The sequence below is a fragment of the Rutidosis leptorrhynchoides genome, chromosome 2 (assembly GCF_046630445.1).
Source record: "Rutidosis leptorrhynchoides isolate AG116_Rl617_1_P2 chromosome 2, CSIRO_AGI_Rlap_v1, whole genome shotgun sequence".
Taxonomy (NCBI): Eukaryota; Viridiplantae; Streptophyta; class Magnoliopsida; order Asterales; family Asteraceae; genus Rutidosis; species Rutidosis leptorrhynchoides.
In genome coordinates this window covers 672,039,079-672,111,167 of record NC_092334.1, presented here as the reverse complement: position 1 = coordinate 672,111,167, position 72,089 = coordinate 672,039,079, and the positions used below count along the sequence as shown (strand labels likewise).

General features: G+C 31.4%; 1 protein-coding gene across 1 annotated transcript; it reads right to left on the bottom strand.

Annotated features, from left to right (window-relative positions):
• Positions 1-23,135: 23,135 nt before the first annotated feature.
• Positions 23,136-29,327, bottom strand: LOC139893925 (strictosidine-O-beta-D-glucosidase-like). The gene is made up of 14 exons (XM_071877126.1): positions 29,136-29,327; positions 28,628-28,697; positions 28,453-28,511; positions 28,292-28,367; positions 28,049-28,214; positions 27,475-27,715; positions 27,163-27,281; positions 25,591-25,808; positions 25,420-25,451; positions 25,243-25,342; positions 25,054-25,162; positions 24,706-24,945; positions 23,495-23,551; positions 23,136-23,372 (listed from the first exon to the last, which is right to left on the bottom strand). The coding sequence occupies exons 1-14, from the start codon at positions 29,226-29,228 to the stop codon at positions 23,336-23,338; spliced, it is 1,617 nt and encodes a 538-aa protein (XP_071733227.1). The 5' UTR covers positions 29,229-29,327; the 3' UTR covers positions 23,136-23,335.
• Positions 29,328-72,089: the final 42,762 nt, after the last annotated feature.

The window sequence follows — 72,089 nt, the reverse complement described above, 5'->3', positions numbered from 1 at the left end:
TACATAGAATACCTTTATATAGTACAAAGGTTCCGCAAATTACGGAGAAACTTTCGGAAACTGTCAAGTAAAGGTAACAGTAACAGATATGCTAAGATATTCATTTTGTCTATACACTAGTCATGCAATCCATGCAATAAGGTGTGTCTAGACTACAAATGATAAGTAGGTAATTTTCCACACAAGGAATGATAAGCAGGTAATTTCTAACAAAAAAAATTATAAGCAACAACTTTTATCATGCAGACATGGTCGAAGTCCAGACTCACTAATGTATCCTAACAATAACCGGTTAGACACACTAATGCAAATTCTGGTTCGCTAAGACCAACTGTGACGATCGGTCCAAATCCATATGGACGAACACGTCATTCATTGATTTCATTGCGAGGTATTTGACCTCTATGATACGTTTTGTAAACATTGCATTCTTTTGAAAAGGCACACCATAAATGAATATTTAAATCAAAGGTTTTCGACATCTAATGATTTCTACATATAGACAATCACCATAAATAATAGTTTACAACAGTACTTCCATTGACCATGCAGTCAAAATAAGATACATGGTGATGATTTGGTGAATGCAACGTTTCCTTGAAAAATATGTCATGCAAGACTCCATGCACATAGCTTGTCTAACATCTAAGTAAACAGCGGAAGACTTCTAGGAAACCTGAGAATAAACATGCTAACAAGTGTCAACACAAAGGTTGGTGAGTTCATAGTTTTAGTGTTTCGTATAATCTGTATATAAAAGTGGATCACAAGATTTTAGTTGTTTCATCCAGAAATGTTTATCAATAGATTATATAAAAGTGGATCACAAGATTTCAGTTGTTTCATCCAGAAACGTTTATCAAAATATTCTACGAAATTGAGCACCCTGGTAACTAAACTTTAACGTATATATAATTTGTACCCTTTGTATAATCATCTTAATAATACACGCAAACCAACGTGTACGCTTCTCAAATAGCATACGTCCGTTAAAAGGCTAGTGCTCTAGCTCGGACGGGGATATCAAGCCCTATGGATCCATATACTACTACTCGCGCCCACCAGTTCTTATAACTGGCAGTTACTAGTTACCAAAGCTAAGGGATTTTCGGTTCAAACTCAGTGTAGAATTTAGTATGTACTTGTATCCATTGCGTTTAAAATAAAGTGCATATATTCTCAGCCCAAAAATATATTGAGTAAAAGGGATCTCATGAAACTCACACATATAAATATTGTATATCGGTTAATAAAATATTTGCATGTATTCTCAGCCCAAAAACGTAGAGAGTAAAAGGGATCATATGAAACTCACAGTTAAATATTGATATACAATATTGTAGGAAAGCACGTAGACGCATTGGAGATAATAAGTACGAGGTTTGATTCACAAAAATACCCCCGAATATTACCCATAACCTCCTTGGCAATAACCCATATTTTCCTTAGCTCTAGCTTTCTCGGAAACTCGTTTTGAAAAATTACTTGGACAGCACTCCGTCGTAATATTTTATGTACATTATTATTTTTGTATCGCAAAAATAATAACACTAATAATAAAAATAATAAGATTAATAATAATCTTATTATTAATAATAATAATAATAATAAAATAAATAAATACGGAGTAAAAATAATATATATGTGTGTGTGATTTATCTGGCCAAAACTCGAGAATTTATAGCACTTGGCCTGAAATTTGGAGTCATGCGACTCGCATGGAAATGGCCTTCTGGCCATGCGACTCGCATGAGGACCAGGGACAGCTCACATTGTTTTGGCTCCTAGCTTGTCGACATAATATAAAATAAATATAAATATATAAATAATTAATATAATTATTTATATATTATATTTTATTCTTGTGCATAGTAGACTAGATATTTTTGGTCCGTTGCGTCGGGCGTTTCTTCTTGACTCGGGTCCCGGTTCCGGTTTCTCGAATGTCCTTTCGTACGCTGAGAAAACTTGCATTTTACATTTCGTGACTCGTACCTTTGTTAAAATATAGCCTTAAATTATTCCTAAACTATACCACTCAAAGTATATCTTAAACTTTCGAGTATTTTGGTCATTTACTTCTATAAATCATCGTCTCGCTATTTGCTAAAATACATTTTTAAAATAGTGTTTTACTGTAGCAAAGTTACTGTAGCAAAGTCAATTTTTACTGTAGCAATTCACTGTAGCAAAGTCAATTTCACTGTAGTAAATAGTGATTTTCAAAAACACTGTAGCATTTTGAGTAATGTGGCAATTTGAAAACACTGTAGCAAATTAGTGTTTAACTGGTTCATCTTAAACGCTTTAGTTAACTTATCTAAATATCAATTGAATCAATAAACGAATGTTACTATCGTTTATTATATATATGTATATATCTTTTTAATATACATAAATCAGTTTTTAAATACACATTGGACGTTATTTATAAATAAATTTTAATAATAAATATTTCAACTTATCATATACATTCAAATAGATATTTAAACCAATAAGTTTAATGTACGGTATCAAACAATTAATACATTGTTACCTTTTCATGTTATAGTATATATGTATCTTTTTACATATAATTGTTCGCGAATCGTCGAAAACAACCGAAGGTATTTAAATATATAAAAGTAATTCAAAAATTTTGAGATTCAGTTTTACAGACTTTGCTTATCGTGTCGGAAATGTTAATCATACAAAGATTAAGTTTAAATTTAGTCGAAATTTCTGGGTCATCACATTCCATGTTCTTGAAAGATTCATGCTTGAATCAACAAGATTTAAGTAAGATCAAAGCTAAAAGGAACTTTGATCTCCATAAAATGATGATGATGATCATGAATTTGAAAAGAAAAAGAAGAAGGAAAAGAAGACTTACAAGTAATGCTAGAAAGGAAAGAAAGAGAGAAAGAACAAGTGTGTGAAAAACCAAAATGATCAAGTGTGGAAATGAGAGGCTAAAGGCTAGTATTTATAAGCAAAGAGTGATCACATGGATTGATGACATGGCAAGATCTAGGGTGGTGGTGGTGGACGGTTTATGGAGGGGGAGGGGAAGGACAAAAAGTTTACTTTTTGGCTAATGGTGTCTAAAGTGTGTCCTTTTGCTAGAATCTTATGTAACAAAGTTAATTATCCTTATCCATAATGCTAGCATGACTCACTAATTATTTATTTATTTATTTATTATTATTATTATGGGCCACTAGTAAATATATTTGGGCTAATTAATTGGGTCACTAGCTAGAGTAGGGTGGGCTTGAGCCCAACAAGGTAAAAAGTCCAAAAAGGCTAACTATTGGGCTTTAGCAATTAAATAAATAAAATTAAGCATCCAAAGGCCCAAGTAATTATTATTATAAAATAATAATTAATATTTTGCTGTCCAAAAGTTCCGGTTCCGACAAAAGTCAAACGTACGCGCAGTCCGCGTTTTAATCGTAACGGCAAGTAACGCTAATGGTTATAAAGCATCAAATGGACAAGTTAAGCATTCTAATCATACCAAGGCACGTTTTAAAGTATATATGAATATAGAACATGTGTTCCAAGGTTCCATAGTAATAAAGTAATGCAGTACGCACAAATACGCAGTTTCGCAAAAATACACGGCACAAAAGCAAGTCGAAAAAGCCGGGTCGTTACACTTATGAACTCACCAACCTTTTGGTTGAAACTTTAAAGTATGTTTATTCTCAGGTATGTTAGAAACCTTCCGCTATGCATTTGCTCATTTTAGAGATATTATTTGGATTCATTCATGACATATTTCAAAAGACGTTGCATTCGAGTCGTTGAGTTCATCAAGATTTTTTATTAAGTCAATTATAGTTGGATATATTATGAAATGGTATGCATGTCGTCAACTTTCGATGTAATGAAAGTTTGTCTTTTAAAAACGAATGCAATGTTTGTAAAATGTATCATTTAGAGGTCAAATACCTCCCAATGAAATCAACTATTATGAATCGTTTATAATCGGTATGAACGGGGCATTTCATTTTGCATGTCTATTGAGATTGTTGTTGAACATCATATTGCTCATGTGATACACAAAATGGTTTAGCTGAATCACTAATTAAACGATTGCATTTAATAGCTAGACCATTGATAATGAGAATAAAACTCTCAGTATCTGTATGGGGTCATGCAATTTTGCATGCTGCATCATTGATTCGTATTAGACCTACTGCAAGTCATACATATTCTTCCTTGCAACTTGCTTTTGGTCATCAACCATATATTTCCCACCTTAGAACATTTGGTTGTGCGGTTTATGTTCATATCGCACCGCCACAACGCACTAAAATGGGTCCTCAAAGAATGATGGGAATATATGTTGGATATGAAACATTTTCAATCATAAGATATATTGAACCCATGACGGGTGATGTTTTTACAGCACGTTTTGCTGATTGTCACTTTAATGAAACATTATTCCCTAGATTAGGGGGAGAAATAAAAAATAAAGAAAATGATGTTTCATGGTGTGAACCTCAATTAATGTATCTTGATCCTCGCACAAAAGAATGCGAGACTGAAGTTCAAAAAAATAATGCATATGCAAGAACTTGCGAATAAATTGCCTGATGCATTTACCAATACAAAAAGAGTGACTAAATCATATATACCAGCAGTAAATGCTCCATCTCGAATTGAAATTCCAAAAGCTGACAATAAAGTCACTCATGAGTCTTTGCCACGCCTGAAACATGGGAGACCAATTGGTTCCAAAGATAAAAATCCTCAAAACAAAATCAGCTGATAATGAGGTAAAAGAAAGTGTTGAAGAAGAACCATAAATCAATACTCCTTCTGCAGAGGAGATTGATGATGTCAATACGGAAATTGCAATCAATTATGTACATTCAAAAATATTATGGAACCGAAATGAAATAAAAAATCTTGATGAGATATTTTCATATAATGTTGCATATGACATCATGAATGATGATGATGATCTAGAACCAAAGTCTGTCAGTAAATGTCAAAATAGACATGATTGGGATCATTGGAAATGAGCAATACGAGCTGAATTTGAATCGCTCAATAAAAGAAAAGTTTTCAGATCTATCGTTCTCACACCTAAAGATGTGAAACCTGTGGGGTACAGATGGATTTTTGTGCGAAAAAGAAATGAGAAAAATGAAGTTACAAGGTATAAAGCTAGACTTGTAGCTCAAGGTTTTTCTCAAAGACCAGGAATTGATTATGAGGAAACGTATTCTCCAGTTATGGATGCAATTACATTTAGATACTTAATCAGCCTGGCAGTTTCTAAAAATTTAGAAATGCATCTCATGGATGTTATTACTACTTAACTATATTGTGATGTCCTCCAGATAAGGCCTGGAAGAATAACGTCACTAAATATATCAAATTACAGTTGTATAAACGAGAACGACTCTATATGAGACGTTTTATTGAGTTTTGCAGCGGAAGATAAATAGATTACATTGTATTTAGAACATTAAATGTCTTTAATTGATATGATATGTAATGAAGACTCCAAGCATAGCAAGCAATCATCATCAAAGTAGCAGATATACAGCGAAAGCAATACTTAAGTACCTGAGAATAAACATGCTTAAAAAGTCAACACGAGGTTGAGTGAGTTCATAGGTTTGTCATAAATAATGATTTCAGTAATAGTGTTAGACCACAAGATTTTTGTTCATAAGCTTGGTCTCGCAGGGACCAATTAGTAGATCTCGCAGATCCAAAAGTTATTCATAAAGTTGGTCTCGCAGGGACCAAAAAGTAGATCACGCAGATCCAAAAGTTATTCATAAGCTTGGTCTCACAGGGACCAATTAGTAGATCATGTAGATCCAAAAGTTGTTCATAAGCTTGGTCTCACAAGGACCAATTAGTAGATCACACAGATCTAAAAGTTGTTCATAAGCTTGGTCTCGCAGGGACCAATTAGTAGATCTCGTAGATCCAAAAGTTATTCATAAGCTTGGTCTCACATGGACTAATTAGTAGATCACGTAGACCCAAAAGTTGTTCATAGTTTGCCCCAAAGACAAGTTGTGTTTATACTTGTCGGTTAGGGACTTAGTCGGACATAGCCGGGTATAGCATAGTTCAAAGTTGGTACTTGTGTCTAGCGTGTAAAACAGTTATAAAAGTTGTGCATGTATTCTCAGCCCAAAAATGTAAAGAGTAAAAGGGAATCAAATAAACTCACGAAAAATCAGTTTTAGTATTTGTATTCATTTCATAAAAACAGTTATAAAAATAGCGCATGTATTCTCAGCCCAAAAATATAGATAAAAAGGGAACTATGAAAACTCACGATACGATAGTTTATAGTAAATATGTGTATGATGGCACTGAACAAGTTCAGAGTTGTCCTCGGATTCACGAACCTATATCAAGTATATATATTAACACATATACTTGTAATCTGTAACGACCCGGAAATTTCCGACCAAATTTAAACCTTGATCTTTATGTATTTCCGACACGATAAGCAAAATCTGTAATATTGAGTCTAGAAAGTTTGAAATTTATATTCGGATAATCAGTTACCCTTTGATTGTGCTCGACGATTCACGAACCTTTAAATTATAACTAGAAATGTATTAAATGTTACATGATTAATAACTTATAATATTAATATATTAAAAGGAATACTTTATTAATATATATATTTACTTTTATTATTAATATTAATATTGATATTCGTATTATTAATTTACTATATATAATTAATAAATATGAGATTTGATAGACATAATTTGTGATATCAATATTATAAGTAGTACACTCATTATTATTATTAGTATTGATATCTGTATTATTAATAATAATGTAATAAATAATATATAGATATAAAATTTAAATATGTAGCTTGTTATTACTAGTAATTTTATTTTTTTAGAACCATTATTATTATTATTATTATCATTATTATAAAAACAATACGATACATTTATGATTAATTTTAATATATAATGTATAGATAATAAATCTAATATGTGCAGTTTGATATATTATTATTATTACGATATAATTATAATTATCAGTATCATTATTATTACTTATTATTAATATTATTAATATTATTATTATTATTATTATTATTATTATTATTATGTTATTAGTATTTTATTTTTATTATTAATAAAATTAATAAGTATTATTATTGTTAATATATTATTTATTATTAATATCATTAATTAAACTAAATTATATATAAACAAGGAAATAATTACGCCTAGTATTCTTATTCTGTCATTATCAGTCTGATTTTTTTTTCTATAAGACCCGTGAACTCGATTTATCTTTTTCATTACTAAAAACCACGATCAGATACTTCATATTACAACCCTAATTAATCACTTACACTATTAAACATCTGCTGGTACTCGTGAATTTAAACAGAAGGAAAGGGAAGAACTGAAACAGAAAAAGAAACCGACTCTGCTCATGACTTAATTATCAAAAACCTGAATTCGTTTTAAATTTCCAGAATTTATAAATGCAGTTTTATTAGTAATGATGTAATCAAACTATCTGTAAGTTTTCAGACTTTAATTCTTTCAATTGAATCTGAATTTTCGAAGTCCAATTTATTTTCAAAAAGACAAAGAAGCCGTTCTTAGTAAAATTCGAAAGTTCTGTGATATTTTAAGTGGAATTGATAACTCAGTAAGTTTATAGGAAGGATTTCAAACCTTTTTCATTTAGGAATCGAAGCCTAAAACAAACTACAATTCAAAATCAGGATTGAGTTCATCACGTTTTTTTTTTTTTAAAAAGAAAACTGCATCGGTTTTAATTTTTTTTATTATTGTGTCTGATAATTAAAGTCAATAGGATAAGTCGTTTATATTCTGATATGGAGTACTAGTTAAATAAATCATTAGTTGTTATGCTTCTGTGTTCTGATCGAAAGAAATGGGAAGAAGATGGAGTAAAACAGGAAACAGATTAAGTAATTTTAGTTTAAGAATTAAAACAGAAATACAAACTGGTTCAGATGGTTAAGGGTGTTAAGAGTTAACAAGTGGTTGCGGGTTCAATCCTGACTTGGGACAGTTTTTTTTTAAAAAAAAGGGTCCTTAAGGTAGTTCCCATCTTTAATTTTTATATTTATATTTATATTATTGTTATTAATATTATTATTATTATTCAATTGTTATAATTATTATAATTATAATTATTATAAGAATTAGTAATATTATTATTATTATTAGCATAATTATAAGTAGTGTAATCTTTATAGTAATTATTATCATTATTACTATTATTATTATTATTATTATTATTATTACTATTATTATTATTATTATTATTATCACTATTATTATTATTATTATTGTTATTATTAAGTATCAATATTATTAATAATATTTTTATTATTAATATTATAACAACTAAATATTGTATATTTAATATATAACATAATTATATCATTATTTTGACAAATAATAAGTTTTTATTTTAAAACATATAAATAAATACATATTATCAACTTAGTAAATAAGCAAACGAATTATTAATATAAAAATTTTATCACTAATAGTAAAATATATTATTTGTTCGATTACAATTGTGTGTGTTAATATATACATACAAATGATATAGGTTCGTGAATCCGAGGCCAACCTTATAATTGATCAATGGTGTTATATGTATTTTTACTACAAAATACATTAGGTGAGTATATAGCCCCTTTTAAACTTTAAATATTTTGGGCTGAGAATACATGCGCTGTTTTTATAAATGATTTACGTTATGGACACAAGCGATCAAAAATAAATTCTACGTTGAGTTGTACCATGGCATATTTCTTTATACTTGGTAGCTAATATTTACGTGAGGAGCGTAAACGCGAATCCTGTTGATAGATCTATCGGGCCTGACAACCCCAACCGGGCTGGACGACCAGTTTTAAACGGTTGCACAGTACTTCGTTTCGTTACTACACTTGGTACGGTGTAGGGTTTATTTAAGAATATGCTGCTGTGATTTAAATGTTAAGTATGGTTACCAAGTGCTCAACGACTTTTCCATACACTTGCGAGTGTATTATGTATGTATATGAAATCTTGTGGTCCATGGTTGTTATAACGCTGCTAGCATCAAACCTATATATCTCACCGACTTTATGTTGACGTTTTAAAGCATGTTATTCTCAGGTATGAATTAAGTCTTCCGCTGTGCATTTGCTCATATTAAGGACATTACTTGGAGTCGATCATCGCAATGGGATCAAATGTTGAAGATTTCGTCCAGAGGGATAAGGACGGGTTCTTACAGTTGGTATCAGAGCGGTGGTCTTAGCGAACCAGGTCTTGCATTAGTGTGTCTGACTAATAACTGTTAGGATACATTAATGAGTCTGGACTTTGACCGTGTCTACATGTCAAAAGTTTTGCTTATCATATCTAGTCGGAAACCATCTTCTTATCATCCTTAGGGAATTGCCTGCTTATCATTCTTAAGTCTAGACACGTCTTACTGCATTTACTGCATTGATAGTGTATAGACAAAATTCATATCTTAGCGCATCTGTAGACTTGCCTGACATATGCCGTAGGTTCCTCTGTAGTCTACAAAATTTTTAGTATTATGTATATAGATATTCTATATAGCTAGAATATCATCCGATATCCGAAAATCATTTCACATCGCATATCCATTCCATCCACCAAATTGCCCTCTTGACGATAAACTTGAAGCACTTACCGGTGAACCTGTTCGAGAAACCATTTTCTCTCCCCTTTTTTCGAGTATCTCATCACGATTACATACTATCCCATATTTCGAATCTTATTCATTCGCTCGCTTCAACCGTCAATCATCCCGTAGTATTAGAAGAAGTTAACGGACTACACGCTCGTGTGACGACTTTGGAGAACCTGGTGCAAAGGTTACGAACACCAGCAGCAGCACCAACAGCATAATCAGTACCACCATCATCGACGTCGACAGTACCCTTATCATCCCTAAACCATAACCGCGCCGTAACCCTCAACATCACAATCTGTACCTCGAATATCAACATTACACGCCTCAATATCACCATCTGTACTTCGAGTATGAAATTCGTTCTACACATCGATCTACATCGACTATCTTCGCTTTACGTATCATTCTACCTCATTTTTCCTCGTTCGACATGGTGATTATGTAATTTCTAAAGTTTTAGAGATTATGTAATTTAGTATTAACGATAAATCAGATGAGTTTTTGACTCATTAAATCCATGATTACATTCGATGAAAATATATATGCAAGTATATTTTCATAAAGATTGTAATTAAAAATTCTTTTGTACAAACTGTTAATGATAAAAATATTTTAACGGGTGGGTAGTACCTGAGGAATATTTAGAATTCACATTAATAAGTTACACTGTACATTCTTCGAATCTGATTCAACGATCACTTACTATCCTACTTACAACTATCGATATACATATCCGTTCACCACAGAATAATCATTTCTATTCAAATTTCATATTTGAATTTTGACCTATCAGAATTCAACAAGTGGCATAACGAAGAAAACATTGGGCAAAAATAAAAAGTGTTAGAAACAAACGAATTAAATAATTGAAATTTTGTTAGGAATCCACGCTAACTGTTCCTAGCTAACTGTTCCCAGCTAACTGATTAACATTTAATTTATCGCAATTTACATTCTCGTAATTTTATTTATTGTTATTTAATTTCCGCACTTTACATACCGTCGGGACACATGTACAACAATACGTCGGATTAATTCTGAGACAACACGTTGTATAATGGGTCATTATATACATTTATTTATTTTACGCACTTTAAATAACGGGACACGTATACAAGGTTTCGACTTATCATATTGACCCATCTATATATATATTTCGGAACAACCGTAGACACTCTATATGTGAAGGTGGGAGTTGGCTATACAGGGTCGGAGTTGATTCCAAAATATATATATACTTTGAGTTGTGATCGACACTGAGACCGGTACACGGGTCACGATACGTATTAATTATGTATATATATTAAATTATATATGAATATGTTGAACTGTTGAACTATTGGATCATTGGACAATCGGACTATTAGACTGCTAACTATGGACAAGTAAAATGAATTAAAATACTGATTATAACATATGAAACTAAACAATTCTTCAAGTTTGCCACTTGATTTCACCTTAAACCTCATTTGTACCTCGACAATTACAATCCGCGTTCAAATCTTTCATGATTTTTGAAAACATCTCGATCGGGAAAATGAACCAACCGCACTTCATTTATGGAAGAAAAGATTCTTGCATATAGTTATGCACTCGAAAACTCTCTCGGAGACTGAGTCAACGTTTAACACGTAGCAGTGTTAATTCCTTTAGTGTTATTATTACCCAAAATAACTTTGCAATTCCTTTTCAAATTAGCCAAATTTTGTCACAGCTCCATCAAGCCAACCTCGACTTTTTCGTTCGAATCAACCTTATTATAACTTTGATACATACAACAGGTTTTCCTTATCAATATCGGGGAACCTTTTATATCCCATCATATTACCATCAGCGTTTAATCATCTAAAAATACAATTCTCCTGAAACCATCTTGGTTTGATAACCGATGACCCAGATCCGATAACTTTGAAAATGCTGACAAAGCAGCATGTGGTAGATGGTCTTAATGACCAAAAGTTGATAATAAAATAAGGAAGTGTTAAGAACGCTCGATAGAAAATTTGGTATTGAAAACCGGATTGAGCAAATCGTGAAGAAGACTCTGAACAAGTTACAAGGACTAAACTTGTACATAAAGAATCATGACGATTCTGTAGCAAACATCTTGCTTCTGAATCTAAACCCTTACGGGTCAATCTTCATCATCATCCTTCGACATTAGAAATTTCAAGATATTATCATATCTCTCATTATAAATATCCTCAATATATCTGAAGATATTTTAACAACTATCCTTATCTGAAATCATTATCTCTCCGTAATAGCTGCGTTACAACATAAAAGAAACTGTGTTAGTTTTTAAGTTCTAAAACCTTCAAGTTTAAAATATGAATGTTTTGAAGTAGTGTTGGGAACTGATGCATGAATTAGTATAATATAATGAAACTTGATCAACTTCATTATATTACAGTAAGTCATGTTAAGTTTCTAATGGAATGTGATGATTCACAGTACCATCATCATGTACCATGTTACACGGCTCTTACATTCTATCTAATCTCTAAACATGTCAAGAAAATATTTTCTTGATGATTTGGTCCTTTCCAGCATATTCTGGTAATTTGACAAATCAAAATCGTTCCATTACCATTTCTTTCTTAGAGAATTAGCTATGTTCATTCCAAATATCATACCTATGAATTCCGGACCATTACTCGCTTGACTCGAAGTCGGAAAAAGAAAACGAAAGCATGAAGCTCCGAAAAATAAAGAATGATATAAAACCCAACAACCACTCAGAAATTACAAACCGTGTATATCAATACGTATTGCAACGTAAAGACACGGGAGAATTAAAAACATTATAATTCCAAAGAAATAATAGAAGTGAATAGATTCTTCTGGCGGCAAATGAAAGAGAAGAATAAAAGATATGAAAGATAGAAGTATAACAAGAATCAGAACGGGATGGAGCATACTGACGAATGTTTTAAAGTATGGAGTGAGGGGGAAAGAAAAGAAAGTGTGAACTGTGGAAATAAAGAAACAGAGAAAGTGAATTAATAGTGAAATATCCGACAGAGAAATCGAAACAGATTGGCGTATTAAATCAAATAAGATCATAATTTCCTTATTCGTCGAAGAAGAAAATCTTTTAGATTTTCAAGATTTTCTTTTAAATTCCTTAAATTCCGAAAAATTCACTGTGACTACGCCAAAAGTTAAATCTCTATCTCAATCTCTTGTGACAGCTTCACTCGTACGCTTCACATAATTGAATTGTTTTACCACTATTACTAAATAGTGATAAAACTCTAGCTATCAATTCATATTCGTCATAAAAACATTTCATTGTTAGTCATGACAATCTCAATCAAATTTCGGGGACGAAATTTCTTTAACGGGTGGGTACTGTAACGACCCGGAAATTTCCGACCAAATTTAAACCTTGATCTTTATGTATTTCCGACACGATAAGCAAAATCTGTAATATTGAGTCTAGAAAGTTTGAAATTTATATTCGGATAATCAGTTACCCTTTGATTGTGCTCGACGATTCACGAACCTTTAAATTATAACTAGAAATGTATTAAATGTTACATGATTAATAACTTATAATATTAATATATTAAAAGGAATACTTTATTAATATATATATTTACTTTTATTATTAATATTAATATTGATATTTGTATTATTAATTTACTATATATAATTAATAAATATGAGATTTGATAGACATAATTTGTGATATCAATATTATAAGTAGTACACTCATTATTATTATTAGTATTGATATCTGTATTATTAATAATAATGTAATAAATAATATATAGATATAAAATTTAAATATGTAGCTTGTTATTACTAGTAATTTTATTTTTTTAGAACCATTATTATTATTATTATTATTATCATTATTATAAAAACAATACGATACATTTATGATTAATTTTAATATATAATGTATAGATAATAAATCTAATATGTGCAGTTTGATATATTATTATTATTACGATATAATTATAATTATCAGTATCATTATTATTACTTATTATTAATATTATTAATATTATTATTATTATTATTATTATTATTATTATTATTATTATTATTATTATTATGTTATTAGTATTTTATTATTATTATTAATAAAATTAATAAGTATTATTATTGTTAATATATTATTTATTATTAATATCATTAATTAAACTAAATTATATATAAACAAGGAAATAATTACGCCTAGTATTCTTATTCTGTCATTATCAGTCTGATTTTTTTTTCTATAAGACCCGTGAACTCGATTTATCTTTTTCATTACTAAAAACCACGATCAGATACTTCATATTACAACCCTAATTAATCACTTACACTATTAAACATCTGCTGGTACTCGTGAATTTAAACAGAAGGAAAGGGAAGAACTGAAACAGAAAAAGAAACCGACTCTGCTCATGACTTAATTATCAAAAACCTGAATTCGTTTTAAATTTCCAGAATTTATAAATGCAGTTTTATTAGTAATGATGTAATCAAACTATCTGTAAGTTTTCAGACTTTAATTCTTTCAATTGAATCTGAATTTTCGAAGTCCAATTTATTTTCAAAAACACAAAGAAGCCGTTCTTAGTAAAATTCGAAAGTTCTGTGATGTTTTAAGTGGAATTGATAACTCAGTAAGTTTATAGGAAGGATTTCAAAACTTTTTCATTTAGGAATCGAAGCCTAAAACAAACTACAATTCAAAATCAGGATTGAGTTCATCACGTTTTTTTTTTTAAAAAAGAAAACTGCATCGGTTTTAATTTTTTTTATTATTGTGTCTGATAATTAAAGTCAATAGGATAAGTCGTTTATATTCTGATATGGAGTACTAGTTAAATAAATCATTAGTTATTATGCTTCTGTGTTCTGATCGAAAGAAATGGGAAGAAGATGGAGTAAAACAGGAAACAGATTAAGTAATTTTAGTTTAAGAATTAAAACAGAAATACAAACTGGTTCAGATGGTTAAGGGTGTTAAGAGTTATCAAGTGGTTGCGGGTTCAATCCTGACTTGGGACAGTTTTTTTTAAAAAAAAAAGGGTCCTTAAGGTAGTTCCCATCTTTAATTTTTATATTTATATTTATATTATTGTTATTAATATTATTATTATTATTCAATTGTTATAATTATTATAATTATAATTATTATAAGAATTAGTAATATTATTATTATTATTAGCATAATTATAAGTAGTGTAATCTTTATAGTAATTATTATCATTATTACTATTATTATTATTATTATTATTATTATTACTATTATTATTATTATTATTATCACTATTATTATTATTATTGTTATTATTAAGTATCAATATTATTAATAATATTTTTATTATTAATATTATAACAACTAAATATTGTATATTTAATATATAACATAATTATATCATTATTTTGACAAATAATAAGTTTTTATTTTAAAACATATAAATAAATACATATTATCAACTTAGTAAATAAGCAAACGAATTATTAATATAAAAATTTTATCACTAATAGTAAAATATATTATTTGTTCGATTACAATTGTGTGTGTTAATATATACATACAAATGATATAGGTTCGTGAATCCGAGGCCAACCTTATAATTGATCAATGGTGTTATATGTATTTTTACTACAAAATACATTAGGTGAGTATATAGCCCCTTTTAAACTTTAAATATTTTGGGCTGAGAATACATGCGCTGTTTTTATAAATGATTTACGTTATGGACACAAGCGATCAAAAATAAATTCTACGTTGAGTTGTACCATGGCATATTTCTTTATACTTGGTAGCTAATATTTACGTGAGGAGCGTAAACGCGAATCCTGTTGATAGATCTATCGAGCCTGACAACCCCAACCGGGCTGGACGACCAGTTTTAAACGGTTGCACAGTACTTCGTTTCGTTACTACACTTGGTACGGTGTAGGGTTTATTTAAGAATATGCTGCTGTGATTTAAATGTTAAGTATGGTTACCAAGTGCTCAACGACTTTTCCATACACTTGCGAGTGTATTATGTATGTATATGAAATCTTGTGGTCCATGGTTGTTATAACGCTGCTAGCATCAAACCTATATATCTCACCGACTTTATGTTGACGTTTTAAAGCATGTTATTCTCAGGTATGAATTAAGTCTTCCGCTGTGCATTTGCTCATATTAAGGACATTACTTGGAGTCGATCATCGCAATGGGATCAAATGTTGAAGATTTCGTCCAGAGGGATAAGGACGGGTTCTTACATAATCGAATAAGTTTATATATATTATTTCAATCGTTATATATTTCTGTGTATATATACTTATATATATATATATATATATATATATATATATATATATATATATATATATATATATATATATATATATATATATATATATATATATATATATATATATATATATATTCTATATATAAGTATTTATTTGATAAAATAATATTAATAATGATAATGAATAATGAGTTGTATTATTTTGTAACAACAATAATAATACTAGTAGTAAAAATAATACTATAGTTTTAATGATAGCAAAAATGATAACTTTTGTAAAAATAATGATAATACTTTTTAATAATAACAATAGTAATAATCATATTAATAATAATAGTGATAATATTAATAATAGTATTTATGATAAAAATAATCTTAATATTTAGGAAGTGATACTAATACTAATATTTATAATAATAAATTGTTTTGTTTTCAAAATAATAATAATAGTAATTCTAAAGTGGTAACTAATACTTTTACTAGTAATAATATTAGTAATACAATAATAATAATACTAATAATGATAATACTAATAATTATAATAATAATACTAGTAATACTTTTTAAATACTAGTAACAATAATTATAATAACAATGATTATAATTAGTAGTAGTAATAATAATAATAATAATAATAATAATAATAATAATAATAATAATAATAATAATAATAATAATAATAATAATAATAATAATTTTGATAAAGGAACACTACCTCAAAAAGCTTTTTCTAAAAAATTGCCCAAGACGAGGCTCGAACCCGCGACCTCTCGCTCACCCGAACACCCTTAACCATGGATCCGTTTCTGTTTTCTTGTTATATTCTGGTTTATATTTATTTTTATACCGTATTACTTGTGTGTTCTTCTTCTTCTTTTTCTTCGAAATTTAAATCGACCAGAAACAAATCACAATTTATATCTGTGATTTTGGAATTTGAATTAGGATTTATAAATAAAGTATTATCAACAAAATGTAAATGATTTGATAAAAAAAGAATTATAAAAGACTGCAACAGCAGTCTGTTCGTAAAAAAAAAATATATATATATATATATATATATATATATATATATATATATATATATATATATATATATATATATATATATATATAAAAACTAAAAATCAAATCTTGAATTCTCGAACGTTTTAGATAATGCTTATAAAATGAAATATGTTTTAAATCATTGTTAGAAACTATCTGGATCATAAATTGAACTTATAACATCAAAACACTTACGAATTTCTTGATGAACACATCTTTTGACTTTTTGAAATTTAAAGTTTGACTCTGAAATTCAAATTCGATAAGAGGAATTGGAGGCTAAGATTTTACAGAAAGTTTGAGTATAATAATCCTAACAACACTGCATTATTACATTTTGAAATGGCTTTTGAATTCTAGCTTTAAGAAAATATGAACAAAAGCAGAGAGAACGACGGGTTTTTTTTTTATAAAAATAATGTATATGTCTGGGTTTCAATTATGATTCAGAGAACGAATTTTATAGCATGATTGTGGTAATTAGAAACAAAATCAAAACCAGTAGAGAATAAAGTAAAAGCATATCAGAGAAAAAAAATATAAACAGATCGTGGAAGAAGAAAAAAATAATAAAAAGAAATCAAGATTATATAAAAAAAAACTAAAAGCAGTTCACTATGAAAAAAATATTGAAAGCAGATTATGATCAAGTTTAAAAATAAAAAGCAGAATAAAATCAGGAGTTTATAAATATAAAGCAGGATCACGTTTTTTAAAAATAATCAAAAGCATATATATATATATATATATATATATATATATATATATATATATATATATATATATATATATATATATATATATATATATATATATATATATATATATATATATATATATTTTGTGTACTTGTTTTGACTTTTTATTTTTAATTGTTATTAATAATTAATATTAATAATAATAATACTAATTAATAATTGTTATATTAATAATAATAATATTATTATTATTAATGATAAATAAGAATAATGATAATAATTTTAATTATAATTAATAATAATGATAATAATCATTATAAAATGTTAATAATACTATTAATAATAATAATATTATTATTAATAAGTTGTACTAGTATTAATGATATTTATAATCTTTAATAATTCTAGTAATAGTGATAATACTAATATTAATATTAGTAATTACATTAATGATAATAATAATTATTAATAATAATAATATTAATAATTTTGATAATAATAATAATAATAATAAATTACTATTAATAAATAATTGTTCGTGAATCGTCGGTATTTGTCGAGGTTAAATGAAATTATGAACACAGTTCAAAATTTTTGAGATTCAGTTTAACTGACTTTGATTATCGTGTCAGAATCACATAAGGATTAAGTTTAAATTTAGTCAAAAAATTTCGGGTTGTCATATATATGGATCACTTGATAGTGATATATATATGAAGATACCTGAAGGATTTAAGGTATCTGAAGCATCCAATGCAAAACCAAAAGAAATGTACTCAAATAAATTACAAAGGTCTTTATATGGGTTAAAACAATCGGGCCGCATGTGGTATAACCGATTAAGTGATTACTTGATAAGCAAAGGGTATACAAATAATTTTATTTGCCCATAACATCATAGGTACAAATAAAGAGATCCATGAAGTCATTCAACTTTTAAAGAAAGAATTTGAAATGAAAGATCTCGAAAAAACTAAATATTGCCTTGGTTTACAGATTGAGCATATGCCCAATGGTTTACTTGTACATCAAACAACTTATACTGAAAAGGTTTTAAAACTTTTCAATATGGATAAGGCAAAACTATTAAGTACTCCAATGGTTGTTAGATCACTCAATGTCGACACTGATCCATTTCGTCCCCGTGAAGATCATGAAGATATTCTTAGACCAGAAGTACCATATCTTAGTGCAATTGGAGCTCTTATGTATCTTACAAATTGTACAAGACCTGACATTTCTTTTGCAGTTAATTTGTTGGCAAGGTTCAGCTCAGCTCCTACCAAAAGACACTGAAATGGTATCAAACACATATTTCGCTACCTTCAAGGAACTGCTGATTTGGGATTATTTTATTCTAACGATTCAAAACAAGATTTAGTTGGTTATGCAGATGCAGGTTTTTTATCTGATCCACATAAAGCTAAATCTCAAAATGGATATGTATTCCTAAATGGATACCGCAATATCATGGCGTTCTCAAAAACAAACACTTGTTGCAACATCATCAAATCGTGTTGAAGTGATTGCATTACATGAAGCTACTCGGGAATGTTTTTGGTTGAGATCAATGACACAGCTCATTACTGATTCTTGTGGACTAGAACGCGATAAAAATCTAACAACTATCTATGAAGATAATGCTGCTTGCATAGCACAAATGAAAGAAGGGTATATCAAAAGTGATCGAACAAAACACATACCTCATAGATTCTTCTCATATACTCAAAATCTCATTAAAGATAACTAGATTGAAATGAGATATGTTCAATCCAGTAACAACTCTGCCGACCTTTTCACCAAAGCACTCCCAACTGCTATTTTCAAAAAACACGTTCACGATATTGGCATGAGGCATGTTCAAAAGATGTAACAACTCATCGATGTCTACTTGAGGGGGAGTCAACTCTATGTTGCACTCTTTTTCTCTTAGCTAAAGTTTTTTTCCCACTAGATTTTCTTTAGCAAGGTTTTTAATGAGGCAGTACAAGTTGATCTCTAACGAAGCAAAATTGTCATCCAAGGGGGAGTGTTGTGAAACAATAAATGCATATACACAAAAGTCATTGTGGAATGATAATCTAGTGTATTCATACTATTCCATCTATATTTCCACAAGTTGTAAATGAAACGAGTAAATGTACAGTAATTTAATGTACTATAAATATGCATCAAATGTATGCAATGAGATGTATTATTTTTGAGTTTACTGAACACACTTTACTAATATATACACTTCTCATGTACTCCCTCTGCTAATCATCAGTAGTCAATAGTCAAGAACTAGACCACTAAAGGTAGTAATAACTATTTTTTCTTAACATAAAGAATATTAATATTAATGGTAAACCCACTTTGATAAAAAAAAAAATGTGAATCAAAATATAGTACAAGAATACAATATAGATACCAACAATCTACATTGTAACAATTAATAGTAATAATTATGTTTAAGAAAAATATGATTTAGAACAAAACGTAATTTCTAACAAAATTAGATAAATAGAAACGAAATATAACAAATATTATATGCAATGGAAATTCTTTTAAAAAAAGTTAGATTAATAAAAAAACTCTCGTCGCTCATGAAGTCGTCAATTGTCAATTGTCGTGATTTATGTAATTCTTGGTTTTAGTTTATTTGTTCGATATAATAATAAATGTAAAACAAACTCGAACTTGCAGGCATAGCCCAACGGTTCTCCTCATGTACTTTGTGTCATGGGATAGGTACAGGTCATGGGTTCGATCCTTAGGGATGACATGATTTTTTTTAAACCAATTGAACACCAATAATGGTGGTATAATATTGACCCTATAGGGAGGTTTTACCGGATTCGTTCACAGACCCATACCTGGAACCACTGCCCGAATGGATGTGTTCCCGGGTACCGTCGATTGGAAACAAACTCAAAAAGTGATAATGGGCTTAAGGTAAATCAAAACTCAATTTCACATGTGTCGGGTACGAAGGATGTGAGACGTAGACAATCATTCATCTATCCTAGAATAAAGAGAAATCACTTCTCCCAATTGAAACACTCCCAAATGTAGAAAAACTTCTTCCTCTCTCTGTTCGACGGATAAAGAGATTGTTTTCAAGGGGACCTCCAGCCAAAAAGTAAGAAAAATAAAATAATAAAAAATAATTAAATTAAAAAATAAAATAAATTAAATTAAAAAAGATCTGCCATAAAAATGGTAAAATCGAGTTTTCATGGTTCTAAATCCTGCCTTGAATTCAATTTAAACTCTAAGCTGATGGGAGCTTAAGCTTATTTTTTTTCATAAGCTTAAGCTAGTAGCATGATTAGATGACATAAGTTCCTAAGTTTATGAAAAAAATAAGCTCTGAAAAAAGAAGCTAAAGTAACTTATAAAAATAAGCTCCTAAGCTTCGTAGCTTATAAAGTTAAAAATTACATTTTTAACCCTTATATAATCATCTATCATATATTTTGTTGTCTATTTTAATCAATTTACAACAATAAGCTCCAGCTACTTTTCACTAAACACTTATTAAAAAATAAGTTTCAGCTTACAACTTCAAAAATAAGCTCCAGCTACTAGCTCAGCCATAAACTTCAGCTCTAACTATAAGCTCCAGCGCCAGCTAGTAATGTCAAACACACCCATAATACAATTGGGACTTGGACCTTGAGGGAAGCTCGACACCCTTCAAACACTCTTTTCTCTGCCTCTGTTAGTTGTGTGTGAATAAAAAATAGTTATGTATAAATTATCGCCATATGGCAAGCGAAAATATATATATATATATATATATATATATATATATATATATATATATATATATATATATATATATATATATATATATATATATTGTCCTTGTATGATATTCATTTATTAATAACCGTCAAATCGTCAAATAATTGATGCATCATCAAATTAAAAAATATCTGAACAAGAAGTCAAGAAGCGATAAAGTAATAAAATATGAATAGTGTGCTATCGCAAGTGTCTCCAGTTTTTTGGAAAAATATATTTAGGTACTATGAAGTGGTATATTACATTTATAATCTTCATTCTTCATAAAGTAATATATATGAACCAAGGGCTGGAACACGGCCGGGGGGGGGGGGGGGGGGGGGGGGGGGGGGGGGCCCTTCGGTTTCACACCAGAGGACAATCTTTCAGTTGGAGATCTGGTTCCAAACTAGGGAGGATTCAATTTTTTGCAGGGTTGGGCTCTTTTAGAGAGGTTCGGGTTGCATTGTGGTTACAGATGTTTTTTTTTATTGTTGATGTGACAAGAGTCGACGTTCTCCCGATCGCCATTTATGTTCCGACCTGTTGGCTAGAATTGTGTATTAGGTTAGCGATTTATTGACGCTTGTTTGACTAGGTTTGGATTATTTTTGTGTTGCTTGTATTTGTTGATCTTCGCATTTGTTCAATGTTATTACGTTTTGTCGAAGAAAAATATACATGTAGTAGCCATTATAACGAGTATTTGTGTTATTAAATGTGAACATATGTTGCATTGAACAACTATCACATTCGTGAAATTATGTACGCTTAGAGTGATTTGGTAAAACGTGTTTAAGCTATAAACAATCTTTTAATCTGTCACACTTTTGTAGTCCTTAATTATATGTGTGTATTTACTCCATATCAATCCAATCTGGAGATCTTGATTTTGTGAGGATGAAAACTATTTAAACAAAGAATTTCAAGATTTCAGCTCAACAACCTTTATAACTAGTAGTACAGTACTTGTTTTATAACATAACAATTTATAACGAGTACTGAAATTTAAAGTAGAACATATATAACATAAAATGAAAACGTAAACTTAAACTGTTAGACGAAAAACATAAGGGATTATCACTTTTTTAGCCATTTTTTAAAACTTTTTTGCATCAGAACCCAAAAAAAATAAAAACTTGACGATTTGCCCTCGCAAGGTGCCTTGCGCCCTCACAAGGTGCCTTGCGTCCTTGCGCCTAGTATAAATAGGTCAAAACGAGTTTTTCTATCAGGTGGAAGCAAAGGTCTTGCGACCTTGCTTCCACCTTGCTCCTTGCTCCAGGTGGAAGCAAGGTCGCAAAGAGCAAGGAGCAAAATGACACCTTATAACAGTTGCATCAAAGCTAACAATTTTAGTAGCGTTCATTTTTGTAAACAAGCACTTCAGTCTGGTTTCAATTTGGTCTCCACTTGATGCAAGTTTTACATTTAACGGTTTCAAAGTGAATATTGAACACCCTTCCAAAAAGAACAAAAATGGCAAATCTTAGTCAAAGTTGTGATACCATGAAGAAAATGACAGTATTTCACAAATTACATATTAATAGTTGAAACAATCTACTGAAATGCTATATCTTTTGTTTAATAAATTTGAACAATTTCACGATGATATCGTAATCAACTATTACTAATTCAAGTAAATATTATCAACCTCTTACTTCAACAAGTATGAACAATGTCGGTAGTAAGAGTTTCTATCATGATGTGAAAACATGAATGAAAAATACTATTACTTACTATAATAATTTATGAAAATAAAACCTCTTTATAGCTTTTGCAAATTCAAACAATGTAACCTCCCAAGTATCCAAAATATGAGCCAGAATTCCTCCTGTCCCAGCATATAATAATCCTTCAACTTTAGGCCCCAACTTTGTAATTTATTTTCATATTAAACCTATAATAAGCACCACTACTGATTTAATATAAATCAATGATGATATTTTAAATAATCCAGTTCTAAGATTGAGATAATGTTTATACTGTGAACAAATACAGAAAACACAAAAGGGATCAAACCTTGGTAGCAGAAGCAAAAGAAGATCGAGACAGTAACAGTTGTCCTCAACCTTGAATCTAAACAGCATCAAGCAAGAAAGAAAAATATATTATGCATCAGCAACATAACGATGAATTTGATAAACAACAAAACATAACAGAGACCATCTATTAAGATAAGCCTCATCTTCTGTACATCATTTGTGTCTTCTAGCCAGTGGCGATTCCAGGATTATGAGTCAACTGGGTCCATTTTTTCCAGTACAAATTGTATCTTAATGCTATTTTAGTAGTAGTAGTAGTTTAGCTTTAAAAAATTACAAATTGGAAAAATTTATGAGGTCTGAGTGAGTAGTTAAATTTAATAATGTCATATACAATTTAAAAAAATAAACTATAAATTTGAAAAATATGGGGTCCTACAGTAAAATTTAGTGGTGTCCTTTATAATTCAAGAGATAAGTTCCACTAAAAAATTTCCACTAGTGGTGTCCCGTGACCCCACGGGTCTATAACTAAATTCGCCCTTGCTTCTAGCAATAAAGCTAGAATTGTGTTAATTACAATACATTAGAGGAACTTTAGGATCACTTAGGCCGAGTTTAGTTGGAGGAAAACAAAAATCTCCAATTTCCTTTTTTATAGATACAGATTAAAAGGCTATGATTTACCGTTTTCTACATTTTCAATTCAGTAAAGGAAAAACAGCATGCTTTACATTTGATCAAGCTTACTCACGGTTGTAAAAGTCGGCCGAGTCGGCAAACGCGGCGGGTTTGGGGACCAACCCGTCCTTTTTTTTACCAAAAACCTACAAAATCAAGTCCAAGTCGGGCGAATCAAGTCTGAGTCGGCCAAAGTCAAAGTTAGTCAGAATTTAAATCTATTTTAAAATTACATTTTTGTGTCCTACATCTATATTTGAAATATTTATGTTTGATACATTTATGTGTCATAGATATGTGTTTAATTATTTATTTCTAAAAGTCAACGTTGGTTGATGCCCGACTCATCACCGACTCGTCCTTCCAAGGTCCCGACTCATCCCTCCAAGGTACCGACCGATTCATCCCGACTCACAACTTTGACCACCTTAAGCTTCTTTATTAAATTAATGAAGGACTAAGTACACTTGTCTAAAGTTAAGCATATCAAAACAGACAGCAGAGTACAAGATAAGTTATTAGAGCCAAAGTAGTACTAATAATATAATAAATTTATAAAACTCTTACTTTATAGTTTTCTCGGTTGTTTTGAAGCTTTTTTCACGAACAACATTGTTCTTCTTTTCGGATTTATTGCAATAATGCAAAAAATGTTTGTACCATATTGCCGAACTCTTTGGATACCTTGTATATTTACCACCTTTGAAATCTATATACATTAGACCAAAACGATTAGAATAACCTACATCCCATTCAAAGTTATCCATCAACGACCAAACAAAATATCCCTTCACTCTAACTCCATCACTGCAATTATGTAAAAGATTTCAAATATTGGCCCAAGTTTATCAAGTTTGAAACTTTATATGGTATTAGAAAGTATCAAACTTTGTTATTTATACGGGTCCAACTTACCTGATCGCATCTCGTAGACTTATAAGATGCTTGTTGTGATAGTCTATGCGCTCAAGATCGACACGAGCTTGTTCAACTGTTTTTGTATTATCTGTTATTTCACCCCAACCTATGTACAATAAAACTGTTAATAACTTTGAAGTGATAATTAACAAAAAGATGGAACATTAAGAGAAAAAATTTAAATACCATTTTCAGTTATGTAAATTAATGGATCTCCATATGTATTTTTTATATACACAAGCAATTTGCGAAGTCCCGGTGGATACGAATAGAGCCAGTCGACACCCTACATCAACCACGAAAATTAGCATCTGTAATACGACACAAAGTATGACATCATCATATTAGTTAAGAAAATCTTACTTGTATTCCAATAGGTACCCCGTTTAAATCGTCTAAAAGAAAGGAAACACACAACCACAAATTAGTATCAAATTTGAGTGCTACTCATATTTTCTTTTTCTGGCATAATAAAGCTTTAATTCATTAAGGATTTTGATAATAAATAATAAATAATAAATAATAATTTAATACCTGGTTGCTCAAGAACCTTGCTATCTGTGAGGTTAGAAACAACATTGGTTGGTGCGGCAGTTGTAGCGTACTGAGAAACGTAGTAGTTTAATCCGAGAAAATCATATGATCCCTTCACTAACATTGATTGTGCCTTTGTAAATTTAGGTAAACGACCATTGGTAACATTCTCAATCATTGTATCTGGGTATTTACCGCTAAAAAGTGGTTCCATGAACCTATAAATAAACCAGTCATATATTCTGCTTAGTTGTAGAAAATAATGAAAAAAAAAATATGATCTAAAAGTAATCATGTAGACAAATTCTTATATTTGTTAAACATGGTTCAGATACTATAACTCCTTGATGTAACAGAATTTCATATATCTTGAAATCAGAGTTAGAGTATACAATTAGAATAAGTTGATAAAAAGGGTAAGTGACTTTAAAGTGTAACCAAGATTCAGAATATATAAAGACTTATGCAACGAAGTGGTTTTTTTCAACGTTTAATGCATTTCTGTTTCAACTTGTTACCAATTTTTGAATTAGAAAACTAAAGGAAAAACTGGCGCATAAGTCTCTTTAAATGGTAAGAAATCCATTTTGTGACATAAGTTAGAAGTATTACATTTGTATAAGTCTGGATAAATCCCTGACAACAACAACAACAATACCCAATCCCACGAATGTAGGGTATAGGGTGGATAAATCCCTGACTAATCAGGATTTAGGGCTATTCAAACTCGACTAGCCTTGATCCAATTTTGAAAGTAAGTCAACGGTAGTCAAAGGGTCAAAGCCGGGATGAACTGTCAAAAACTGTCAAAAACTATTAAAGTCAAAATTGGTCAACATTTTAAACTAGATCAAACTCGAAGTATTTGAACTGAGCTTGCAAAACTCGGAATTACTCGGTGAGTACTCAGTTTTTGGGGAGCTCTCCGAGTCAAGTAATCAAACTTGGTCAAACATGGTCAAAACTTTGAATTAGTCGGAAAATCAGTCAAAATCGATCAGAAATTAGTCAAAAGTAAAGAAAACAGCTTAAACAAGGATCGACTTAGCCAATTAGTCCCTGCAAGGGCTTAACCAATTAGTCCCCGCCTAGCGATTTTTACAACCTTAGGTAGAAGTAGAGAAAACAACTTAAACAAGGATCGCATAAAACGAAAACAAAAATAATAAGGCTTTACCTTGTTCCATAAGTTGATAGTTGGTACAATAGGCGAAACTCTTAGCATAAGTTTAAATGCCCTAGTTTCACTAATGACTAAGTATGATGTTGCCGAAAATATTACCAAAGAAATTGGCATGTACACATTATTAACGTGGGCAATAAACTAATAATGAAAAGGAACCTATGTAACATTAATAATGTTTGTACGAAATTGGTACTACTAATAACAAATATAGAATCAAAAACCACTATGTTGGCAAGATGTTAGAGATATTGCATCTTTTTTTATCATAAACGTGTTATTAACTTACAAACCAGCCTCTTGTACGTGTTAACTATTTCATTGCAGTTACATATAATTAAGCATCAAATTTAACTTTCATGAGTTGTGTATGATGGAAGCAAACTAACCATCCAAACATGAAGTCTAAGGCTCTGAGGGCTGCATCTACATCATCTTGAAGATCGGAATCAAGAGGCTCATAAAACTTTGTATTGAGTGTAATCCCAATTGTACCCCCTTGACTTGCCTGAAAATTTGAGTACTAGTTGATCAAATAAACCAAAAAATAAAAAATAAAAATTCATTGCCTTACAAAAAAAAAAATGATAATTTTTCATTGTGAACTTATTTTGTCATTGTTTCCTTGATGTAAGACTGGGAAAAGAGAGACAAAAAATTTACATGAAATGAAAATAGAGATCGAGTAAAGAATGCATTACTTGAAACTTTTTGCGATACAAACTAATTACATTTGCATGAGCAAGGAGCAAATTGTGTGCAACTATATACGGTTCGGTAGCCGCATTTCCCGGATCTCCTTCACCTCCCCTGCCGGGTGCAAATCTGCCTAATGTATATCCTTTTTCACAATAAGAATGGGGTTCGTTCAATGTGGTCCAGTGCTTTACACGGTCACCAAACTCCCAGAAGCAAAACTCCGCATAGTTCATGAAATCAAATCTGTTGTTTATGTGTCAAGAGTTAAGATAAAAAAAAAAAGTACTTCACGGAGACATAACACTAGAAAATGAATAACACAGAAAAAATAAAAATAAAGGATTTTGTTAACTACAACTCTTAGGGTTGTCGTTAACACGCTTAAAACACTTGTACATAACAGTTGGTTATTAACTTTGTGGTAGCGGTTACCTGATTGTACAAGTATTTTAAGCGTGTTAACGACAACCCTAAGAGTTGTTGATAGCAAAACTCAAAAGTAAATAAGAAACTTGTTTGTTAATAGATGGTCGTAAATTACAATAACGCCACCAAAGTCATCCACTTTCTACTTACACAATTTTGTCCGATAAGAAACCCATGTATTCGGCTTCCAATACATTGGGTGTGTCCCAATGCCAAAGAGTGACATATGGTTCGATTTCATTGGCCAAAAGTTCATCGATTAAGTTATTGTAGTACTTCACCCCTTCTCGATTGATGCCCAGTTTCAGTTTTCCTCCTAAATGTTATTAATTGTTAAATTCCTGATCACTTTTTACTTGTATTTGTAATTTGGTTTAAGAGATATTAATTCACCTGGAAATATTCTACTCCATGAAAGTGAGAATCGATAGGCGTTTAGACCCATTTTCTTCATAGTCTGCACATCTTCCTATTTATAGAAATATAAGAACATTAATAGAGGATGATTTAGCTAACGTGACAATAGCTTGCAAAGATTAAGCAGATTGATTGACCTTTGTTCTATAGTAAGCATCAACAGCAATGTTTCCATTATCGCCATCCACAATACGACCTGTACTACCAATTTAAGAGCAAATATTTACAGACACATAAGGTTTTACTAAAAAAAAAAAATTTTTTTTTTTTTTTTTTTTTTTGTGTTTGTTGATGAAGATAGTATATACAAACCTGGGTTTGTGAGGCAGAAAACATCCCAAATGCTTGGACCCTTACCACCTTCAGATGCAGCACCTTCAATCTGTAACATTGTAATAATATAACCATAATTACATATAAATTGTAATAATGTAACCATAACTACAAATAAATTCCTTCTAAAAACAATTACTTGGCTACCTAAACATAAAAAATAAGACAGTGACATAACAAGCGTCCAATCAACTTAGCAAAAGCCCAAATAAAAGTTGTTGAATTTTTTTTATTTTTTATTTTGTCTTTAATCATTTATCAGTAAACTCATACTTTCAAAGATTCCTAATGAAGATAAGGGTCCCTGTTACAGCAATTATGATACAAATTAACTTTAGAATTATAAATTGTAATCGTAAATTTATACAAAGATAAATGCAGGTAACTAACAGAATATATATTATTTTGTTGAATACTTTATAATTGAAAACAAAATGTGGATAAATTTTATAAAAATATGAAATAAAAAGTGGAAGAATTTGTGAACCTGATAAGCAGATGTAGCAGCACCCCAAACAAAATCAGGATCAAAATCTCCGGCGTTAATATCGTCTGGAAAAGGCACAATTTCGTACGCCATTTTTATTTTTATGAATTCAGAAAGGGGGATCAACTGGTATTTTGTTTCTGTTGCTTGTAATTTGTTTATATTTGTATATATTATGTAAAAGATCTTGAATTTTTGAAGTAGGCAGAAGTTTAAGATGAGTGAATTATTAGTGTATAATTAAATTAATTTCGATTCTAATCTAATGGATCACGGAAGCGAAAGTACAAGTGGTTCCCATTTTCAACGACATGACGTGGCAATGAGATACATTACTCCGTATCCATGGAGGATGTGTCGAAGTCTAAACTTATGTCGTTTAAGAAATTTTAAAACGGTTTCGTTTACGACTTATTCTTACTCTGTCTTTTTTTAAACGTTTTTTTTCCTCTTAATAAAACTAAGAAATTTTCTAACGGTTAAACTAAGATATGTAAGTTTTGTTTATACATTATAGTAACAATTTATTCATAGAAATAACTATTATTAAATATATCACCATTTACCATTTGATGCACAACTTATCTCTTGATGACAATTTTTAAGGTTGTCATTAAAAACGTTTAAAAGACAAACATATATTACTCCCTCAAACCTATAAAAAATGTCCAACTTAACTTTTTAAAGAAGGTTAAACATAGCACGGACTACATTTTGTCATATCATATTTAACTTTTGAAACACTATTGAACTAATTACAAAGCATAATAATTCATTTTTTAATATCGACTTTCCTTATATACTTTTAATATGGAAGGTGATTCTCACACATCAATTTTTGATCCATACACACTTTTGATTCATAAACTCACAATTATATTCATAAATTAACCTAAGAAGTTGAACTTATATTATTATTCTAAGTATAAATAAATGTATAGTAGTAAGTTATGTGTGTATGGATCAGAAAATAGTATGTGAGAATCACCTCCGTTTTAATATTAGTGTTATACATGGTAATGGTTGGCTATCAATATGGAATTAATTTATATATGAAATGTTTAAACGTACCTATAAGAAAAAGCTTATTATTTTCCTTAACATTTTATTGAATTTAAGATGTACTAATGAATTGTCTAGTTTGTCCTTCATTTATTGTTATTATAAATATAATTAATAATTAATATTAATAAATTAATTATTATATATAATGTTAACTTTTCAATAATAAAAGGATTTAAACCTTTAAAAAAAATTATTGTTATTTAGAGTAATGATAATAATTTTAAGACAAATCAAGATATTAAGATAAACAAATTTTTTATTTTTTATTTTTTTTGCATGGATGAAATATATATTGTATATATATTCATTTGGAAAATACAACCAGACAAAAAAAAAAATATATATATATATATATATATATATATATATATATATATATATATATATATATATATATATATATATATATATTCATTTGAAACTTAAATGCAATTTCTTCAACTATAACCCTCTAAATGCAATTTCTTCAACTACAACCCTCCATCTTTACATATAGTAGCTTTTTTAATAGCGACATTTTTTAATATATAAATATCATTATATCTAACATAATAACACAAACACATAAGTGGTTGGGTGGCTTGGTTGCCTTTATTGTTTCCAGATGGATGCAGGTTCGATTCTTGCAGGGGGCGTTTTATTTTTTTTTTTATTTTTTTTTGGGCTAGCGATTTTGGGTCCAGCGAAGCGGGCCGACCCGAATACTTGTTAACTATTAGACAAAAATTATGAATAGTACTGAGGGTATTTTAGACTTTTCACTTTTTGTTCCCTTTTAACCAACTCCCAATTCAACACAAGCACCCCCCAAACTTTGTTCAAAAATTAAAATCGACCTCTAAAACAGGGGGTAAAGTGTCAAAACAACATTTTCATAAAAAATCTTAAATAACTCCACTCAAATATTCAACGGGTCATATATTCTCGCTCGCAACGAGTTAATTTTTTCCGACACCATCGTTAAACTCGAAATAAATTTACGAACACAATGTCACTAACTATACGCAAAACGACACTTTTTAAAAAAAGCTAAATATTTGAGGTACTTTTCATACATGTTGATTTTTCATTTGCAGGCTCCATAACTATTTTCGTCTATTAACAACAAACACGTATGAGTCTTATTATTATTTTTTAATTATTTAGTATTTTTTAGATATATCTCACTAAATCTTCTACTCTTAAATCATACGAAGTGTTAATATAAAATAACGACTTAATTGCGTTATATTTTGAAAAGTCAACAATTCCATAGCGAAACGCGGAGATGCACATATATTGTTATTTTAAAATAACATTTAAATTTCTGACGGGTTATACCTTTTAGTTCGACTCGAGTTGCGCTTCAACGACATGATCGTTAGCCACGAAATAAACTAAACACAATAAAATACATTGAAAACCGAACCCTGGCGCGAAGCGAAGGTTCGAAAACTAGTTATTAATAACACAAGAAAATGATTGTTAGATAGATGGATGAGGTAAGATATCTCTCTTTTATCGTACACTTACTAGAATAAGAGTTTTCTAGGATTCTTTCTTGCAAGTTGACTAGTCAAATTAAATTTTATGCATAGTATACAAATAGACTATATAAATATATAAATATAAATATAACAATAAAATAAATATGATAATTAATTAATTAACATGATCAATCATATATGAAATAACAGTAGATTATTTCAATCCCAAAATAAGAATATTTGCTATACCTAAAAAAATAATAAACATTTATACATAATTACTTGTATAAAAATGAGTAATTTGATTATTAATAAGTTAGTATAGTAGTTTGTAACAAATTACATATTGTAACGACCCTACTTTTTCCGTTATCTTTTACCGTTAATTATTTAACGACCGTTAATTGGTATCGTGCCACGTCATTTCTATGACCTATATTATTATTATTATTTTTGTAATAATATATTAATTATTATGTGTTAAGTGAATATTTGTATTCATATTTAAAATCTTGCGTGTCTACGTGTTGTGGATTTCTATCCGGCGAATCTTTTCGGTTTTAAAACCAACGGTCAAACTTTTGAGATTTTTAAATCCAAATTATTTTAAATATGATATTCTAATGTCATATGATTATATATAGTGTTTATATATTTTATTCGTCGCGTATTTGTTATCTCTCCGAAAAATCAATCGCGTAGTAGCGTTTGCGCGTTTTGAGTTTTGTTCGGGCATTCGGGCCGCGAGCATTTACACTTAACATCAAATTGAGCTAATGGGGCCCACCCCCTCTAAAAATTTCGGCCAAATTAGGCCTAACCCCCATTTTATTTCATTTAGTCATTTTACCTTATATTTGTTATTTCCCATTTTTCAAGATTCATGACCTAATACTTTCTCATTTCATTTTCTCTTTCTCTTTTTCTCTCTTGAAAGCCGTCACCCAACACTCCCAAAATCATCATCATCTTCATCAATTTGTTGCTTGTTTCAAGAAGCTTTCATCATAATCGGATTCACCGCATCGTTCTCTACGCATCTATACTAATCTTTTCTTCATGAGGGTATAAACCCTAACCCTAGCTTTTTAATTTTTCTTTAATTTTCTGTATTTTGATGTTATTATGATAGTATGATGCTTATATGTTATTGTATTGTTGATTGGATGCGTAGAATTACTCGTTTGCATATGTTTTCGGTTTGATTTAATTGGGACAGCAGCTTTTTCGTGTGTTTCTGACTTTGTAACTGATATAAAAGTTAAAATAAAGTATATAAATGAGTTCCTCTCATCAAGACATTAATTTTAGACTCCGGATTCATGTCGTTTCGATTCCCGGAGCCCTAGATATGCTTAATTTGATTTTTGGTAAAGATTGAAAGGTGTTATGGGCAAGAACAAGGTATGGTCCGACTTTGTGATCATCCTTGGTGTCTTTAGGGTGTGTCAATTTGGTTAGGACTGATGGTGGGACGAATTTTCATGTTCGGGTCACCTAAATCCGAGCCACGGTTCACCCGTTGTGCCTAAATCACTGTTTTGAGTAAATTGAATTCCCAAGTGTTGTCATGGCTGTATATCAAGACTTGTGGGCTGTTCATGGTGTGTTCTTGAGTGTACCAAAGTGTCGGGTGGTTTGCTTAGGCGGAGATATATGTAAGGCTCGCCGAAAACCGACACCCGGGGCTCAGGATACGACCCGATGAACTTTTGATTTAAAACTTGGGATTTATTATTAAACTTATGATATAAATAATGGATTTCATTATCATTTAATTACTTATGATATAAAAAGTAATTATTATTATTATTTAAGACTTATGATATATATTTATTATATCATTTAATTAATACTTATGATTTAATTAACATTTTAATTAAACTTGTGATTAATAATACTTTCATTATTAATGGAAAATACTTATGATAAGTATTAAACTTATATTATGAGATTATTATAATAAGACTTATAATAAGGGTTAATTAATTATTTAATTATTATAAGGCTTAGTTATTATTTAATTATAATTTAATTATTAAATACTTATGATTTAATAAGTATAATTAGAAATTTATGATATGATTAATAATTCATTATTAATTAATAATACTTATGATATGATTTAAAATTTATTATTAATTAATAATACTTATATTATGACTAATATTTAATTAAGTAATTAAATACTTATGTTATATTAATTATATCATATAAACTTATCTAAACTTTAATAATTCATTTTTATTTAATTAAACTTATGTTAAGACATAATTATACACTTTTGACTTTAATAAACATTATAACCTATGTTATTATTATAACTTACACTTTTCAAATTAATGTTGACTATGTTTGACCAAGGTTGACTTTTGAGTTGACTTTCGGTTGACTTTGACTTTCAGTTGACTTCTGTTGACTTTCTAAATAAGGAAACTTTCCTAACTTCAAAACTTTCTAAAAATAGAACTTTCTAAATTTGGAAACTTTCCAAAAATAGAAACTTTCCAAAAATAGAAACTTTCCAAAAATAGAAACTTTCCTAAAATAGAAAACTTTCCAAAAATGGAAACCTGCTAAAAATAGAAACTTTCTAAAAATAGAAAGTGTGTGTCCGTATGCTGTTCCAGTCAAACCGAGGCTTGCCGAGTGTTATTCTATGTCTACTTGCAACATGTACAATAGCTATCATACTAAGACTTGACCTAAGTTAGTTATTTATATCGGCCTGCTTTATTTATAGGTCGGCGTTGTGATCTTTCTTGACCACTTTACTTTATTTGCTGTTCGCTTGTTTGTGAGATTTCTTCAGTTGCTATTAAGGTGAGTTATAGTCCCATTTTCTATTTTAAATCTTTTGGGATGAGAATACATGCAATTTATTTTATATTTTGGACACAAGTGGAAGTTGGTTTAAATTATTCATTGTGAGTTGAACAAAAATATTCCCTAGTCTGGTAACTGTAATCACTGGTTTCTACTGGTGAACGCGAATCCTATGGATAGATCTATCGGGTTTGACAACCCCATTTCGAGCTAGTCGCGCTAGCAATTTATAATCGGAATGTTTAGTACTTCGTATTTTGTTGTAGATACACTTGTTCGGTGTATATTATTTATTGTGTTTGGCAAGGGTAAATAAATGGTTAAGTGGTTACCAGGTGGCTCACGGAAAATGGAATAATGTTTTACTATATGTTTTCTAGCATATAATTTGGTGGTTCAAAAAGGAGTTTTTATGTTTTCAAACATAAATTTTTATTGTTTAAATTAAATATTGTTTGCAATATTAAACCTATAATTCACTCAACATTTTTGTTGACAGTTACTCGCATGTTTTATTCTCAGGTTCATGATTGATTGCTTCCGCTGTGCTTAGAGAGTCTGCATATTTATGATGGCAGCTTTTGTTAAACATTAACTTGCATTCTATTTTGTTACATTAAAAAGTGGTTATTTGTTGACTTTATTTTGGTCAACTTTTGGTTAAAGTATTATTGTATAGTTTTTCTAAACTTATACATTTTAGTAGATTTCCTTTATAGGAAATCATTTTTAAATAAAGAATGCAAGGTTGTTTTATTAAATTCATATAGAGTTTCGATCAAGCTGTGGGACCAAGTGACGGAGCCGTTAAGTGTTTTGACGGAGTCGTCACAGTTGGTATCAGAGCGTTGGTTGTAGGGAATTAGGCTGCATTGATGTCGTTACCCGAGTCAATAGGGTGCATTAGTGAGTCTAGTCTACAGCCCAGCCTATTATATATTATTATATGTGATTATTTGTATCGTATTGGTATGTATATGGTTATCACACATACATTTCTATTATGTTCTGAATCCGGGAGGAACTCCCATTCTGATTTAAACGTATTCTCCGACTCATGCGAGTTCATCTTTTATAGGAACGCCTCGGTTAGTGAAACCGAGGGGGTGTCATTCTTGACTTCTGAAATTCTCGACATTTCTATGTCATAATTTGTGTTTATTGATATAACGTTTGAGTTATATTACGTGTTCTAGGATTCTAGGCATTTCTATGTCATCTATTAGGGTTATGTATATAACGTTTGAGTTATATTACGCGAGATGTCATTCTTGACTTCTAAAGGCTCGGCATTTCAATGTCAGCTATTGTGTTTGGGTATATAACATTTTTGTTATATTACTTGCCTTTGTGCCGTTGTGCCTATGTGCTTTGGTTTTTGAAAAGGAAAACGTCATTCTTGACTTTTAGAGATTCTGGGTACTTCGAAGACATTCTTATGTCATCGTTACTCCTATTCATTACTTTCGATGTCTTTGTCTCTTGTGCTATCCTTAGCACATTGTTAAGAAATTGTTTTAGGGAAATTGTGTTGAAATTCGAGGTTGACCACGTGTCCTGACCTTATGTAGTGATATTGGAATGGAACTATGAGTTAGTGAAATATAATGGCGTCAGGCCAACGTGATTATATTACTTTAATTCATAAAAAGTCCCAATATTGTGACATGAGGAATAGAAAGCGAGTCAAAGAAAATTTGTACACCACTCATTCGGAAATTCTAACGTTATTACATGAGTAAGGAAGATACTCATTATCTTATTTGTTGATATGCGAGAGACTCATCTTAACCGAACTACCTACCCCATGTTTTATCATTTATAATTCGCTTGTTAGTGACAGCTTCGCACGTGAATAGTTTTGACCTAAGGACTTGTGTTCTGATAAAAGTCAAGACATTATTTAACTCATTGGTTTTCATGACCTCGTAGCATTTATTGAAGAGATGTCGCAAGACGATTCAAGTCCATCACCCGAGCTTTAACGATCTTACTTCAACTCGTAACCTCTGTGATGCGGATACCCTGCTTACATTAGAATTTTCGCATTACTTTACTGAGTGTTTGGATCACAGTTCTCCTCATCCTCCGTTTAAGGATGAAACTTACCATTAAGTTCATTGATAGAAACTCATACACCACTTTGGGGGCCGGCTTTGTAAATTTGTTGGAAAGTCTTTGCGCTCATAGAATTTTCCCTCTTATGGTTGGACATGGCCGAAACGCAGACCGATAAATCAAGTTTCTGGGGTACACTCGATGGTCACCTTATTGTAGAAAAGGCGATAGGTGGGTTTCTACCCCAACTGTTGTTATAATGGGTATCATGGATATATATTACTCTAGACCGTTTGAGGAGTTTCTACTCTCAATTTTTGCTGTCAACCGCAACACCCTCGTAAACATCAATCCTAGGATTCGATACTTTAGGGTGCACGAAATTATTTTTGGAGATTCATCTCACCTGGAGTCGGCCATTCTTTATAACCCATGATTCGCGTTCTTTTCATCCGCACATAAATTTAAGAATATGGACGAATCCTAGACTTCCTCGCTCATTGTACAAGGGAGTTCACTCTCGTTGAATTATCACACCTTTCATACGTCTTCCTCTCGGAAATATAATGAAAATTTACTTTGGAGTCCATGATTCTCGTTAACTCCTTTGAGAGAATTGCCTTAAATATCTATGCCACAGATGTGACTACTCCATATTTATTTCTTCCTTCATTATTGCAACTTTATTTCATCCGTCCCAGTTCGTCCCCTTGGGGAGCTCCCATTTTGTTCGTTGAGAAGAAAGATGGTTCATTTCATTTGTGTATTGATTATCGTAAATTGAACGAGCTTACTGTTAAAAACCGTTACCCTCTTCCGAGAATTGATGATCTGTTCGATCAACTTCAAGGTTCGTCCGTTTATTATAAGATTGATCTTCGTTCCGGTTATCACCAATTACGCGCTAAAGAAACTGATATTCCGAAAGCCGCTTTCCGTACCCGTTATGGTCACTTCGAATTCCTTGTTATGCCGTTCGGATTGATAAATGCACCTGCTGTGTTCATGGACCTCATGAACCGTGTGTGTAGACCCTATCTGGACAAATTCGTTACTGTTTTCATCGACCACATCCTTATTTATTCTAAGAGTGATGAAGGGCGAAGAACATTTGAAGTTAGTGCTTGATCTGTTGAGGAAAGAAGAGTTGTACGCTAAGTTCCCTAAGTGTGCTTTCTGGTTAAGAGAAGTTCAATTTCCTCGGACATATTGTTAGTAAATAGGGAATACAAGTTGATTCTGCTAAGATTGAGGCGATTGAAAAGTGGGAAGTTCCGAAAACTCCTACTCAGATTCGCCAGTTTCTAGGATTAGCAGGCTATTATAGAAGCTTCATTCAAGATTTTTCACGAGTAGCGAAACCTCTGACTGCTTTAACACATAAGGGGAAGAAGTACGAGTGGAAGAGTGAACAAGAGTCTGCTTTCCAAACTCTGAAGAAGAAGTTAACTTCTGCACCGATACTATCACTACCTGAGGGTAATGATGATTTTGTTATCTATTGTGATGCTTCGTGTCAAGACTTTAGTTGTGTTTTGATGCAACGAAAGAAAGTTATTGCGTACGCGTCACGTCAGTTGAAGATTCACGAGCAGAATTACGTAACCCATGATTTAGAGTTGAGAGCTGTTGTGTTTGCGCTTAAGATTTGCAGACATTATCTATATGGGGTCAAAGGTACATTGTACACTGATCACAAAAGTCTTCAACATATTCTTGATCAGAAACAGTTAAATATGAGGCAACGAAGATGGGTTGAGACGTTAAATGATTATGATTGCGAACTTTTATATCATCCGGGGAAGGCCAATGATGTGGCTGATGCATTAAGTCGTAAAGAAAGGGCTGAATCTCGCAGGTTTAGGGCCTTGAATATGACAATTCAAACAAACCTCGCTAGGCAGATTCTTGAGGCACAACAAGAATCCTTGAAGGAGGAAAATTTTGTAACGGGAAGGTCCGAGGCTTGAGTAAATAGTTAGAGGTACAAACCGATGGAACTCGGTATTTTGCGGGATGCCTTTGGGTTCCGAAGTTTGGTGATCTACGAAAACTTGTTTTAGATGAGGCTCATAAGTCTAGGTACTCTATCCATCCTGGTTCAGGAAAGATGTATCGTGATCTTAAGGAGCTGCATTGGTGGCCTAATTTGAAAGCTGATGTGGCTATGTATGTGGCTAAGTGTTTGACCTGTGCTAAGGTTAAAGCTGAACATCAGAACCGTCAGGACTTTTGGTGCAACTTGAAATTTCGAGTGGAAGTGGGAAGGTATTGCAATGGACTTTATTACGAAGTTACCGGGAGTTGTGGGTGGTTATGATGCCATTTGGGTGATTGTTACCGACTCGCTAAGTCAACTCTTTTCTTGCCAATTAAGGAAACATATTCAATGAAGAAGTTTACTCGTTTGTATTTGAAGGAGATTATTTCGAGACATGGTGTTCCCGTATCGATTATGTTGGACTGAGGCAGTCCTAACAAGGTGCTCTAGGAACTAAATTGGATATGAGCACCGCTTATCATCCACAGACGGATGGTCAGAGTGAAAGGACCATTCAAACGTAGAAAACACGTTAAGAGCGTGTGTTATTGATTTTGGAAATGGGTGGGATAAATATTTGCCGCTGGATGAGTTTTCTTATAACAGCAGTTATCATGCAAGTATTAAAGCCGCACCATTTGAAGCTCTGTATGGTAGAAAGTGTAGGTCTCCTGTCTGTTGGAATGAGGTTGGGGATGCTCAACTCACATGACCAGAGATCATTCACGAGACTACCGAGAAGATTGCACAGATTAAGGAAAGATTGAGAACTGCCAGGAGTAGGCAAAAGAGTTATGCTGATAAGAGAAGGAACGATATCGACTTTCAGGTCGGTGATCGTGTTATGTTGAAAGTTTCACCTTGGAAGGGTGTGGTACGTTTTGGTAAAAGGGGAAAGTTGAATCCTCGAATTGTTGGACCTTTTGGGATTATTGAGAGAGTTGGACCAGTGGCTTATCGTTTGAAATTGCCACAAGAACTCAGTGCTATTCGTGACGTTTTTCATGTATCGAATTTAAAGAAGTGTTTGGCCGAGGCCAATGAAACTATTCTTTTTGATGAACTTCATGTTGATAAGCAACTTTATTTTATTGAAGAACCTGTTGAAATTATGGACCGAGAGGTAAAGACTCTTAAGCAGAGTAAAATTCCTATTGTTCGAGTTAGATGGAACACCGGACGCGGTCCCGAGTTCACTTGGGAGCGTGAAGATCAGATGAAGCAGAAGTACCCGCATTTGTTCCCAGATTCTGAGTTAACCCCTGCACCTGCTTAAATTTCGGGACGAAATTTCCGTAACGGGAAGGTACTGTAACGACCCTACTTTTTCCGTTATCTTTTACCGTTAATTATTTAACGACCGTTAATTGGTATCGTGCCACGTCATTTCTATGACCTATATTATTATTATTATTTTTGTAATAATATATTAATTATTATGTGTTAAGTGAATATTTGTATTCATATTTAAAATCTTGCGTGTCTACGTGTTGTGGATTTCTATCCGGCGAATCTTTTCGGTTTTAAAACCAACGGTCAAACTTTTGAGATTTTTAAATCCAAATTATTTTAAATATGATATTCTAATGTCATATGATTATATATAGTGTTTATATATTTTATTCGTCGCGTATTTGTTATCTCTCCGAAAAATCAATCGCGTAGTAGCGTTTGCGCGTTTTGAGTTTTGTTCGGGCATTCGGGCCGCGAGCATTTACACTTAACATCAAATTGAGCTAATGGGGCCCACCCCCTCTAAAAATTTCGGCCAAATTAGGCCTAACCCCCATTTTATTTCATTTAGTCATTTTACCTTATATTTGTTATTTCCCATTTTTCAAGATTCATGACCTAATACTTTCTCATTTCATTTTCTCTTTCTCTTTTTCTCTCTTGAAAGCCGTCACCCAACACTCCCAAAATCATCATCATCTTCATCAATTTGTTGCTTGTTTCAAGAAGCTTTCATCATAATCGGATTCACCGCATCGTTCTCTACGCATCTATACTAATCTTTTCTTCATGAGGGTATAAACCCTAACCCTAGCTTTTTAATTTTTCTTTAATTTTCTGTATTTTGATGTTATTATGATAGTATGATGCTTATATGTTATTGTATTGTTGATTGGATGCGTAGAATTACTCGTTTGCATATGTTTTCGGTTTGATTTAATTGGGACAGCAGCTTTTTCGTGTGTTTCTGACTTTGTAACTGATATAAAAGTTAAAATAAAGTATATAAATGAGTTCCTCTCATCAAGACATTAATTTTAGACTCCGGATTCATGTCGTTTCGATTCCCGGAGCCCTAGATATGCTTAATTTGATTTTTGGTAAAGATTGAAAGGTGTTATGGGCAAGAACAAGGTATGGTCCGACTTTGTGATCATCCTTGGTGTCTTTAGGGTGTGTCAATTTGGTTAGGACTGATGGTGGGACGAATTTTCATGTTCGGGTCACCTAAATCCGAGCCACGGTTCACCCGTTGTGCCTAAATCACTGTTTTGAGTAAATTGAATTCCCAAGTGTTGTCATGGCTGTATATCAAGACTTGTGGGCTGTTCATGGTGTGTTCTTGAGTGTACCAAAGTGTCGGGTGGTTTGCTTAGGCGGAGATATATGTAAGGCTCGCCGAAAACCGACACCCGGGGCTCAGGATACGACCCGATGAACTTTTGATTTAAAACTTGGGATTTATTATTAAACTTATGATATAAATAATGGATTTCATTATCATTTAATTACTTATGATATAAAAAGTAATTATTATTATTATTTAAGACTTATGATATATATTTATTATATCATTTAATTAATACTTATGATTTAATTAACATTTTAATTAAACTTGTGATTAATAATACTTTCATTATTAATGGAAAATACTTATGATAAGTATTAAACTTATATTATGAGATTATTATAATAAGACTTATAATAAGGGTTAATTAATTATTTAATTATTATAAGGCTTAGTTATTATTTAATTATAATTTAATTATTAAATACTTATGATTTAATAAGTATAATTAGAAATTTATGATATGATTAATAATTCATTATTAATTAATAATACTTATGATATGATTTAAAATTTATTATTAATTAATAATACTTATATTATGACTAATATTTAATTAAGTAATTAAATACTTATGTTATATTAATTATATCATATAAACTTATCTAAACTTTAATAATTCATTTTTATTTAATTAAACTTATGTTAAGACATAATTATACACTTTTGACTTTAATAAACATTATAACCTATGTTATTATTATAACTTACACTTTTCAAATTAATGTTGACTATGTTTGACCAAGGTTGACTTTTGAGTTGACTTTCGGTTGACTTTGACTTTCAGTTGACTTCTGTTGACTTTCTAAATAAGGAAACTTTCCTAACTTCAAAACTTTCTAAAAATAGAACTTTCTAAATTTGGAAACTTTCCAAAAATAGAAACTTTCCAAAAATAGAAACTTTCCAAAAATAGAAACTTTCCTAAAATAGAAAACTTTCCAAAAATGGAAACCTGCTAAAAATAGAAACTTTCTAAAAATAGAAAGTGTGTGTCCGTATGCTGTTCCAGTCAAACCGAGGCTTGCCGAGTGTTATTCTATGTCTACTTGCAACATGTACAATAGCTATCATACTAAGACTTGACCTAAGTTAGTTATTTATATCGGCCTGCTTTATTTATAGGTCGGCGTTGTGATCTTTCTTGACCACTTTACTTTATTTGCTGTTCGCTTGTTTGTGAGATTTCTTCAGTTGCTATTAAGGTGAGTTATAGTCCCATTTTCTATTTTAAATCTTTTGGGATGAGAATACATGCAATTTATTTTATATTTTGGACACAAGTGGAAGTTGGTTTAAATTATTCATTGTGAGTTGAACAAAAATATTCCCTAGTCTGGTAACTGTAATCACTGGTTTCTACTGGTGAACGCGAATCCTATGGATAGATCTATCGGGTTTGACAACCCCATTTCGAGCTAGTCGCGCTAGCAATTTATAATCGGAATGTTTAGTACTTCGTATTTTGTTGTAGATACACTTGTTCGGTGTATATTATTTATTGTGTTTGGCAAGGGTAAATAAATGGTTAAGTGGTTACCAGGTGGCTCACGGAAAATGGAATAATGTTTTACTATATGTTTTCTAGCATATAATTTGGTGGTTCAAAAAGGAGTTTTTATGTTTTCAAACATAAATTTTTATTGTTTAAATTAAATATTGTTTGCAATATTAAACCTATAATTCACTCAACATTTTTGTTGACAGTTACTCGCATGTTTTATTCTCAGGTTCATGATTGATTGCTTCCGCTGTGCTTAGAGAGTCTGCATATTTATGATGGCAGCTTTTGTTAAACATTAACTTGCATTCTATTTTGTTACATTAAAAAGTGGTTGTTTGTTGACTTTATTTTGGTCAACTTTTGGTTAAAGTATTATTGTATAGTTTTTCTAAACTTATACATTTTAGTAGATTTCCTTTATAGGAAATCATTTTTAAATAAAGAATGCAAGGTTGTTTTATTAAATTCATATAGAGTTTCGATCAAGCTGTGGGACCAAGTGACGGAACCGTTAAGTGTTTTGACGGAGTCGTCACACATATCATTTAAGCATATCTTATAACTTTAAAGGTAGCTTTTAAGTAATGTTTACATAAATTTATAAAATAATTAGTTTTGACCTTCTTTTCCTTTAAAATGGAATTTGTAAAGCTCTTTAGATTCAAAAGCTAACTTACATTAGAGGTATGTTTGTCGTGAAATTTTTAAGAGTTTTTAGCTTTTAACTTTTATAAAAAAAATTCATATTTAATAAAAAGAAATTTGTTTGGTTAAAGGAACTTAAAGTTTTTAAACAAAGAAAAAAAAACTATAGGCTACTAAAACTAGCGTTTAGCTTCCAGTTTTTTTTCATTTTACTCTTTATTTAACAGATTCAGCTACTCTACTAAACACCAAAAAAATATACATAAAAAACTAACAGTTACCAACTACAACCTAAAAGCTACCAAATAGTTTTGTCAAACATACTCAAATTACATTAGATTGAAATAAATGATTTATTTACATATATATCCAAAATCGTTGGACCTAAAACACGACACATTCCTCCCTCCCAAATCCCGAGCCCTATCCCTAATCCCTAATGTCAAAATATCGATACAATTCTCCTTATTTATTCATTCATATCTCTTTATCTCTTTATTACTTATTAAAAGAGAAGCTAAAATATGTAATGTAATAAATATTTGAAAACACAATTCTTAACCATTAGATCTATAAGAAAAGCTCATTCCAGCCATTGATTTCATTGTCCAAATTTATATTACGTAATTGTTTTTCAAGATCAAAGTCAAAGACATCAATACCCTCCATTAATATTAATTTTGCGTAAATCATTCAAATTTCAAAAATTGATCTAAATTTAATAAAAAGAAGTAAAATGCTGAATAAAAAAATGGAATGATACAGTTACTATTAATATTATTTTATTTTATTCATTGCAGTTGATATATATATCTTCAACGCTTATATTGACCGTGAACGTTCCTAATTTGATGTGGTAGGTTACATTTCAAAATTAGAAGACTAAAAAATTCTATACAATCAGTCGACGGGTTCTATATGTGTCGATTATTGAATCGATCTTTAATATCAATACTACATAATCGTATTAAATCTTCTGCTGAATTCATTTGAATGTCAAACAACAATGTCTAAGGTTTGTAATGAAATCATCAAACAATATTATGGGTTATCAAACGTCAATTTAACAACCCGGTGCAACCCCTGAATCTCAGGTTTTCATTCGCAAATTTAAATGTATTTTCATCATGATCACAACCGTGGAATCTCGGGTTATAAGTCGCCAAATATCATTCATTTTTAGGGTTTAATTTGATTGTATTTTTAATCGGTGAAAATGGCCAATACGATTCATGACGATCACCGGGTTTTTTCGGTCGGTGTATTTTAACTAAACCCTTTTTTCGAATATATGTTCAGGTTTCACACTTTTAGTTTATGCTACACTACTTTTATTTGATTTGAAAATTTTATAGTGAGTTGATCAAATATCGTACTGATTAATTATACTATTTTGAGTTGATTTTGCAATTTTTATCGATTTGAGGTGTTGATTTGATTTTTATAGATGCAACCTTTTTACAATGTTTAATCGATCTTAAAGTGTTTATCTTAGATACTTAGTTGTGTGATTAAACTATTTAAAGTTGATATAATTTGAAATATGATTTTGTGTTTGTGTAGAGGACTTCTATAAAGAATGTAAGCGGTCACATTTGCCAGATCCGTGGAGAAAACTTATGAAAAACCTAAATGTAATGTTGCATATTTTAACCCATATCTGTAATTTGGATAAACGGAAGCCACTAGCACGTCTAAAATGTCATCATATGGTATTAATTGGGTCAGCCCGGGTTGATTAGTTTAAATTTTGAGTCATCATGTTCATTGAATAATGCAATTCGATTTAGGTTTTATATATGCAAACAACCATTCGATTTAGGTTTTGTATACGCATAAAGTTGATTGAATGATGTATCATGTTAACTTATAACTGTATTATTACTCAATTCAACATTCAATCAGGTAACTATATGCTTCATATTTTGGTTCATGTGGACTATAGTTGTTACCAATGATATTAGTAGCGTTATCATTTTCCAGCACAATTCTGAAACTATGCGTGAACAAAGGATACATTGAAATAATATTAGTTATTTTTATTTATTCATTGATCAGTGATGAACATTAATTAAAGCCATCTTTTCCCCGCTTCAAATGTTATTCCTTAAACATAAACGGTACAATCAATTAACATCGATAATAAATTGCAGGTTTTGATGAATCAAAAGGAGTAAATAATACCGATTGGAGTAACGTTGGTGGAAACTATAACTACAAGATGCATACGAACTGAGCCAGCCAATGGAAAAACTATGTAGAAAACTTATTAAGCTGTCTTATGATCATTGTGCTCTGGCTCACGATGTATTTACAGAGCAAGAAAGGTCAAACCAATATCGCCACCTACAAGTTTTGAGCTGTGGTTACAGTGACTTACTAGCAGCGTGCTAATTACACTTGAAAAAGGAAAAATCTACACTTGATCTTTACGTTGTGTCCTCAGTTGCCACCTTTGTAAAAAAAGTGTTGGCTACAAAGAACGTAGAGGCATTACAGGTTAGTTCTTTGACATTATCACAACAAATTGAGCATGAATCTTAACTAATTAGCTGATGCATTGTAGTGGGGGTTGGTTGTTGAGATTTATGCTCAATTTCTTGATGATAATGTCAAAGGACTATAAGAAAACTACAATGGAGCAACTATGTAACGTCCTCCCAGTAGGGTCTGGAAGGAACGTCACTAATATCAAAACATACCAACATATTATAATAAACGAGAACAATACTAAATGATGAATTTAACTTTAATGAGTACGCAGCGGAAAATGAAATGTCGTTACAATGACAGGAATAACAATATCGTAAATGTTCACATGCAGAAGTAATAAATGCGATATCTCTTGATCCTATGTCCAAGTAGCATCACATAAGCAGTAAGTATAAGAGCTTGAATCAAACAGCACCTGAGACAAAACATGCTAAAGTGTCAACCAAAAAGGTTGAGTGAAGTTCATAGGTTTAACAAAAAGTTTGTCGTTGTTTTAGACCACAAGATTTAGTTTGTAAAGTTGATCTCCCGCAGGATCAAAAAGTTATGCCAATGCGTGATATTTAGACTAAACGTTCAAGTTTGCCCCATGACAAGTTGTGTCTGTCCTTGTCGGTTTAATTTCATTATTAAGTAATACAATGACTTGGTCAAATGTATCGGGGACGTTACTCCCGATAGGCCTACCCCCAATAATTAAGCATGCCGCAGCAATTAAAAATATCACTGTAGGGACTTAGTCGGACATAGCCGGGTATAGCATAGTTTAACAGTTTGGTACTTGTGTCTAAAGTGTAAAAAGTAAAAACAGCATGTGTCTCACCCCAAGTAAAAGTAAGTAAGTTTGCTAGCAATTAAAGAGGGGCTATGAATTCACCTTAGTAAGTAGAGAGAGAGTTATTCCTCGGAATAAAGAGTTGAACGAGTGAGCAGGAAAGTCAACCTATTGACATTTAAGAGTAGTTAAGTATTTTGCCCATGTTTAAGTTTAAGTATGTGTTTAAGTATAGTTTGTTTTACTAAGTTTCTATTCCTAGTAAGTTACTATTTTTATAAAGTTTCCATTTTTAGAAAGTTTCTTATTTTACTAAGTTTCTATGACTAGAGAGTTTCTACTTTTATCAGTGTTTTCCATTTTAGGATACTTGTCGTATTAGATAAGCTTCCAATCACCCCTTTCCCTTCGAATGGCTAATTTAGATCTAGGGGCTTGAGCCATAGGACCCTTTAAATCGAAAATCCAAATCCTCTGCCTAGAATCTCATAGAAACCATTCGTCAAGAAAGTTCGAAGATCTATACATCTCTAATACATATCCCAAAATGTTTTTATGTTATAATATAAGTAGTAGGTTATAGGTGCTAGTAATAGTAATAGTTCATACATGTTATTTATTTTATTTTTAATTGCATATAATTTATAACATTATTTACATGTTTCGGTAAAAATAATAACCGAAGTAAAAAGTAAAAAGTAAAAAAAAATAAAAAGTAAGAAAAGAATACTTACTAGTAGTAATTCTTCAAAGAGAGAATGAGAGAAATTTTGGTGTGAGTTTGAATGAGAAATGAGGGGTATTTATACTTGAAAAAATTAGGTAAAATAATTAAAATAAAAAGAAATATTTTAATTCTTAATGGAATTTTAAAATTAAAAAGTATTAAATGTTAGGTCATGGGATAATGCACAAAATAAAATAATAAAAGTAGTTTTTCCATTACAAATTTTTAATTAAAAAGTAATTTATTTATTTATTTATTTATTTATTTTTTCATTTATTTTAAGGATTTTTTTTATATAAATAAACAAATTGATTTAATGCTTTTCCAAGAATATTTGTCAATAATATTTTATTTTTTATTTTTATTTTATTTTTATTTTATTTAATTAATAAATACAAATTTTGCATAAAAATAATAAATAATTCGGTATTTTGTATTTTTAATAATAATTATGATTTTAATTATTAAACTATAGTTTTAGTAAGTTTGTAAATATTATTACATTTATATATAATTGGATTTATTATATAGTTAAATATATAATACATTAACTAAATAATAAAAGTGATACAAAGTTTATATACTTAGTTAAATTATGTCAAATTATATAAATTAATAATATATTATTTATTTAAGCGTACATTGTTGACTAAAAATTACTATTCGGTCAATATTTAATTGTATATAACAACCCTTAATACATATAGTCAGACATATAACCCTAGGGTTAATTCAGTAATTTAGAAGTCGAAAAGTGAGGGTTGTTACAGTACCTCCCCGTTAATAAAAACTTCGTCCCGAAGTTTTAGGTAGACTTCTCGGATGCATCAGCGGTTGAGAAGAGATGGGGATATTTCTGTTTCATTTGGTCTTCACGTTCCCAGGTATGTTCGGGGCCTTGCGTGTTTTCCAAAGGATAGAATATTGTTTTGTTTCAAGCGTTTAAGTCATACAAACCATAATCTCTATAGGTTCTTCTACGAAGTGTATTTTATCATTAATGCAGAGATCATTCAAAATGATGATGTTATGCAAGTCATTTCAGTAAATTGGATACATGAAATGTGTTATGAATAATATTGAGCTCATTTAAAACCTTGAGCGTTTATGCTGCAATATTAGGCAGACAAAACAGAGAGGAGTTCATGAAAATCATAGTCATGAAATTTGATAGAGATCGTCATTATTTATAACAAGAATGATGAATTAGAGTTTTATCGACATTAAATAATATGGATAAAGTAATTCGATTATAGAAAGAGTATAAACGAAGCTATCGTAAAAGAGTAAATGAGAAAATTAAATGTTCGCCTTAACTTTTGACGTAGTTACGATTGATTTCCGGATTTCAAGGAATTGAAGAAATCTTCGAAATCTTTATAAGATATGATTTTCCGGTAATTACGAAAATTAGGATTTTCTTTAATTAAATGCGGTGAATTGCCTCGATTGCTGTGTCTGGAATTTTTGCTATAAATTAGCTTCTTCCGTTTCATTATCTTCACCACTTATATACTTTCTTTCTCAATTCATACTTCCAAAGTTTTGTTAATATGCTCAATCTAGTTCTTGTCTTTGACATTATATTGGTTATCGCCACAATCATCCTTCTTTTCCAACTCCCACCAGAGGAGTCTGTTTACTTCTACTATGCTCTAGGATTTATTGTGTTTTTAGTTCTCCCGTGTCTTTATATTGCTATACGCATTGATATACACGGTTTGTAATTTCAGTGTTGTTATCGGGATTTATATTTTCCCTTATATGTCGAAGCTTCATGCTTTTGTAAAGCAAGCAACGGTCCAGAATTCGTAGGTATGAAGTTTCGAATGATCATGATATTCAAAGCAGAAGGAAAGGTAATAGCACGATTTGATTTGTCATATTACCAGAATATCCGGAAAAGACCGAATTATCAAGAAAAATATTTTCTTGATATGTTTAGAGTTTAAATAGATAAGAGTCGTGTAACATGGCAAATGATGATTATAAAGTCTATGAATCATCATCTTCCATTAAAAATTTAGCATGACTTACTGTAATATAATCACGTTGGCCTGACGTCATTATATTATACTAACTCATGCTTCAATTCCCAACACTACTTCAAATCATACATAATTTAAACTTGAACTTTACATAATATAGAAACTAAAACAGTTTCCTTTATGATGTGATAAAGATATCGCAAAGAGATAATTAATTACTGACAAGAATCGTTATAAAGATATCTTCAGAAATATAGAGGATATTTATAACGAAAGATACAGTGATATCTCAGAATTTCTTAGTTCCAATGACGAGGAAAATTCTTTTGTTTCCTCTGCATTTAATGCTACCATATCTGAATCATTGGTTATCAATCCGAGATGGTTTCAAGAAATTTTATTTTTTAGATGATTAAACGCTGATTGTAATCGTCAACGGATCTAATGGTTAACGAATAGGCGTTGTTGATGATAATTTCGGTGGTTTGATGTGATAATTCATCATAGAACACGAATGAATATAATTCATGAATGTAGTGATCTTTAGGAAGATAACACCTGCTAAAGCTTTACTTGAATTCTGGTATGTTAATTTCAGAATGTGTAATTAAATTTCTATGAAAATGATTGTGTATCACAGTGAAGGCAGTGAGTATAATTAATGATTTATGAATCGAAATTGAAGAATGTACAATGTATTTATGTGAGATGTAAATATTTCTCGGGTATTACCTACCCGTTAAAATATTTTCACAATTAACAGTTTTTACAATCTTTATGAAGATATACGTTCATATATGTATTCTTCAGATATAATCATGGATTTAATGAGTTATTATATATTAAACTCATTTGATTTGCGGTTTGGAACGAGAGTAATTAATCTCCAAAATCTTAGAGATTTCATAATTGTTGCGAAATATTTCGCTAATGAAGTTATGAATCAATACATTCATCGTTATACTTGATTTATTATGAAATGGAGTTTATTGTGCTGAAGCAGTGATTAACAATTGTTAAGTCATTAGCGAAGGGTGTACATCATAGCATATTAGTGATATGAATTAACCAAGTAGTACATACTAGTTGAGATTCTCACGTAATTGCTTAGTACGACAAGATTTATTATTGTTCCAAATCATATATATAGGGTATACATATATAATTCTTCACGAAGAATGAGTCAATACATCTTAACTCTTTATTTATAATATTCCTTGGTATCTATGGGGCGTATCATGTTGATGTTTGAGGTACTGAGTGTGTTGTTGAGGCGGGGGATGCGAATGTTGTTGTTGATGAAGCTGATGCTGTTAGTGGTGATGTTGATGGTACTGATGGTACTGGTGGTGATGCTGGTTATGCTGCTGGTGCTGCTGCTGGTGTTCGTAGGTTTCGCACTAGATTTTCCAGAGCTACTACTCGAGCGCGAAGCTCGTTGACTTCTTCTATTATTCCGGGATGATTGGTGGTTGGAACAAGGGGGTGAATAAGATCTAGAATCTTCGATATTATATATTCGTGACGGGATACCCTGGGAAGAAGAGAGAAAATGGTGTTTCGGACTGGTTCGCCGGTAAGCGCTTCAGGTTCTTCGCCAAGAGGTGAATTCGGTTGGTGGAAGGGATCACCTTCTTCTTGTCTCCATTGATTGAGTCGGCTACGAACCCATCCCCAATTCATCCAGAATAGATGATGGCTGATTGGTTCGTTTGTTCCGGTTACGCTGCCGTGGGAGCTTGAAGAGTTTGAGAAATTCATATTATATGTTTGGAATAGGGTTTGATATGAAATGGGTATTGAATACCGAATGATATATTCGTCTCCTTGAATACGTATTTATAGCAAAAAGATTTCCGTAATTTACGGAGGAAATTTAGGATAAGTGGTAGACAAAGTTTATAGACATGATAAGATATGATGTGTCATCCATTTATGTAATAATGGTGGTATGATGTGTTGAGATTTGTAACCAGATATTGATTAAAGAATTTCAATTCGTATACTGTGATAACCCAATAATATTTTCCGGTTCGCAAACCGATGCATAAAGGCATAAGATACGTGAGTGTTTGAAGTAGTAGCAGGAGCTTGTGGACGAACCGTTATCTTCAATTACATATAGAAGTTTGATAAACTTGATAGGTCATAAGTTTGAAAAAAAAAATAAGTGGAATAAAGATGAATATGATATAAACAAAACACTTTATTTTATTAAGAACAAGGCTTTAAACAAGCCTTCTTATTACACGATTCGGGGATAGAAATAGTTTAAGGCCTAGCCTTTGCATAGATAGAAAATAACTAGGAAATATTAAGATTGAAGTAGTCTTCATATTTCTTCTTCTCGTCCTCAACCTCCTTCATAAACTTCTCAAACTTGTCGTTCTTCTCCTTTTGTTCCTCATAAAGATACTCGATGTTATCATAAAGATTGGAAACATCATTGTTGATTACATGGTACTTGTGGTCCCTCATAGAAAGTTGATTATTCACGTGGTTTTCCTCCATCTTCAATCTAAAGTCAACATCTTCTCTTAGGTAGGAGAGATATTGCTTCCCCCATCGGGCATTTCTTGTAAGGGTGCAAACCAAAGTCCACATCGGTCATGGGATAAAACAAATGTATGTATATAATCTCTTTCTTTAGCTCAGCATTTTCCTCCATGAGCTTCTTGATCGCTAGGTCTTTTTCCTTCATTTGAGCATCGATCCTTGCAATATGGCGAATAAGGTCATCGGTAGTTTTTCGCAGATTCATGAGCTCGTACTTGGCATCAACTTCATCGTAGGAAGGAGATCGGGATCTTTTCTTTGACGGCCCAGATTCTTCAAGACATTTCCTCTTGTCTTTATTCCTTGGGGTTGGATAGTATTCAGGAGACCCATGTAACTTTAGAGTAGTATTTGGGCTATAATTTGGTGAGGGAGGACCACCAAAGTCATAAGGTGGACTTTGGACTGGTCTTTCTGTGGAAGACCTTTCAGTATCTTTTTCGGTTGGCTTGAAAAGATTCATTTTGGTCGTTTGATGATAATTAGACATCCTAACATTAGGAAGGATATTTTGATTAGAATCTTTAAGCATAATCGTTAAGATTATGGGGCAATCGTAAGTGCTTTAATTCTAAGGCAAGAAAGGTTATAGTTTCCTATATTGCTAAGGCACCCTAGCTAACAAGTAAGGCACACATAAAAATGCAATCCTGGTTCTCTATAACAGCCTGGTTATGCTCTGATACCAATCTGTAACGTCCTCCCAATAGGGTCTGGAAGGAACGTCACTAATATCAAAACATACCAACATATTATAATAAACGAGAACAATACTAAATGATGAATTTAACTTTAATGAGTACGCAGCGGAAAATGAAATGTCGTTACAATGACAGGAATAACAATATCGTAAATGTTCACATGCAGAAGTAATAAATGCGATATCTCTCGATCCTATGTCCAAGTAGCATCACATAAGCAGTAAGTATAAGAGCTTGAATCAAACAGCACCTGAGACAAAACATGCTAAAGTGTCAACCAAAAAGGTTGAGTGAAGTTCATAGGTTTAACAAAAAGTTTGTCGTTGTTTTAGACCACAAGATTTAGTTTGTAAAGTTGATCTCCCGCAGGATCAAAAAGTTATGCCAATGCGTGATATTTAGACTAAACGTTCAAGTTTGCCCCATGACAAGTTGTGTCTGTCCTTGTCGGTTTAATTTCATTATTAAGTAATACAATGACTTGGTCAAATGTATCGGGGACGTTACTCCCGATAGGCCTACCCCCAATAATTAAGCATGCCGCAGCAATTAAAAATATCACTGTAGGGACTTAGTCGGACATAGCCGGGTATAACATAGTTTAACAGTTTGGTACTTGTGTCTAAAGTGTAAAAAGTAAAAACAGCATGTGTCTCACCCCAAGTAAAAGTAAGTAAGTTTGCTAGCAATTAAAGAGGGGCTATGAATTCACCTTAGTAAGTAGAGAGAGAGTTATTCCTCGGAATAAAGAGTTGAACGAGTGAGCAGGAAAGTCAACCTATTGACATTTAAGAGTAGTTAAGTATTTTGCCCATGTTTAAGTTTAAGTATGTGTTTAAGTATAGTTTGTTTTATTAAGTTTCTATTCCTAGTAAGTTACTATTTTTATAAAGTTTCCATTTTTAGAAAGTTTCTTATTTTACTAAGTTTCTATGACTAGAGAGTTTCTACTTTTATCAGTGTTTTCCATTTTAGGATACTTGTCGTATTAGATAAGCTTCCAATCACCCCTTTCCCTTCGAATGGCTAATTTAGATCTAGGGGCTTGAGCCATAGGACCCTTTAAATCGAAAATCCAAATCCTCTGCCTAGAATCTCATAGAAACCATTTGTCAAGAAAGTTCGAAGATCTATACATCTCTAATACATATCCCAAAATGTTTTTTTGTTACAATATAAGTAGTAGGTTATAGGTGCTAGTAATAGTAATAGTTCATACATGTTATTTATTTTATTTTTAATTGCATATAATTTATAACATTATTTACATGTTTCGGTAAAAATAATAACCGAAGTAAAAAGTAAAAAGTAAAAAAAAAATAAAAAGTAAGAAAAGAATACTTACTAGTAGTAATTCTTCAAAGAGAGAATGAGAGAAATTTTGGTGTGAGTTTGAATGAGAAATGAGGGGTATTTATACTTAAAAAAATTAGGTAAAATAATTAAAATAAAAAGAAATATTTTAATTCTTAATGGGATTTTAAAATTAAAAAGTATTAAATGTTAGGTCATGGGATAATGCACAAAATAAAATAATAAAAGTAGTTTTTCCATTACAAATTTTTAATTAAAAAGTAATTTATTTATTTATTTATTTATTTTTTCATTTATTTTAAGGATTTTTTTTATATAAATAAACAAATTGATTTAATGCTTTTCCAAGAATATTTGTCAATAATATTTTTTTTATTTTTTTTATTTTTGTTTTATTTAATTAATAAATACAAATTTTGCATAAAAATAATAAATAATTCGGTATTTTGTATTTTTAATAATAATTATGATTTTAATTATTAAACTATAGTTTTAGTAAGTTTGTAAATATTATTACATTTATATATAATTAGATTTATTATATAGTTAAATATATAATACATTAACTAAATAATAAAAGTGATACAAAGTTTATATACTTAGTTAAATTATGTCAAATTATATAAATTAATAATATATTATTTATTTAAGCGTACATTGTTGACTAAAAATTACTATTCGGTCAATATTTAATTGTATATAACAACCCTTAATACATATAGTCAGACATATAACCCTAGGGTTAATTCAGTAATTTAGAAGTCGAAAAGTGAGGGTTGTTACAAACTAATTAGTTCGTTGTCCCTCAATCATATTTGAAAGACTACAACAACGACAATTTAAACATGTTTATATGTATTTGGGGCTTGATCAGTAAATATATCATATTTTTAAAGTAATAGTGGTTATGCCTTTGTATTGTATAGGTTTAGACTTCACTTCCAAGACAATTAGCGTGTTGGTTTTAATTTTCTCTTGGTTATATTTAACATAACCTACGTTAGTTGCTAAAAGACCTACGTTAGTTGCTAATTGACTTAATTACACTGATAGTCCTTGTGGTTGGCTAAAAAACACACGGATAGTCCTTTCTATAATTATATACCTATATCTAAAAGGGAAAGGAAAAATGAATAGTACTATTTCTTTTCCCACTATCCGCAAACTTAACCCCTAAACTTTTATTAAAATACAAATCACACTCCCACTTTATACTCTTATTAAAATACAAATCGCACCCCCACTTTATACATATATTTTTCTCAAACTTAACCCCCCAACTTTTATTAAAATACAAATCGCACCCCCACTTTATACTCTTATTAAAATACAAATCGAACCCCCACTTTATACATATATTTTTCCCCAAATTTCGCAAACTTAACCCCCCAACTTTTATTAAAATACAAATCACACCCCCACTTTATACTCTTATTAAAATACAAATCGCACACCCACTTTATACATATATTTTTCCCAAACTTAACCCCACAACTCTTATTAAAATACAAATCGCACCCCCACTTTATACATATATTTTTCTCCAAATTTCACAAACTTAACCCCCTAACTTTTATTAAAATACAAATCGAACCCACACTTTACTAACTTTTTTTTCTTTTCTAATATTCAGTTTTCACAAACTTAACCCCCTAACTTTTATTAAAATAGAAATCGAACTCCCACTTTATACGTATATTTTTTTCACATTTCACAAACTTAACCCCCTAACTTTTATTAAAATACAAATCGAACCCCCACTTTACTTAATTTTTTTTTTTAAATAAAACCCGAACGCTAAAAGAAGCAACTTTCACAAAAGGAACAACCCTTCAATGTTAGATGTCGAAAAAAATTCTTTTTTACAAAATAGATAAAGACTTTTTTTTAACTCGCATTCAAAACGGAGCCCCCGGCGCGAAGCGAGGGCTCCACAACTAGTTGTAATCAATTTTTGGTGTATAAGAATCTTTCAACAATATTTTGAAATGGTGATAGATTTTTATGTGATGATAGGTTTCATGTGATTTTAAAAAATGTAGGTGAAATTTCGGGAAACGGATGTGGCGATGAGCATGTGTTGATGCAACTCTGAGGAATGATAGTCGGAGGGATAATTGTAATCTTGCTTCTTCATGTGTTCAAAACTTCATTTCATCACTACCATGGTTATCCATCAATATTATTAGTATAACTTCTATAAAGGTTATGTACTGAACGCGCAGCCGAACCTGGTGTATTGTAGTTGGCAATTTTTTCATGTGATTTTTTATCACTAATTCAGTAGTGTTGAAACTTTCATTTCTATTTTAATGTCGCGTTACTTCATTTGGTGTGTATCACAAAACAAAAATTGTATACCGTTATAAAATACAATAGAATCCAATTTTCTACATTACAATATCAAATTCCTTTACTCAAACACGCGAATCCGCGGGTCTTTGACTAGTCATTTCATTACTTCAAAATGTTATTTAAAAATGTCAAAGTGGGTATATACGATCAACTTTTCTAGTCAAGCACATCCAAATCCACATCATGACAGTTCTAATCCATTCATTTGATAAGGGGAGAAAGCAAAGAAAAGGTGAAACGTTTATGAACAACTATTTAATTCATGTATCTTGAGTATCACTATGTTGAGATTGTAAGTAACTAGATGGGGGTGAATAGTTACTTAATACGATTTTTAAAACTTTTTCGATGATCAACAAGATTTGAATAATCCTTGATCAACTTAATTAACTCAAATTCAATGCGTGTAGCGTTTATGTTTGAAGTAATACGAAAAGTAAAGTAAAGAACATAAACACAAGGATGTATAGGGGTTCGGGTGGATGTTAACTAATTCACCTTAATCCACTCCCCGATTCACTAATCGGGAGTTTTACTTCACTAAGCTTTTTTCTCCAAACCCGGTGGAGATCCGATTTACAAGTCTTGTACTCCTTTGTAGATAGCAAATATAATCTTTCTATCCCTTTAAAAGATTACCTCTAACTTATATCAACTTTTATTCACCTTGGACAAGTATTAATCTGTAAGACCCTGGATAGACCCTGGATTTTATGCATCAGAAAGTGTTCTCGAAAATGTCAGTAAATGTGTGCATCAGAAACTGCCACTAAAAGTCAACCTAACACTTATGCATTTTCAGTATTTACATGAGAATCAGAATCAGTCAACCTTAATACTTTTAAATGTCGTATTATTTAAAAGAACTTACCTATAGTCTTGACTCGTTCATTTATATGGTTATTAATTTATCGTTGTACATCTATTTTCACGTTAGTTAAGACAATGGGCGGAATGTAATGGAGACAAAAGGGGGCATCAGCCCTCCTTATTTATGTCAATATTGTAAATATAGTAGTTGTTGGGGTTCATTATTATTATTATTATTACAATTGAGTAAATTTTTGTTACTGTAGACAACAACTTTTTATTATTATTATTACAATTGAGTAAACAAGCATGTGATCAGCCGCGCGATGCGGCGGCGGACCACGTTTTCGTTTATTGTTTAAGAAGGTGTTTATGAAGGGGTTGTACATTATAAATGTTAAAATGCCGAGACATACTTAAGGTAAAGAGTTTTTCAATTGCCATTAGGAACATACTTTAGCAGAGTTTTGCTATGTACAACCAGAACCATATGCTTTTTTTAAGAGGTAACTACTGATAGAAGTTTTAAACAACCTATTACATTGGCTGAGAAGCATATTGTAGGGTACTAACCATAAAAGTCTTCATTAGGAGGGTCTACATCCCTGGAAACTCACACATGACCCTGCTGACTACAACCATGATAACATAACTGATTTCTCCGAGAACATGACCTGACTCGTTAATATTACATTTGAGTGAATGTTGGTAGCTGTAGACTCGGATTTTTTAATTCAAAAGGGTATTTTGGTCTTTTATCTTAGCAGATATTTGTTTCACTCGATTATAATATTGTAAAAGGGTAATTCTGTAAATTACATCTTGCTCTGGAACCTTCGCGATGGTTGATTTCACATCGTCGTTGTAAACGCTTCTACACTCTTCACTCACATTCTTCTGCTCTCTCCCTATCTCTGCCATTCCCCAATTTTCCTACCATCTGATATCTCTCCATCAACCGATTGATTTAGGTAGGTTTCTCGAGGTTCGATAGTATAACCACTTTTAGGTGTTGTTCATGTTAAACACCTATTCCTTTTTCCCGGATCTTTAAAATTGACTGCCTATTTGGAATAAAAATTAGGGTTTGAGGTGATTTACCTAAAACCTTCGCTATTTCTGTTGTTGCAGCTATCGTCGCCGTCAGCAAGGTAAGTTCACACAGCCCAATATATGATGTATACTTATCGTGTATCGAATGTTTTGAATCGATGTTTTCATTGTTGACGTAGATATATTATCTCACGTGAAATGATTAAAGGAACAAACATATTAATTGTAAGTTTTAAACTTTCTGTTTTTCTATTTAACTTCCAAAATTATCACGCTTATCTATAAATTAGGTGTTTCTAGGGTGTTTTTTAGATGTACTTACTAATGTGTGTATCTTTTGATTGTTTTTTTAATGTTGCACAACTATGGTTACTAATCTTAACTGGCACTTCAAGTGAGTAGGTTTGTCATTTAACATTTCAGACTTATATGAGTGTTTATTGTAGTTTTATTCTTATATTATTTATGTTTTTTTTAATCTACGTTAAGTGGTTCCTACAGAATGTTGCCTTTTAATCCGCCACGGTTCGAATATGTTGTTTTTGCTTTGTTTTTTTTCTTCCTACAGGTATCCACTTCTACAGCTAAGGTGTAATTTACAGGTATCCGCTTCTTCGGTTACGTGTCGTGTTCTAAACGAATTCAGTGTTTTTCAAAATTGGTAACGTTCTTCATCGCTATTTTGCAATTAACTATTTTAATTGTGTAGGTATTTTTTTCGATTGTTACATGCTGCTTGATTTAGGTCTTTTATGTTTAGTTTTGGTGTCTGCATTGGTGTGTTGCTTAATTCATTGATGTTGATGCTTTGTTGCTTCTGGTATTTTGGGCGTTCTCCTGTTTACGGTGTTAAGTAGTAAGTTTGTTCTTTTGAGGTTTGCTCTTTATATTTGTTATTTTATTGTTTTGTTATTATGTATTATTTGATTTGATTTCATAAGTGCTTATTATGGTATATTGGTATGCGAATGTTTTGAGGTTTATGGAAGGTCTCTATGATCTATACTTTAGTTAAATAGTAAGTAAAGTTTGGTTGAGTGTGTTGGATTAGTTTGTTATAGTGTAATGTGAAGTAGAAAACGACAAAGAAAGTGTGGTTCTAAAAAATGTGTTCTTGCTGACGGTGTTGATGCCAATGTTTATGCTACTTTGCCTTATGTGTTTGTGTGACAAGGAACAGTCGCAGACCAAACCCAACATCTGTACAATTCTAACAGATAATGCACGGCTTCTCTTCGTTTCCCCTTCATACTATCTCCATGAGTTATGTTTTTTTATATAACCAGATTACATTAGGTCAATACATCATATTGGAGACATCAAAACGTATGGTAGCATAAACACCAGTCAAAAAGTATGTCGCACCGTAGACGAATAGCAGTTTAAGGTCAAGTTACATTACTTCCATCCTTTTATGATAATGCTATAACACTATCAAATAATTATTATGCACTCATTACTAATGGGAAGAAAGGGGGGTCAGCCTAACATCCCACTGTACGTTTGCTGACCAGACCACTCGGTCGATGTAAAACTGAAAAACGAGTCATTTTTCTAATGCTAGATTTTGTAATTTGTAATCATATTGCATATGTTAAATTGTAAATATTTTACGAGCAGCCAAATCGAAGAGGATTGTAGGGTCAAACCACTATTATCGTTTTGACCCACTATATATTAATCTCTTTTGAATGAGACCATCTCAACCCTTTACCTATATCATTATCATCAGTAATTATAAATTTATGAAGTATGCTCAGCTTATATTAATCAAGCTTTATATCTAGAGCAGACAATTCTATCTCTAACGTGAATATGGTTGTTATATATTTACTAATGGGTCAAGGTACAACTACTAACTTTTGTCAACCTTTTCTAATAAAAGGATAGAGTGGTTGGAAGGTTAACATAAGTTGAACCTTTTCAACAGCTCTTGAAGTTACCCATATTGACTCAAAGTTGTGACTGGACGCTTGACCCAAGTTGCCCATATTGCCACACACATTTATAATTCTCTGCCCACTTCTGTTCACCAACTGCACTCATTAAATTAAGAATCTCAACTATTTTTCAAGTGACATGAGGTGTGTTTATTATCTATGTTTGTAAAATGTGATGCAAATAGAAAATATCTAGGGCATACAGACTTTACGCGCATCGCATTTCTTTCCCTTCAGTTGTGTAACACATATGCCAGCAAAAGAATCAAAGAAAAAAACATTGAATAAAAGATCATCACCAGTTAAGTAGTGATGCAACAAACCAACTGGACCACCTGGACCATCTTTTGTACCAATATATGCAACATTTTTTGTACTTATCTATTTTCCTAATGATCCATGTAAATAATCCTATGTAGACCTGGTGTTACTTTTTGTAAACTACAAACCTATGTATAATATATATTTCGGTACTCAAAATTCTCATCCTCGATTCTCGAACTTGCTCCTACGGTAAATCCCAAAAGGGGAAAATAACTGCAGAAGGGAAAAATAACCGCAGCATCGCGCGGTTAGCCAATCACTTGTTTCATTACATTTGTCCACTTGTCATGTTATAGTTTCGAGTTAAAGAATGATATAGATTTCATTTGCTTTTCTATATGTTTTTTTCTTTTCCTTATTCACTATAATTTCTTTTGTTTGTTTAACTTTTTTTCATTCTAACTTTAATTGTATTAAATTTCTTAAAACCGATTTAGTTTTGGTCTAACTATGAATAGCTTTCATGTTATTTGTTTATTCTTTTAAAAGAAATTTTTAAATTTGATTTGTAAACTTGTCATGAGTTTAGTTAACTATTAACATTTAGAAGTATGCTAAAATATATACTTATATATAACCAATAACCGCTTGATTTGAATGGTATAAGGTGAGATTCAACTTATGGTTCTGACAACTCAGGTTCGATTCTCACTCTAAGTAGGGAGTTTTTAATCTTTGATGGTACTACCAACATCAATGTTATTTGGGAAGGTCTGTGGTTTTTTTTCAACATTCGATGGTAATGGCAACATATCGCGAATTGGATTTCCTCCTAACGCGTGTGTGGGTGACAAATGAGAGCATTCGATGTCGATATCACCGTTAAACAAAATACTTATACATATATATACATATTAAACCCATATATATATATATATATATATATATATATATATATATATATATATATATATATAGTGGTAGGATCAAGAGGGAAGTAACCATTTGGGGGGAAGCGGGGAGAAGCAAAAACTTTTTTTTTTTTTTTTTTTTTTTTTGAAAAAATTTTGTTCACGAACATTATAGATGAGATGAAAATATGAACATTTAGTAAAGACACTTTGTGATAAATGTTTTTATTTTGGCGGAAAAACGCTCGAAGAAGTAATATATAACAATTATCGTGTTTTTCGAGCGTATTTTGAGGTTTTAGCTATTGGGGTTTAGATATTAGGGTTTAGATATTAGGGTTTATAGGGTTTAGATATTAGGGTTTAGAAATTTAGGGTTTAGGGTTTAGATTTAGGATTTAGATTGAGTTTTTAACACGAACGGTTTAGAGTTTAGGGTTTGGTGTTTTGGGTTTATGGAATAAACTCAAAACACCAAACCCTAAACTCTAAATCGGGCTAAATTTTACTTCACAAAACATGAAAAAAAAACGTTCATATTCTACACGAACAATATTATCTTGAATGTTATTTTTGTCGATCGTTTTCCCGCCCAAATAATAACATTCATCACGAGGTGTTTTCTAAATGTTCATATTTTCGTGTGATCTTGATGCCGGAAAAAAAAAATTCAAAAAAAAAAACGAAAAAAAAAAATTGCTTCCCCCGCTTCTCCCCGATTGGTTACTTCCCCATTGATCCTGGCCCTATATATATATATATATATATATATATATATATATATATATATATATATATATATATATATATATATATAAGGGTTTAAGCTACTTAATAGCTATATATGTTCGTTTTTTTTTCAATGTAAGCTATATACCCAAAAAATACTATTGTAGGCTATGTGTTTTAAAAAAGCGTGTTAATGTAAACCAACTTAACTTGCTAACCTGATAAATAAGGTATTTGTTAGAAAAGAGTTCATGGTTGGTCCCAAAACTTTTTAATTCATACCTGTTTCAGATCTTCGTCTTGATCATCGTCATTTTAGAGAAAAAAACCACAAATCCAAGGCTTTTCTTATATGAATTCCTAGTGGTGGTGAACAATTAAAAGAAAGTGATTAACATTCAGCTTTATGCTTTATGTTCATCAACTTATCCTTCATTATTAATCAATTTATGATTAACAAAAACAAATTTTGTTGAAAATCAAAAACTCATTCGGTTTAACTGTTGCGACCTGGTGAGGTCTCCGACACAACTCAAATGTGTTTTGAAAAACGTAATAATACTGATGTGTGAACAATGATCTCGTGATACTACTTGCAAAGTTTCAGTTTCAAACTTCATTATTTGAGCGCTAATTTTCGAGTCAAAGTTCAAAGCAACAACGTCAAACTGCTGTTCTTCGATCGAATTCACGAGCTATATGGTGTTTCAAGCAATGTTGATGATCGGAGAGCATTGAGTGATGATTTTACAACATTTGTTGTGAAGGAATCATGAGTTAGAAACATCTAAATTCGAAGTTTGATTTTTGGATCTCAAATCTTCAACCGTCGTCGTTCTTCATCGGAGCTCAACTTTAGATGCAATTTTTTCATGAATTGATTACAGATTCATATTCGTTAATGCTATATGATTGATTGCTAATGGATTCAATGTCAGAATATCTTCGATTCAGAATCATCGAATATTGATGTGTGCAGAGGTGTATACGAAATACAATTATTTTTAATATGAAAAACGGCGAAATATGATACAAGTTTTATTTATTTATATAGATGGGTGGATATACCTGAACATTGCTACAACACTATAGGCAGTGTACCTAATCGTAGAGTAGTGTAGTTTTTAGTAAGTCCGGTTCGTTCCACGGGGAGCTAGCTGAGTTTAACGCTATATTTTTAACAACTATATTTATATAAAATATATATAATTATATATAGTAATATTATTATAAAAGGGGGTTTTTACCGTTTAATGACCGGTTTGTCGATTTTATATTTTAAGCTTAAAGATAAATGACGATAATATAAATGACAGAATTTAAATTGCGATAAAGTAAATTGCAGTAATTAAAATGACAGTAAATAAAGGTACGATGAAATATGAAATAAAAGTATTATGCTTATTTAAACTTCCGTAATCATGATGTTTGACGTTTTGATTAATTCTTACCCGGGTTAATTGTCCTTTGTCCTGGTTTATTTGATACCTATCTGGTTTTTGTCCATAATAGTTCATCGGTCATAATTATAAAATGCTCGTCAAATTAACCTTATTTTCAAAGTCAAATGTTCCAACTAATTAGGGATTCGAACTGTAACAAGGTTTTAATACTTTGTTTAATGATTACACCAGGTTATCGACTGCGTGTAATTCAAGGTTTTAATACTTTGTTAACAATTACACCAATTATCCTTGTATGTCAGAATGAATAATCAATTACCCAACCCGAATAATTAATTAAATGATCGTAAAAGATGTATAAACGTCACTAAATAGAACATACATAATCATTTTAATAATTATTAGATTAACTAATTTGAAGATAGGTTCGACAGATTCTAATGAGTTGTCATTCGATTAGACAATACCCCCTATCTATTAATATTTAATAGTCCAATGTCCACAAGTGTTGGTCTTTTGTCCAAACCTTAATTATGGTACAAAATCTAATAACCCCGTCTTAATATTTAGTCTAACATCACGATTACTTCGGCTCAAATAAGCATAATAATAACTTAGTTACGAGACGTTAATTTAAAAAGGAAGAACATAGCTTACAGTGGTGATTAATCGCGTAGCGTTACACGAACAGAGTTTCGACTTTAAAACCCGTAAAACATTTCTTACATTAACCCAACTAAACCATAATTTATTATTAATCTTAATTATAATTAAAATTATAATTATAATTATATATTACATAGAGAGAAAGAGAGATTGAAAAAGGTGTGTATATTTCGTGCAGAATTCGTCGCCTTTTATAGCACTTGGCCAGATTCTGATGTCCATGCGATCGCATGGATTTTGTGCCTTCTGGCCATGCGATCGCATGGCCCTCTGATCCAGCTCACATGCTTTTGTTTTCTAGTTTGCCGACGGTTTTTAATATATAATATAATATAATATATATATATAATTTTAAGAATTATTTATATATTATATTATATTTATGTGCATAGTTAACTTGTAATTTTAGCTCCGTTGCGTCGCGCGTTGATAGTTGGTTCATGTCCCGGTTTCGGATTTTCGAACGTCCTTTCGTACGCTGAGATATTTTGTATTTTGCGTTCCGCGGCTCGTACTATTGTAATTTTTAGACGTTTCTCATCAATATTTCGAACCACTTGGATTGTACTTTGTACTTTTTGGTTTTTTGGTCATTTGCGTCTTCAAATCGTCGTTTTCTTATTTTGTCTTCGCACTTATTTATTTAAACGAATATTACATAAAAATAGAATAATTACAACTAAAAGCTTTACATATTGGAAGGATATTGTGCCTAAATATATGTTCATTTGGAGCACTATCAAATATCCCCACACTTGAGCGTTGCTTGTCCTCAAGCAATACATAACTTAAAATAAAATCACACTTCACACGAATCACTTTTTTTGTTATTCTCACACTTTATACATCAGTGATTTTGATACAGCGGTATAAACAATGATAGTAACAATGTGGTTTACAGTCCCACATGATTGAAAATTTAGATCCTTTAAGGAAATTGGATCTTTATGAAAACATTTGATCTTTTGAAAATTCATTCTAGCTTTTACCCTAGATAAGTTTTCCGGAATAACCCTTCACTGGTGTTTGCAAATTATTTTTGTGAGTTTTGTGGTTTTCAGTTTTGAAAATTTTAGCTTAAAAACTTGTGGTTTTGTGTCACCCACTTGCTAACCTTGTATTAGGAAAGCAACACGTCCAGTATACTTGCTCCGTATATTACCTTTCGGTAAACTACCGTCCGGTTGTAAAGGAAATCGTTGAACAAGCAACCGTTAAAGCAATGTCTAATGACATGCAGATGTTCATGGTCCACAACGTGTCGGATGCAATTACTATCCTTTGTAGGAGAAATAGTAAAGATCACCCTATAATTTTTCGGTCTGGCACAAGGTCCTGTCTTCGACCATGCTATGCAACCACCGTTCTTACGGTTGACTCCCGATTTGGTTCAGGTGACCTAATGAATTTCAGGTGAATTCTTAGGATTTTACGTTCAATGGTAATGAACGCATTGAAAATAGGTTTTCAGAAAACAAATCGGTTTTAATTGTGATCAAAATATTTTCTCGTTCAAGCTCGAGTTTAGATATCATTGAATTCCATGAGTTTGTAATTCTCAATCTTTAAGGTCAATCTCAAGGATTGAGTAATATCAGTCTTAAAAGCTGATTTTTAATCTTTAAGAAGATTATCCTTTCTGGGGGTCTGATTCATTAGTCTTATCAAGCTAATTTGCACGACGCCCTCCCCATTTTACTAGACAGATCCTCTCATTTTTAGGATAAGTCTGACCACTTGGTGACCCTGTTTGATGTTGAGGTCCGTGGATTTCCTGCTGATTTTAGAGATGACTTTTCTAGATTTTTCGTCAACCTACAGCTGGTCTGTACGACAACTTCCTGACCTAAATCAAGAAGCGCGTGTCTTTTTCGGAAGACTTTACTTCCTTTTAATGATGGAATTGATTCATCCTGCAGATCCATTTTTCTTTCAAATATATTACAATAAATTGGGTAAAACTGATTAGTTTAGTCCAAAGCAAAAGTACCTGCAATAATCTGTACCAAATATGTGATATGTGTTTTAAAGAACTTGGTAAATTCTTCCCACACTTAGCTTTTATTTATTCTTTTCTTTGCCTTTTTATTCTTTTCTATTTCATTTTAAATGAATTCAAGCATTTTGGGTTGTTTCTCCATTTATGTTCTCTCCGAGGTAACAATAATTTCGGTATTAACACCTAATTTTATCGTTCATAAATATGTATAAACATGATTTTGAATTCACTTAGTTGAAATTTTTTCAAATTTTCACAAAATTTGGCAATTAAACTAAGTGTAAACTCAAGAGAATTTATAACCCTTCCCCACACTTGAGATCATGCAATGCCCTCATTTGCATAAAATCAGACTATAATTATAAATTCATGAGGGTGATTAGTGTAGAAAAGTGATTAAAAATACCGAGTTTGCAAACATATTATTTTATATCACATTTGATATTTTGCGTCTTGTCGTCAAAATTATTAGCTTTTGCTGAACTTTAATGCCAGTCTTTAAAAGTGCGTTGTTTTACCCTGTTTTGTACATAAACTACAAACATATATATATATATATATATATATATATATATATATATATATATATATATATATATATATATATATATATATATATATATATATATATTATAAAACTTTTATTTATTAAAACAATTTAAATGAATAATTTTTTAAAATTTTGTTTCCTTTTACTTTAGGTAGTTTCGGTATGTTTACTAGTCCGTCCCTCGACAAAATTTAAAATTTGTCGTTAAAGCGATTGTTTTAAAAGCAAAGATTTTTGGGTTTTTTTAATTTTTTTGGTATACTTTAGATCAATAAAATTAAAAATAATGAGAACAAAATTTTTCGCCCCGCCCTCGGGTAAAGCAATTTCGGTTCTATGACCTAGTCTTCAACTTACGATGAATTTTAGAAATCATTTTTTAAACTTAATGAAATAAAGTAATTTTTGTTTTTAAATTCACACAAAACTTAAATTTAAAAATGCATATTAATTTTCTACAAAACAAAAATTCAGAATGGGGGAAGAAAACTAGTTCTTTAGTGTCTGCTAGCGGAAAAGACCAATCGGATTTCATTCTCGTAACTACATGAGAACAGAACAACTAACTCTAGACATCAATTTTTTTTCTTAAAACATTTGAATCTCCCCACACTTAGGTAGCTGTGGTGTCGAAATTGTGATTAACTTTATTGTCAATTTCTCTTGGACCATAATCAACTTGCATATCTGTGACTCTTGCTTTAAGCCATTGGTCGGATTCCTGTGTAATATTCACAAATTCAACTAGTTTTGCCTTTTCTTTAGGTGATAGATTGGATACTAACCGGTTACATAACTTAAAGTTCCCCTTGGTTCTAGCATCGCGAATCCGTTTAATAAGTTTCTTCATTGAACTATTAATAACGGGGTCATTTAATTTCGTATCAACAACGAGGTTCTTTGTTATCAGGTCATCATTAGGGTTTACTTCATCTTCCCCACACTTAGGCGTTTTATTATTGTTAAGCACTACCGTTGGAGTTGGTAAAACAATATGGTTCTTATCGATCGTTTTTGTTGGTTCAGCGGTTTTGGTTGGTGGAGATTTAGACTTTCGACTCACAAAGGTGACCGATTTGTCACCATCACTAAGTGTCATTCTACCTTTTCTTACATCAAATAACGCCCTGGTGGATGCTAAGAATGGTCGACCTAAAATTAGAGGAATGTTTGAGTCCTTTTCTATGTCAATGACAATAAATTCGACTCGAAAGGTTAAATTACCTACTTGAACGGGTAGGTTGTCAGAAATTCTAACTGGGTGCCTAATGGTTTGATCAAAGAGTCGGACACTCATCTCTGTTGGACTTAACTCACCTACTCCTAATCTCTTATATAATGAAAGAGGCATAACACTCACACTCGCACCTAAATCTGCTAGTGCATCATACATGACACAATCACTAAGTAGATAAGGAACAATAAATTCACCCGGATCACCCAACCTTCGTGGAGGTTTTGGTGGAACTGTCTTTACCGGGTTTACTTTTACGGTTTTTGTTTCTGGCACTTTCTTATTCGTCTTCTTCTTTTCAGAGGTATCACAAACTTTATTACCTATCACTTGCTCATACTCAACTCCTTTTCTTGAAAACGGGATGGGTGGTCTGTATGGTGCCACCACTGGCTTTACATACTCGGGTGGTGGTGATGGTGTAACTTCTTCATTGTTACTCACATCGAAAACCTTCCAATCTTCTTGTGCTGGTTTTTCAGAATTCGTTGAAACCATATTAACATTCTCATTCCGAGGATTTACTTCAGTATTACTCGGTAGCTTTCTTTGTTCCCTCTCACTCATCATGTTAGCAAGAGTACCTACGTGTTTTTCTAGATTTAAAATGGAAGCTTGTTGAGTTCTTAATGATTGATAAACCTCTCATTTGTTTGGATTTGAGATGTAATAAATTGTGTTTGAGATTCCATTAGCTTTGCCATCATTTTTTTCAGATTTGGCTTTTTCTCTTCGGTTTGTTGTGGTGGTTTATACAAGCTAGGTCTTTGTTGATTGAAAGTGTTGTTTTGAGTTGGTTGGATATTCGGACCTTGTTGGTTATACGAGTTATTGTTGGGTCCATTTGGATTCTAAAGAATGTTTTGATTTCGATTGAAGTTTGGCCTTGGCGGTTGATAATTATTTCCCGGCTTTTGGTTCATGTAGGAAACATTCTCACGTTGTTCCATCGTTTGCTCGATGTGACACTCTTTCGTTAAGTGTGATCCACCGCATTGCTCACAACTGATTCGTATTGCGTGAATATCTTTATTCATCTTTTCCATTCGTCTCTCGAAAGCATCTATTTTTGCGGAAACGGAATCAAAGTCATGGCTAGAATCGGCTCTAGCCGCTTTAGATGAACGAAAAATATCTTTTTTCTGGTGCCACTCATGCGAGTGGAAGGCTGTGTTATCAATAATTTTGTGAGCTTCAGTTGCGGTTTTCTTCATAATGGAACCACCAGCTGCTATATCGATGTCTTTTCGTGTAGCAATGTCGATACCTTAGTAGAATATTTGTACTATTTGATAAGTGTCTAAATCATGTTGCGGACATCCTCTCAACAACTCTCCAAATCTTGTCCATGCCTCATATAGAGTTTCATTTGGCTTTTGCGTGAACGTAACAATTTCTCCTCGAAGTCTCACGGCTTTAGATGCTGGAAAGAATTGTTTAAGAAATTTTTCAACTAAAACATCCCATGTATCAATCGCCCCTTCAGGTAACGATTCTAACCAATCTTTGGCTTCTCCCTTTAAAGTTCAGGGAAATAACATGAGATAGATCTGTTCATCCTCAACTTCTCTGATTTTGAATAGAGTACAGATCCTATTAAAGGTTCGAAGATGTTCGTTTGGATCTTCTTTTGGCGTACCACTATATTGGCATTGATTAGTTACCATGTGTAGGATTTGTCTTTTGATTTCATAATCTGGCGCATTAATGTCTGGTTTAATAATGGGGTGACCTTGGCCCGTGCGTGTGGCTCTCATTCGGTCTTTCATACTTAGAGATTCCGTTACTTCCATAATTGAATTTGTTGAATACGAATCACTAGAGGATTCTGATTTAACGGTTTGTGGTCCAGGAGGAATAATTAGTGGTTCAAGATCTTGGAATTGTCCTTGAATATCCTCCGGGTTCTCAATTGTGAAGTCGGGTTCAAAAGATGGATTATCGGAAATTTGAGTTGGAGTACTTGTTCGACTAGATGATGATTCTAAAGAAAAATCAACAGCGGTAGTATTGGCTAGATTTCTTGATCGAGTTACAGGTGGTGAACGTATGAAAGGTGGTGAACGTTTTGCTCGGTGCATTCACTGAATATCCTATTAGTTATAAAGATAAAAATTATATAAGTTATCAAATTAATAGACTTTTCTGATTTTGCACACGTTTCGAATAGCCAATAGATGCAGCAGGTAGCCAGGACCCTTTAAATCGGAAGCCCACAACTCGCCACTAACAAATCCAACTATTACTACGAACTAGAAAATTTTGGATGTCTATCAATTTAACCGCTTAAAATAATTTTTCGTTTTGAAATTTTAGAGAAGAAACTGTGACGCCCCGTATAAAACCATCGTGTACGATTCGTCAACAACAGGATCTTTACACGGTCAAATACTATATGCTGTTTGAAAATCAGTTTGCATTCATAAAAAGATAGCGTTTTACAAAAGATAACGTGACACAGAGGTCATTACAAAGCCATTATTCAAATAACATAAGTTGCGAATGCAAAATAAAAGTTTCATGATTGAAACATCTCTAAGTAATGCAGCGGAAATCTAACACAGCAGGTCCTTAACAGCAAATCAATAACACCAAGACAGCAAGTCTAACAGCAGAAGCAACAAACCTCTAAGCACCTGATAAAACATGCTTAAAAACGTCAACAATAATGTTGGTGAGCTATAGTTTAAATTGTAACTGTAATATAAGATTGACCACGAGATTTCAATGTTTCAAAATAGTATGAAAAGTATATGTATAACCGTGGGCACATGGTAACTAGACTAAACGTAAATATAAATATCACCCCCTAAAAGTACACCTGGCGAGTGCGTATGTCCTCGAAGTATTAAACACCTATTAAATGCTAGTGCGACTAGCTCGAGTGGGGATATCAAATCCTATGGATCCATATCTAAGATTCGCTTCTACCGGTTCAAAAACCAATAGTTAAACGTTACCGTGCTAAGGGGAAATTTTATGCCGTAATATAACCAACACATATGTAAAGTTTAAGTACTCGTGTCAAATCAGTAAAACATAAAAAGCGCACGTATTCTCAGTCCCAAAAATAGTATAAGTAAAAAGGGAAGCTATAACTCACAGTGAATAAGCAATACAAGTCGATACGAAAGTGTGCAAGTAGTAAGTCGGTCCGAAAGGTCGTCAACCTAAATCAAAGGTTACTAGGTCAGTAGGTTGTCTTTATAAGTTCTAATAATGCATAAAATAAGTTTAAGTGTCATCATCATCATCATTCATCATCATAAAAGCTAAGTAAGTTTGATAAGAATAGAGATCGAAACAATAGGCTGATTTTGGTCAGCTGTTACGACCTCTACGTAAATCGAAAAGACGCGTAATCAGTGGCTATGGCTCCATATATGAGTCCCCTAACCTCTGACCAATTTTCAGAACCTAACTCGTCTTCGTTTGACCGTGGCGACGGTTTAAGTGCGAGTAGGTCAGAAATTTCAGCACAACGTTACAAGGGCGTAGTGACTTTCGGAGGGCCATAAATCCTAAACCGTAACTCGGATTAAGACGAGGCCTAAACGGAAAATCATCTACTCGAACCGAACTAACTGAAAATAAACTTTACAGTAGCACATGTTACTGATCAGATCCCAAAAAACAGTAATGAAGTGCTCCGGTGGGGTTCTTAGTGCTTGATGCTCATCACGGTTCTCATCCTTGATGCTTGTAGCTTCAAGTGTACAACTCGTTGATGGTTTAGCATCACTTTTGACCAAGATTATACCATCAATACACAATATGTTAAGACCAAGTAATAACACAACTCATTTAAGAGTCTTAGATGGATGATGAACCAATGTTACATCATATCCTTAGTCTTAACACAATTACAAGTTACATTTACAACTAAAGCTACAAACTTTACATCAATCAAACAAGTATGAACATAATCTAAGTCAAATGAGGTGATGGAACCCTAAACTAGAGAGCTTGGATTCCTTTCACACAAGTTATAAGGTCACAAAGCTAGAAAGTTTGAACCTTTAGTGTTCTTGAAGAACTTGAAGCATAAAGCTTAGATCTTTAAGTTATATGAAGACCATAAACACAAGTTTTGATCTTTATAACAAAATAATGAGATCATAAGTTAGAAAACTTAGATTCAACAAAAGATATGAAGATCCAAGCTAGAAAGCTTGCATCTTGGTTGTTCTTGAAGATCTTGAAGCATAAAGCTTGGATCTTTAAGTTACATGAAGATTACAAACACAAGTTTGAATTTTTATAACAAAATAACAAGATTTAAAGTTAAAAGATATAGATC

What these genes read in the sequence shown, in the direction of transcription:
- LOC139893925 (XM_071877126.1), bottom strand. Translation starts at nt 29,228, where the DNA reads ATGGCGTACGAAATTGTGCCTTTTCCAGACGATATTAACGCCGGAGAT. An exon ending in TTCTTATCGGACAAAATTGT is followed by an intron (nt 27,716 to 28,048) that starts GTAAGTAGAAAG and finishes CATAAACAACAG; the next exon opens with ATTTGATTTCATGAACTATG. An exon ending in TGTATCGCAAAAAGTTTCAA is followed by an intron (nt 27,282 to 27,474) that starts GTAATGCATTCT and finishes TCAAATTTTCAG; the next exon opens with GCAAGTCAAGGGGGTACAAT.